At 25.9% G+C, this 53357-nt stretch overlaps 2 protein-coding genes across 2 annotated transcripts; both read right to left on the bottom strand.

Annotated features, from left to right (window-relative positions):
- Window positions 1-5427: 5427 nt before the first annotated feature.
- LOC145835893 (putative phosphatase PhoE) lies at window positions 5428-9984 on the bottom strand. Its single transcript, XM_082943645.1, has 3 exons — window positions 9857-9984; window positions 7707-7847; window positions 5428-6498 (listed from the first exon to the last, which is right to left on the bottom strand). The coding sequence occupies exons 1-3, from the start codon at window positions 9914-9916 to the stop codon at window positions 6022-6024; spliced, it is 678 nt and encodes a 225-aa protein (XP_082799771.1). The 5' UTR covers window positions 9917-9984; the 3' UTR covers window positions 5428-6021.
- A 19778-nt stretch (window positions 9985-29762) lies between these two features.
- Window positions 29763-32412, bottom strand: LOC145836604 (putative phosphatase PhoE). Its single transcript, XM_082944395.1, has 3 exons — window positions 32353-32412; window positions 31844-31984; window positions 29763-30239 (listed from the first exon to the last, which is right to left on the bottom strand). The coding sequence occupies exons 1-3, from the start codon at window positions 32410-32412 to the stop codon at window positions 29763-29765; spliced, it is 678 nt and encodes a 225-aa protein (XP_082800521.1).
- Between the last annotated feature and the right edge of the window lie 20945 nt (window positions 32413-53357).

Raw genomic sequence — 53357 nt, 5'->3', positions numbered from 1 at the left:
AAAAAATTGAAGCTTTAAAAAGTATGTTTAAGAATTTGGATTTTACTATCAACTTATTTCAACTTGTTGATAAAGTAACAATAAAACATTGAAAAAAAAAAACTGCAATAATCAAAAAAAAAATCAAAACAAAGCTGTATCCAATAAGAACAAAAGATTTGTTTTGTTAAACTAAATAAAAAGTATAAGACAGACATATCCTTTTAATTAAAACTTTTAATTAAAATTTTAAATGTAAAGTAGAATTTGCTATTTTGATTATATTTCGATAAGGAAAAGTTTAACATTAAATTTAAAAAAATAGTATTTTTTGATAACGGTATTATTAAAAAGATATAGTAAAACTTTATGTACAGCGCTCACGTGTTTTAATTTAACAGCATATCAATAGCAAGACTTAAAACTCTTATGAAGCTTAAAGGCTATAGAAAAGTTTAATTTCCAGATTAGCTTTGTTTTAAGAAACTGTATTATTTACGATTTCAACTACTTTTCAGTATTACGATACTAGTTTTTATTCTAAATGAAACTAGCTTCAGAGCTCAGACTCTTAAAAACTAAGTTCTTTCATACTAAAATGATGTACTGAATAAATTTTATAAAAAGTTCTTTAATGTAACCGTAACTTTATTACCATTACTTTTTAAATTATTATTTTGTTAACTGTCATTACTGAATATTATTTCCAAAAATTAAATTTTGTTCATCTCTTATAGGTAGCCAATTAAACTAAGTAAGCTTAAAGAATAAGTAACATTTTTAGCTTTTATGTTTATCTACTTAAAAACAACAATCTACATTGGTATCAAAAAAAAATTTTGTTTTAAATCGAAAAATTAGATCTTCTCCGCCGAACAAAGTAAACTTTTTTTTGCTTCATATATTTAAAAACAAAGTTTATTTTGTTTATAAAAAAATTATGAGAGACAAAGGTTGGTTTTAATAAAATCCGTTTCATTAACATAAAATTAAATCTTAAAACGAAATACTTAGAAAAATATTTCTGTTTTTGTATTAACAATTAGGTTACTATTATAGTTTTGCAACACTTTTAGTTTGTCATAAATATAATCTTCCTAGTACAAAATATTTATTTTTATATGTAGTTATTTTGTAAACTAGATAAATATCAAACGTTCATTATTGTAATTAAAATACATTTTTCATTTGAAAGTTGCAGAGTAAAATGTTAAATCAGTACCAGAACTAGACCAAATCTGGAAATGATTTGCGGCCTGCGATGTACTTTTCATAAAATAATAAAAAAAAAATTTTTATGGTACTTCGTACAATAAGTTCTCAATTTTACAATAAATAGTTATTGTGTGAAATAATAAGTCTTTATTATATTATATACATCTACTTTATTCTTTGCTTCTATTCTTTCATTACAGTAATAATTTTTTTAACAGAATTGAACCCAGTTGAAGTGTGTTGATTCGTTAACACACAGAAACATATGTTGGTACAATAAAAGAGATTAATGTGTAGTTTGTTTTTATTTACATTCCAGTGAACTTGTTTTACTAGGATTTTTTGTTAGCAAACGATTAAATATCTATTTTGAACAGTTATTTTTTAGTTTCAACCTTTTAGTTTAAAAAAATTGTTTATGTAGTTCTATATACTCATAACAGGAGTATTGTAGCTTCTAGAGACTAAAAACTAGTTTACCATAAAAAAATTAAGCATCTGGACTATTTGGTTCATTTATATACATATACTGATGTTCTACCGGACATACAAATTAGGATCCAGCCGGGTTTAAAAATCTATAGCATATTTAGTTATTAACTTTGTATAACTCTATGAATATACATTTAAAACGTTTTATTATTTAAAAAAGGAATTGGCAATTTTTACAGTCAGTCAAGGTTACCGAAAAAGTCTAGTATTCCCAACTAGGGGTGCTCGCACCCCTTGGGGGTGCGATGCAGCATTCCAGGGGGTGCGAGATGGCTTTTCATTTTTGTATAATAAATAAGGAGATTTTCACTCTCTGATAAAGTTTATAAAGTTAAAAAGTATATTTTGTTATAAAAATAAGTAGGCGCTAATTTTCTGAATAAATTAAATTTATCAATATGTCATAGAGCAAGAGCGCTTTTCTAGAAGTAAATTCATTTTACTTATTTCATTTAATAGCTGTTAGTTTAGAATTAGAATTTCAGTAAAGCTTTCATAGAGTTTTACACCTGTGAATTTGAATCATTTTCTTTAAATATTTTATTTTCCTCACTGGCTATTAATTGTTTAAAACAGTTTATGAGCTAGCATCTATTTTAATTTAAATACTTGGATAAAAATCAGTATCTTCAGCAGGTTTCTATTAGCTGTTAAGAACAGGTTCTGTTAAGTCTATTACATTTATAATGTAATCTTTTATTAAGCTTAGTTGTGCATAAAGTGGTGCTTAAAGATTTAACATCAGTAAATTGTAAAGTTCACAGTAATTACTGTATGTTATACCATTTAAGAAAACTTGTTTTTAGCTTTAGTGAAACCAATTTTTATAGATTAGCAAAAGTATTCAATGCATCAACTTTATTTCTATTCATTACTTTTTTGAACTTAAACCGTTTACCTTTTTCAACCTACTTTTTTCTATTTATGTTGTAGGCATACAAACTTTTTTGTATTTGCTTTTATACATATCTTTTTACAATTTAAGACTAATTAAAATCTTAACTCAAACCTTTATTATTTTGAAACCTTCTAGCTGCTATTAGTTTTGTAAATAAAACATTACATAAGCTTAACTTAGAACAGCTGATTTTTACTTTTTAAGTACATATATTCATAACAAAATGTATAAAAAGTTTAGTTTTAAGTTTATACCTAATTTTTATTAAGCACTTTCACTTCTAATATTTTTTCAAATCTTTAAAAACTAAATGACGAAGTCATAGGCTTAAGCATTGTTTTTGTATAAATTTTATGAAAAAAAAAGTCTTAGTAATTGACTTTTTTATTTTTCTTATAATACAGTTTATTTAATTAGTACTCAATCATGTCAAAGATAAGGAAGTGAAATGATAGTTATGTTCAATTTGGTCTTACTTGCACTGAAACAGTTGAAGGCCTGCAAAAACCGCAATGCATGTTATGTAACATTGTATTTTCGAACTCAAACTTGAAGCCATCTAAGTTGCAAGAACATTTTAATAAACGACATGGTGGAGCAGGTATTTCAGGTCATGATTTTGAGTCATTGAAATCTAAAAGGATCCGCTATGAATTACGAGGAACACTTCCAAAGTTTGGTTTTGTAACTGCTGGCAAACCTCTTTTATTGGCTTCTTACCATGTGGCGTATAACGTAGCTAAATCCAAAAAGCCTTATACAATTGCTAAAGAGTTGATAAAGTCATGTGTGTTACAAATAACAGAAGATGTTATGGGAAAAGAAGCTTCGAAAAAGCTTGAGTTAGTGCCGCTATCTAATAATATTATTCAAAGTGGAATTAAAGATTTAAGTTCGGATGATTTGAATCAAGTCATTGCTGAAATCAAAGCTAGTTTTTTCAAAACCTCTCTCCAGTCGGACGAATCAACCGATTTTGAAAATTTCAGTCAATTGATTGTACTAGTGAGATATGTGCATGATGGCTCGATAAAAAAAATTAAAATACAGATTATTAATTAATGAAATCAATAATTTTATAATCAAATTATTAACAAATAATTATAGCATATAGTGTTAGGGGTGCGAGATCAAATTAAGAGACTTTAGGGGTGCGGGGCATCAACAAGGTTGGGAACTACTGGTCTAGTAGAAAAGCAGGTAAGTAAATAAAAGAATGTTTTGGAAAATTGTGCTATAATTTTCCAAGTATGTACTTAAAATCAAAATTATATTGTTGTTTAATAAGCAACACTTTACTATGTTCTAAAAATGAAACTAGAAGCACATTTTAAAATACTTCATTTTGATTGGTTTGCAGAGATTTTTAATCTAAAAAAATAACTTGCATGCAAGAGGTTCCTGCTTAGCAAGCCGGATCCTGCTCGCAGGCAGTACGTTGCCCATCCTTAACATTTTTTTGTTTTAGATAAAACTAAATTAAATAGGTAACTTTTTGTTTAACATTTTCATTTAATCAACTCGGTCATAAATAAGGATGGACATGCTGGTAGGACGCTGCCTGCGATTAACTTTTTTAATTCATTTAACAAATTGTGCTGAACAAAGGTCTCAAAAACCAATGAAATAAAAATTTTGCGTATATTATAACTTTTGTAAAAATAATGTAATTTTTTTTATACAAACATAGACGGTCTGTTTCTATAAAAAACTACTTCCTCTTTTTAAATAACTTGATCCAGATGCTAGTTAGGATTAAAATCTGGGTATTTATAAACTAGGATCTTAGCGAACAAGGCTGTAACTCTATTACATCATCAATTAATATGAAAGGAACGAAGTATTTTAACACATTCAAGTTTTTTTCATTTTCCACCAGCGCGTGTGTGTACTGTTGAAGTAATACATAAATAGCTTCAAACTTAAATTTAACTCTTTAAAAACATTAAAAGTAGCAATTATTACTAAACTATTATACTTCTTAAAATTTTAAATAATGTTGAAATTTCTTCTTAATTATTATTTTTTAATTTGTCTGTCTTTATAACTATTGATATAAATTTTAAGTTTTGACAGTGGTTTTTTATAAAAAATAAACACGCACTAAAAGTTCACATCATAGTAAGAAAATAAAGATATAAATTTAAATTCTTTACTTATATATAACTTGGGCAAACTTATTAATATGTGTCCACGAACTTTTAAACATATTCAAGTTTTATATGCTTATTTGGGAGGTTTATTTAAATAAACCTTATCTTATTACCTTGAACTTTTTTGTTTGTAGAAAAAAATTAGATTTCCATTAAACTAAAGTTGTTATTTTAATTTTTTTTTAATAATGAATCGGTGAAATAATTTGATAGTTATAGATTTCAAATATATTAATTTCCGATTCTCTTTCTCACTGATAATTGCTCCTCTGACTAACATGCTGATAAATACTAACAAGAAGATTTCTTAGTTTGAAGTACCCATAAATTAAAAATAAGACCTCGTAAATATATCTTTTTCTACGTAGATTATACTAATTACATAAATTAATTTTACACTAATTGAGCAAAGTCATATTTTGAAAACCTACTAACTCCAGTAATCGAATAAAAAAAATAGCCAAGTGATATTGTGTTTTAATTCAGTGTTGAAATAAATCTACTACACAAGTTTTTTTAAACTTAAATACTAATATATTAGAGACTCTTAAAAACCGATCATAGTAAAATATTAATTAAACTACAGTGCGAAAATTACTAACAATTTTAACTCAATAAAAATTAATATAAAACTATATTTTTATTATTTACTTATAATAATTTAAGGAAAAGCTACTCTGTTAAGGACAATTTGAATGTTTTACTTATTTTTAAACGTTATTTTATTGACATTTCTATAGAAACTAAAATCAAACTAGTTATCTACAAATCAAATTATAACAAGAAAATATTATTAGCATACTTAAAAAACAGCAGACTTTTAGCTAAATTTAAGTCTAACTACCAGAATATTGAAGAATAAAATCAGTAGAGAAGTTAGGATCTAAATTAAGAACATCAAATCTTCAATAAATATGATGTACGACTTAATTATCAAAAATATTGAAGAAAATCTACACTTAATTTTGTTGTACTAAACTTAGTGTAAAAACATTGGATTGAAAAGCTACATTATTAAGTATCAGACAATTTATACAAATGGCAGCAATAAAAGTGTAGAGCAATATGTAATGTATATTTTTAATCTAATTATAAATGCTCTTTTACAATATTTGTAGTAACACGTAAAAATACTTAATTGTAGACCGAACTATAACATAGTATACAACATACTTAGGATAACTACAGGTTATAGAGCACATTAACTAAAATAATTTATACATCAATCCACTTTATAATTAAAAAAAAACTGTGCCCTAAAATTTCAAAAGTTATAACTAGCAATTAAGAATCGCTGACATTATAATAACAACATTTTACAACAACACCGTCTTTCCAATCATCTTCTTTACATTCAGGAAATAAAATGTCAAAATTGGACCTTGAAGCATTCAAAAGACGTTTGTTCAATGCATATCCAGAATGCATGCAACCAAATTCGCTAGAAAAATATTTGAAAAGTATATTCAAGTAGAAGCCATGAGCCACTACTAAAACATGTTTTTCTTCACAATTTTGTTCTCCGTTCAATAAGTTGTCCAAAAACTTTATAGCTCTCTGCTCAACTTGTTGCAAAGTCTCAGATCCCTCAGGGGCAAAGTCTTTATTCTTTTTGGTTTCTCTTAGCCAGTCACTTATCATTTCTCCTTCAAAAACGCCATATCTTCTCTCACGGAGTAGTTCATCTAGAATAACTTTATTTTGATTTATAGTACCATTTTGACAAATATCATCTTCAACTTCTTTTCTGCAGTTATTATTCTGTGCAACATGATTACTCATATAACTAAGTTAATTTATATTTATAATCAAAACATAATACAAAGTATTGATAATACATATATATTTGAACTTCATAATAGTATAAAAAACAAGGGATTAATAAAAAAAACTTCTAATATCTTAAATTTAATTTTAAAGAAATGAACTTAAATAGTTTTTAATTTTGATTGCCTGACTCAACAGCTAAAAAAAATAGATTACAAAAATTTTATTTTATAGTGATTTAGTTTTATACTAAAATAGTTTGAAAACTTAATTGATAAGTTAAGTATGATAAATTTAAAATATTTTTAGTTCTTGTAGTAAAGCCAAAAAATTAACCTAAAACTCAACTTAAAACAACTAGTGTAAAAAATTACACATAATTTCAATAGAAAGTTTTTATTTGTTAAGAGTTTTCAAAACAAAGTATTAAATATAAAATACTAAAATGCTGGTTTTCGGTCAATATATTGTAAAAATAAAATATATTCTATATAAAAATTTAAGGAAAAAAAATTACAAAATGAAGTCAAAACAACATTGCAAAAAAATAAATATAGTATATAATTCTAATAATTAAAATTTAGCTAAAAAAAAATAGTTCAGGACAGACCTTTCGTTTTTATGAAATATAATAAGTCATAATATTATTTCAAGATAGTATAAAAACTTTAAAATGTTTGTTGTTTAAAAGACATTTTAATTTTTTTCAGAAAAAAAATTTTAAAAGTAAGACTGAAAAATAAAACAAAAACAAGAGCTATGAGTACACTTTAAAAAAACATAGCACGATATGTTAATGATTTTTAAGGTGTTGTAAATACACATCCAACAAATAAAAATAATTTTAACAATCAAAAACGAATTTTTAATTAAAATATATCATTTATAATCTGACAAATTATAGAATAAAATAAAAAACTCATAAACAAGAAAAAATGCTTTAAAGTAAGTGAGTGTTCTATTTTATAGTTTTGATGATAAATTAATAGTAACTTTAAACTACACACAATATTTTTTGTAATAACAGTAAAAAGCTTCTACATTATTTATGAATTATTTAAACTTTTTAAATGAATTATTTGTTTTTTAAAGTTTATCCTGAGTTATCTGTGTTTAAAGGATCGCTGTTAGTAATATTGAAAATGTAAAATAACTGTAACCTAGCTAACACAATAAAAATAATAACAATGTTAAATTCTAACCTTAAGAATAATATCACAGGTTTGTCTGGCTCTTTTAAGATCACTAGAGTAAATAGCATCAAATTTAACATCTTTTAGTGCTTTTCCACAATTTTCAGCTTCCATTTTTCCAGTATCATTCAATGGTACATCAACATGACCCTGAGTATGTTATAAAACATAATACTAAAAACTTAAATACTGTTTTTGATTTTAATTCCCATCACTAAAGTACAAGGCTAAAAAACTTGAATGGACAAAACCTAGCCTGAGTGACGATAAGCTAGCATGAGTCAGACTAAGTATAATAAAATTTCTCAAGATTTTTTTTTAAATTTTCTAAAACCAGTGTGCAAGTATATATTTTTTAAAGACGTTAAATTCATTAGTTATACCTCAAACACACACATCTATTTTTTTAAAACTTATATTTTTCATACTTTATAAACACCAAGTGTACTATAAAATGTTTAAAAAAATACTTTATATAAAATCAATGAATTTTTTAAATCAAACAAAAAAGCCTGAATAATCTTAAAACTAGCCTGAGATTTTTCAATACCAAAAATTAAATGAGTTAGCCCGGGTGTGTGGCAAGCCAGTAAGATTTTTCAAACACTAAGTGTTAGTTATTGCATAGACAATGAATGAACATGCTCTTAAAAATACATTGTTAGATTCAAATATAACAAATTAAGGTAAATAATTTTTAGAATTTCCAAAATTATCAACTGGCTTCAATTAGTTTCAAAAATATATGCTATTTTTGTATATTAATAAACATATTAATACAGTGCTTGTTCACTTATCCAGACATGTTGGCAAGATTTTTCTGTAAACATGTCCGGATAAGCATTTTTCCCAATAAGTACAAAAAATAATTTATTTCATAAAATAATAAACTGCTGTACATTATGCAATGTATAATTAATAATAAAAGATCAGCTTATCTTTTTTTTTGCTTTTAACTTTTTTAAATTTTCTTCACTTATCAAAATATTGTACAAAGTGACCTTCCTATGCTAAACTGCCCCATTATAAATGCTTTTACACATTATTTGTACCATTTTACAAACTTCCTTTTTTTTTTCAATGGTTAGTGCAACTCTTTTAGTTTTTGAAGTCATGTCCATTTCTAAAATCTGGTATGTTGAGTGTGTAAAACTTATATAACTTACAAAAAAAGATAAAAAGAATTGTCATACACCTCATCTTAAACAAAAAGTGTTTGATTTAACAACTTTTATATAACAGTTTGAACTAAAATTGAAACATAAAAAAAACATTTTACTTTTTTTTTTGACTGAGAAGTTATTAAAATATCAAAAAACTTTAAGTCATACTTTACATTGTCTAATTTTTTTTTTCAAAAAATAGTTTTGAACAAAGTTTGAGTGTAAGTCTTAGTAGTATTATTATAATAGTATGTCATAATAATGAACTAAATTACAGAATTTATAGAAAAAATTAAAAAAAATTTGTAGCATGAAAGCTTAAATATTTGTATCACACAAAAATGTTTGTGTATAATAGTTTTTTCTTGACTGAAACTGTCCAGATAAGTGAACAAGCACTGTATTAATTTAATAATTTTACATATTTCAGGGTTGCCACTCATTGAGTCAAAAAAAAACTGTCCTGAGTGACCAAAAACTCTTCTGAGTCATTCAGAATTTTTTAAATCGTTAAAATATTTTTTCTAACCATTCAAAATTAATAAAAGTCAAATTCTTCAAGAGAATTGGTTATTTAAAAACAAAATGTTGAAATTAAATCAAATAAATCTCATTCAAAACCTAGAAAAAATCTGTTCTGAGATAATTAAAGAGATCTAGAATTATCTTGAGCTTTCCATAAAAAATAAAACTATCCTGTGTCAGTCAGAGTTTATTAATAAAACTTCAAAATATCCTGTGTTAGCCGCAGTGTCCTGGTATTTTTAATTTTTACACTTATAGTATTATAAAGAGTGTAAACAATATTAAAGGTTATACAATTTATAAAAAGCAAAACAAGAATGTTAAATTAGTGAATATATATATAGACCTGCATTATAGGCAATAGTAAAATAATCAATTGCTAATATATAAGCTTATGGAAATTTATGCTTCTGAAAAAATAATTGTAAATTAAGCCAAATGTTTACTTTTTAATTCAAAAGTTATTGAAACCTGTAGCTTTCTGTCTTTGTTCCAGTCTGTTTGTCCGTGACGTACAAAAGTGATTTTCATCTTTATAAACAAGCAAAAAAATAACTAATATCTAAAATGAATTTGAAATCTGGCATTTCAAGTTTTCTAAAAAATTGTCACTTTAAATAAATTTTGTTTTACTTAAACTTTTAAAGAAAATATATTACTGCCATAACTATAAAAAAAAATTAATGACATTAATTTTTAATTAAATGGTAGTTTTTCATAAATTTTAAACTGTCTGAGTGAGCTGAGTAAATGGAAGTCTAGTAATAATTGATGTAAAAGCTGATATATATATAATTATCAGAATAACTAAGGTAATGAAAAGTATGAAAAACTAAGATATCAAAACAAATAAAATATAGTAAAATTGTTTTTTAACTGTTGTACTTATATCTAAAATAATAATACAATTAACAATTACTATGAATATTACAACAACCTGTTAAATCATACTGAAAGAAAGTGAGACTAGTATAACTTAGTACATTACATTGTGAAACTTTTTATACATAATATCACTGTTGTTATAACAAACAATTATCATTTTTTATTTAGGTTAGTATTATACAAATCTCTATGGCTGTAACATTTGACAGAATTGCCACTTGTTTTTTCAATTTTTTTTTCTAGGTTTTATAAATTTCTTCCATGTTTTTAAAAGTACACATTTTTGGGTCTATTTTTAGTTTAAAATTAAGTCTAAGGTAGGAAACTGTGTTAAATAGTATAAAAACATTGAAAAGATAATGTAAAACTACTTCAAGTATATTTTTTTAATAGAAAAATTTTGATGATGACAAATTTTTTTATTTATATGATAGATTTTTTGAGTCAAATCAAAATTTTACTACTGAACATCTGAAAATTGTTAAAATTCCAGGTTTTTCAAAATTTCTCAAATTTCAGGTTTTTCCAGGTTATTTTTACCTAAATTGTCAAATTCCAGGTTTTTCAAGGTTTCCAGGCAAAGTTGCAACCCTGATTTGATTCAAATATACTTTTATTTTAAATTTCTATAACTCTTAGTAATAATTTGATCAACATAAGTAGTTGTTTTCCTGTAAATGGTGCACACTCTTGTTTATTCATAATACAAGAGCATTTTTTAAATATTTAATAGTTATTAAAACATTATTTAAAGTCAGTTTTTTTCAACCAAAAAAAATATTTTCTGGTTTATAATTTGAGCCCATTTTTTCAGAACTATTTAATATTACAACTAATTTGCAAATGGTAAATCATAAATGTTTACTGTATATTTTTGAAAATACATTGAAATATTGGTTCACAAAACTTTGAAGTTTTAGACTAACATACCCCAATTAGGACTGAAGGTTTCCTAACCCTTGTTAGTCAGCACCAAATTAGGATTATAATCAGATGAACTACATGATCTATCAGTTATATTAGCCTACTAGTTTATTTCAATTAACAATAAAACTTCTTAGTACTTTCTTTCAAATTACTGGATTACATATTGCCCCTTGAATAAACATCTTAGAAATTAAAGTTGTCTTTATTAAGTTACCATGTAACCTCTACAGACTTGTAGAGGTGCTAGCTCACAAAGTGCTTGTCTACAGAGTTCTGAGCAACAAAAACACCAAATATTTAATTTCCAAAGATTCAAAATTTTAATTATATTTTCAAAATAAAACGTAGTGATACTCAAACTTTTTGAAGAAATTTTCTAGCCTTTTCACTGAAGAATCCTTACATTTTACCAACAATGCCAAGATTTTAGTAATATTTAGGTTACGAAGACCAAATGCTTATATAGAAGGAAATTTAAAGTTTTTTTTTATAAAACAAACAGATTGTTAAATCTATTTTAGAATCTCAAAAACTTTCAAGAATTTGTACATTTTTTCAATATTGCCCTTAATTTAGTGAAAATAAGGTTTCAATTCTTATTTTTATTAAGAATAAATTTAGAAATTAATAATTTAAACAAAAAAGACTTTTAAAATGATTTCTATCATTCTTAAATTTTGAAGAATTTCAAAATGTGTATCATTTTACTGATTAATATTTTGCCAATATTTTCAAAAAACTGACAAAGTTTAATTTTTCATGTGTATTAACTCTGTCTTTACCAGTTATAGTATTTTATTTGTAGTGTTCTGCAACATCTTAAAAATTAAAAACAAAAGACCTTCTTTTATTCAAGTAATTTTAAAAAATAAAAACCATTCTCAGTAGTACTAAAATCAATTTCCATAAAAACAGTTTTTCTTTCAAAAGTAAGCTGCAGTTTTTTTTTATGCTTAAAGCATACAAACTAATCAAGCTGACATAAGTATTTTGAAATTTTACAAAATAGTATGCAAATGATAGTACTTAAATAATGAATAAAAACACACAAAGTGTGACTAAACTAACAATATATAGACACTTGATAATATTACTATGCAAATTTATTTGATAAATGAGAGAGCAAAAAAAGAGATAACAAAGATACAAAATGAATTAAAACAACAATTAAGATTATTTTAATACCATAATTTCCTTTTCATTTCAACTTTTTAGTAAACTTGAATCTTTTTGATTCCAAATTTTCAAAACAAAAAGCTGCATAACATGTATCAAATTTTTACCAAGCTCACATACCATTTAGTACAGTGGTTCTTAAACTTATTCTTATACTTTTCCGTTTTATGGATTGTATTTACCAATTTTACGCCAAATATACGAAGTACTACTTCGGAAGTAGTGTTTATTTAATAACATAACTTTAAAAAAAAATTAATTTTAAGCTTCTTTAGTATAAAAAACAAAACTGTTTATTTAACTAAATAAACACAGCAAAATTTTAGTTTATATATAAAAAAATTATTTGATAAACATTAGTTTAAAACGAGGCTGAAGTTTCATTCAACTTCATATCAAAGAAATTTGACTATTTTCTATTTTTTTCACTTATAGACATTGAATAATTTTGCAGCTTCTTAAAATTGCTCTAGTCACATTATGGCAATGAAACTTTGAAAAGTCGTTCGTTATGCGTAGAACTACAAGACCCGGAAAATTTAATTGTCAACTTAAAAATAAAATAAAACAGTTGCAGCGTTTGTAACAAGTATATAATAAAAGTAAGTGTTATAGTACATTTAGGTGGTACAAATTAACGTTGCAGCATTTAGTGTAGTATTCGCCAAGTATTCGATGTAATCCTGTTTCGGAGAATTTTCTATAAAAATTCAAAATTATCTTTTAAAATGGTATGGGCGTCTTCCTCAAGGTTTGTACTTCTTCAATTCATTTTTTGAATTTTAGGTTTTGACGGGCTGAATATTCTACACATGTGTCGCTGATTGGCTGATCTATTTTCATAGAAATAAAACTATCCAACCGTAAATTTTGATGCTAATTATCATATTTTGGCACCACAAGTTGTTACAAGTTAGCAAAACACTTAGTTTAAAATTTAAAAGTCTGTTCTCAAATATTAAACCTTACTAGTTTCAGAAATTTGTATACAATTTAACTGTAATACATATGTAGGATAAGAAAAAAATTTTGAATAATAATTTAACTTAGGATTATTTATTTTTACTGCTAATAAAAGGTTATGAGTGGTGGGGTCCATTATTTTTGTATAAAAATTCACAGTAATTACCTAGGATGAAGTTGCACCAAAGTTTTCTCATTTTGAAATATTTTCTCTCCACATTTACAACACAGACACATATCTTTCTTAAAGCATACTTATTTTTAGTTTAGTAACCTTTTAGAGGAAATCATATTAATTATTTTCTTCTTTTCACATTTACCATGCACACACACTTTAGAACAACTTTGTTTACTTTATGTTTTTTCTTTCTTCATGTAAATATGGATATAATATTAAAAATAAAATAAATAAAAATATAAAAGTTCGTAAAAAAAAAATATTTTCTTACTTGTAAGCCTGTTAAAAAAAATATTTTGTTTTTTTTATTTGTTAATACTTTTGAAATATGTACATGAATTTTTAAATTAAAAAGGTTTAGTTAATTTTTGGTTAGTTAAAGGTCAGTTATTCATTCAGGTAATTTTTTTCATATTAGAGTTAGTTTATTAAATTTTTTAAATACTTTTTGTGAAACACACTTAGTTTTTGATTTGAAAAATTTGAGTTAATTTTTGGTTAGTTAAAGGTCAGCTATTCATTAAGATAAAGTATTATTTCTTGAAGTATTACCTTATAATAATTACAGTTATAGTTAATTTTAATTAAGTTCAGGTTAAATCTATAAAATAAAGTTCACAGGGTAACTTAGGTCTCTGAATGTTTTTATAACTTTGTTTTGGATCTAAAACATTGTTTGAACAACAGATATCTAATTTGCCACAAGAACTTTTTTTAAGGGTATAGGGGGTTAAAGCCAATCACTTCCATGTTTTTGTATATTTATATAACTATGATTCTTCCATTAAATAAGCAAAAGGAAATTACAGTTGAGGGCAGGGGATTACATCCATGTTAGGTACTCACTAAATTTTTAAAACAAATATGTTTTATATTTAAAGGGTATCTTTAAGAAGTACGCATCCGTGTAAGGTAAGAATAAACTTAGGGGCATAGGGGAGTTAAAACATTTTTTTAGAAATAATTATTAGTTAAAGGTCAGTTATTCATTAAAATAAAGTGTAAACCCCCCTGTAAGAATAAATTTAGGGTGTAGGGGAGTTTAAACATTTTTTATGTTTTAATGTGATTTTGTTTTGTATAGTTTTTAATAAGCTACAAGTTGTTTTTTACAGATTTTAAAAATTCAAAATAACTTTTGAGATATAGCCGGTCAAAGTCAAAGGCAACAATAGGTTCCATATGGGATGTAAAACTAAAACAGCTAATAACTAGAAATCACTAAAAATATATCTTCTAGTATTCCCAGTAGTTTTTGGGATTACTACCACAAATTTTTAGGAAATGTTTCTTGCAATATTTAAAAATACTGGTGCAAGGAATTATTAAAATTATAAAAAAGTATATATATAAAAAATTAAAAAAAATTTTTTGTTTGTTTGTTATATTTTTTTTTTGCAAAAGACTTTTCTAAACATTGCAAGGAACATTTCCTAAAAATTTGAGGTAGTTATCTCTAAAAACCTAGGAGGAGATAAATTCTTATTGATTTCTTGTTATTTACTGTTTTAGTTGTGCCTCTCATAAGGAACCTATTGTTTCCTCCGACTTTGACCGGCTACATCTCAAAAGTTGTTTTGAATTATTAAAATCTGTAAATAGCATCTTGTAGCTCGGTAAAAACTATATAAATTAAGATCACGTTGTGAAAAAAGTGTTTTAACTCCCCTATGTCCTTAAACTTATCCTTATCTTACACGGATGCGTACTTCTTGAAGATACTCTATGAATGTAATAGATAAATAATAATAGGCTTTTTATTTATTTTTTTATAATTATATGTGCTTACTTACATAATTTTTAAAATATGGCAGTGGTGGGCTTTGAACCCTAAAACAGGTGTTTCTGAGCAAAAATACGCCACCTTGACCGCTCGTCCATGTTGCCTGTGAATCAGACGCACATTTTGCGAATATAAATGTAACATTTTTAATAATTTGTCAAAAGTTTTTGCATTGAAATTTATTTATAAATACTAATTCAATAAAAGTATGATAACATAACTAATTATGTACCTATTTTGTTAACATAACAAACAAACTAAATCAATATTTGAATTAATTTAATCATTGTATTTAATCAAGTATAATACTCGCTATTTAAAAAAATACAAAACAACTAAACAAAAACTATACGTAATACACATAACAAGGTAATACATATAACAAACAAGATAATTGACTTACTTAAACTAAATAATAGTAATAGTTATTTTAATTTATACTGTTATGCCTAAGTATAAACTTAATATTTTAACCTACAATTAATAAACTTTTTTAAATTCTTTGCCTACCCCTTACACTCATTTTATGTCTAATTTATATGGATCTCATAAAACTTACTACTTTATTAAACTAATTCTTAATTATTTTTAGAGTTTTGTTTTTCAATAATTTTAAAACTTTTTTAACTACACTTTTATGTTTATTTTCGCCAAAAAAATTATTAATGTAAGTTTATACTAAAAACCTGCTTGAATTTTTTTTACTATTTTTTGTTTATATGTGATAAAAATCTCGAATCAAGATGTTTTTTAAGCGTTTTGTGTTACTTTTTATTTAAAATTTTGTTTTCTCTTAGTGTTTTCAATGAAAACAGCTTTAATACAAATGAAAAAAAAAAATTTTAAGTACAAACAATTAATAAAATTTATTACTAAACGGGTTATCAACCAATAAGAATTTAAAATAAAGTTTTTGAATGTACGAACCTTGATTTAATTTCTTTGGTAAACCTGTTTTGACCATATATTTAATATTCTGTCATTTATGTATTAAAGAGTTATAAGTAGAATTCAAAATGTTTTTAAAGTGTATTTTTGTCTCTTTTACGTAAAATTTTATTTATACCTAGTTTTTCTATTAACTTCTCATCAAAACATCTATTAATAATATTTTGATATTTACATACAAAAAATTAATTTATATATGACGTTTAAACGATGTTTTATTGTTTATTTAATAGACAAAATGTACTAAATACCATTGTTTTTGTTGAAACTGATTAAGTTATAACGTTTATAGGTTTTCTTCTTATTTTTTTGAGTTTTAACAGAAAAATTTAATCACTTTTGATTATTCTTTATCATTTTACCGAAAAATACGTTTCTTTTAACTGTTTATTTATAAATTTACGTATATTTGGTTTTTTATAAGTTTTTATTAAAAAATTTAAATATTACTTAGTGGTTTATAAAAACACTAACTTAATTATTTAAAACTAACTGTTTAATGTTATATTACTTAGATTAGTTATTTTTCAAGCTAACTTAATACATCTAAGTTAAGTTTAAAGTATTAGAGTTTTTTTAGATTTTTTATAAATAATATGTTTGCTTTTTTAGTGTTATCGTATCATTTTGTCCCTGGTTTCGTAATCATTTTAAAAATTTAATAAACTTTTATGCTTTTTAGCGCCATAAATATTAAACAAATCAGCGACGCATTGGTGGAATATTCAGCAGCTTATAAAGAGTCAAAAATGGTTTTTAAAAAACAATTCTATAGTTAGCTGAATAGTTAAGCTTAAGTACTTTTATTAATATTATTGCTTTATCTTGTGCTAAACCTTCAGTTTACGTTCTATCGTTTCGACCCTTTGCAATTATGTTCTGATAAGTCGTCTTAAGAGAACTTCTGTTTGTCAAATCAAATAAATAAACCATTATTGAGGTCATTATCGACATTTAAAGACAAAAACCGGTATAAATCGTAAGTCTACGTCTATCTTGTGTGCTAAACCTTCAGTTTACGTTCTACTGTTTTGATACTTGCCACCTAGATACGCATTTTGAGCAAAAAGGAGCTGATTACTTAAAATTTTAAAATAAGTTACACCACAATTCATTTAGTTTGTTCTACAAACTTTAGAAATATTTTCAAAGAGCGATCAGTAATTACCTTACTTTTTACTTTACTTACAAAAATAAAGTAACTTGTTTTAATTAACTTAGAACTAATTTGATTAATTCTGTCAATTATTCAATAAACTATACTATAAATTGTTAAAATTAATTTTGAATTTTACTATTTATTATACTAGTGTTTTAGACACTGTTTTAACTTTTGTAGATATTTATTTTATTCATTTGTTTTTATGTGCTTTACATCTACTTTTTTTACATTATTTGTAATTAAATTTTATTTTATAGTCAATTAATACTGTTAAAAATTAAATAAAAAGTTAAAATCTTGATTAGTGTAACAATCAGAATTTAAATCTTATTTGAAATTGTTATTTTAGTAAAAAACTGTTCAATTTAAAATACTTTACAAGTTGATTTTATATCAGATTGATTTAAAAATTAAAACAAATTAAACAGTATTCTTTCTTATTACACTAACACATGTTTCTGTGTCTTAACGGATTAACACACTTCAATGGAGCTCTGTAAAAAATGATTACTGTAGGGAAAGAATAGAAACTAAAGTACGTATTATATATACATATATAAAAGGTTTATTTAAAGATGCAAAACTCAAAGGACTCAAGTTTCGTGACTATTCACTCATCAGCTTCAAAACAAGTTTAAAATAAAGCACAAAACAAAATCACTAATGAAAGTTAAATTTTTTTTGTTTAAATAGATTATGACGTAATTTTGAAACTATCAAAAATCATGCAAAACGGCTTGTGCAAAAATTAATTTACCAATCGACAATAAACTAGCAAAAATTCATATAACTTCAGTGAGTAACTATATATTAGGACAGATAATTGAAAGAGATAAAGATAAAATTAAGATGCAAATTAAAATTTAGGTTATTTTAAGATGAAATTGAAACTTGTTAAACTTTAAAAGCGACTTTTTTATATGTCTACAAGACGATACAAACTCGCTTCTTTTGTTTAGGCATCTCTTGTCTTTCAGTGCATATACAACGGCTGATGCTTCTTTGAGACACAGCCTACATATTGGGCTATTGCCGTCGGCTATAGGCTGTGATCTTTTTATAACTTCCCAGGATAGTTCGAAGTTAATGCCGCTGCGCTTTAAGCCACAAACATGCTTCGAAAGTTCAGTGTCATTTTCATATATGCCGCCTTTAAAATATTTTTTATGATTGGCATACCTGAATCTAAACTGAGTCGAGCACAAGCCGACATAGAACCTCGTCTCAACGCCAAAGTTAACTGTGGCCTTGTAGACGATGTTCTCTGAACGGCAATTACCCCCTTTCAAATTATATTTACAGCTACTAGCGCAGCCACATTGACTTTGAATTCCTGAGTTTTGATTTAAAATTTTTTGGTTGTGTGCCTTAATGATATTCTCTAAATTTGCCGTACACGAATAATTAATTAATAACAACGAAAATTATTAATTAATAACATTACTAAAGACTATGTAAAATGTAATATAACAACTTTAAATGAAATAAACTTAGAAGCTAAAAATTTAACAAAAACACTTAAAATACACGACAGAATAAAAAAACTACCATTAAAAAGTGCATATATAACGTTTAAAGACCACAAAGAGAATTTTTTAACACACCTTAAATGTAGATTGATTAACCCCACTAAATCTGATGTAGGACGTATATGTAAGGTCGAAATCAACCGCATTAACAAAGCTGTGCGTCTGAAATCCAAACTTATGCAGTGGACCAACACAGACCAAGTATTAAGATGGTTTATTGGATTGGAGGAACAGAAGTACAGCTCTTTCAAGTTCGATGTGGTCGATTATTATCCTTCTATTAGTGAAGAGTTGGTGATTAAATCACTGAACTTTGCTAATAATTACATTAGCGTACCTGCCGAGGACTTAAGTCTTATAAGAAATGCCTGCAAATCGGTACTCTGCGAACAAGGAGCTCTGTGGCGTAAAAAGGGAGTAAATACCACCAACTCACTTTTTGACGTAGCCCAGGGATCTTACATGGGCGCAGAACTATACGAACTTGTTGGACTTTTCTTGTTAGACGGGTTAAAAGATATCTTTGGTTTAAATAGAGTTGGGTTATACAGAGACGATGGTCTAGCTGTATTGCCTAACTCTTCTGGTTTTAAAGTTGAGAAGCTAAAAAAACAAACTCATGCCTTCTTCAAATCTATGGGGTTGAGAGTCACTGTGGAATCTCCACTAGTGATAACTGACTTCCTAGATGTAAAGCTCAACTTGAATGATATCTCTTTTATGCCTTACAGAAAACAAAACGCTAAAATTATGTATGTCAACAAACAATCAAGCCACCCTAAAAACATTATAAAACAAATTCCTAAAATAATAAATCAACGCCTAAATAAACGATCAAGCAAAGAAGAAAATTTTCTAAAGACTAAAGATGAATATGAAAAAATAATGAAAAAATGCAAATACGACAACAAACTTAAATTTTAAAAACCTGAGCAACAACCTAATAATCAAAAACACAAAAGAAAAAGAAATGTAATCTGGTACAACCCTTCCTTTTAGCAATTCTGTAAAAACTAATATTGGAAAAAAAATTATAAATCTAGTCAAAAAACACTTCAATAAACAAAATCCGCTAACAAAAATTTTTAACAAACATAATATGCAAATAAGTTATTCGTGTACGGCAAATTTAGAGAATATCATTAAGGCAAACAACCAAAAAATTTTAAATCAAAACTCAGGAATTCAAAGTCAATGTGGCTGCGCTGGTAGTTGTAAATATAATTTGAAAGGGGGTAATTGCCGTTCAGAGAACATCGTCTACAAGGCCACAGTTAACTTTGGCGTTGAGACGAGGTTCTATGTCGGCTTGTGCTCGACTCAGTTTAGATTCAGGTATGCCAATCATAAAAAATATTTTAAAGGCGGCATATATGAAAATGACACTGAACTTTCGAAGCATGTTTGTGGCTTAAAGCGCAGCGGCATTAACTTCGAAATATCCTGGGAAGTTATAAAAAGATCACAGCCTATAGCCGACGGCAATAGCCCAATATGTAGGCTGTGTCTCAAAGAAGCATCAGCCGTTGTATATGCACTGAAAGACAAGAGATGCCTAAACAAAAGAAGCGAGTTTGTATCGTCTTGTAGACATATAAAAAAGTCGCTTTTAAAGTTTAACAAGTTTCAATTTCATCTTAAAATAACCTAAATTTTAATTTGCATCTTAATTTTATCTTTATCTCTTTCAATTATCTGTCCTAATATATAGTTACTCACTGAAGTTATATGAATTTTTGCTAGTTTATTGTCGATTGGTAAATTAATTTTTGCACAAGCCGTTTTGCATGATTTTTGATAGTTTTAAAATTTCGTCATAATCTATTTAAACAAAAAATTTTAACTTTCATTAGTGATTTTGTTTTGTGCTTTATTTTAAACTTGCTTTGAAGCTGATGAGTGAATAGTCACGAAACTTGAGTCCTTTGAGTTTTGCATCTTTAGATAAACCTTTTTAATAATAAAGCCCTCAAGGTGGGCTCAGTGTGAAAAATTTAATTTATAAAGTTAAATAAATTAATTCTATATATATATATATATATATATATATATACATATATTTATTTAATTATATAAAAACTATAATTTAAACAGCTGTTTCACACATTGAAATGTAAAATTTCATGTGATCGTCAGTAAGTTACAGTTTATTATAATAGTGAACAGAAATTTCGATTTTAGAATTTTTTATAATAATTTTGACGTAGTAATGGTACAGTTTATTGTACGATTAGTTGAATTTGAAATACGCTGTGAATATTATTCTATGCTTTTTAGGAAAGTTTAGAAAGGTTATTTTGGAAGAATATTTTAAGCTATTAGAAAAAATTTTTAGGCTGTTGGGGAAAAATGTTATATAATGCTATAAAATACTCGTGTTTGCCGCTTCGATTTTATTTTGTTTTAATATTTAGTTGGTTTTAATTTTGTTAAAAAAGTATTTTTGATAATGGATGCATATTTTTTGTCTTTCGCTTTTCTTGTTTAGTGTTACGTTCTTATCTGATTTTTCGATTTCTATTTTTTCTAAGTTACAAAGTTTGCAGCCGAATTTAGTATTGAATTTTAATTTTGTCCTGTTTAATATTTCCCATTTAACTTTGTAGTCTGTATTGTTATCTTTTAAGTTCCATATGTAATTCGCTAGTTCTGTTGTGTGTCTTTTGTTAATATTGTTGAATGATGATTTGTGGTTTCTGTATCTTTGTTTAAAGGTATTTCCTGTCGACCCTATATACTGCTTTGTTGTTTTATTTGATGTTACTGTTGCTTTATAAATTATATTTGACACTAGACATTCGTTATTTAAAGGGCAAGGTTCTTTACGGCAATTACAAACATAAACACAACATAAACACAAACATAAACACAAACATAAACACAACGGCAATTACAATAGCTCACAACAACAAAATATTAAACAAAAGCAATATAGACGATAAAAGCACCATAAAAGATAAACTTTGTAATTGCCGTAAAGAACCTTGCCCTTTAAATAACGAATGTCTAGTGTCAAATATAATTTATAAAGCAACAGTAACATCAAATAAAACAACAAAGCAGTATATAGGGTCGACAGGAAATACCTTTAAACAAAGATACAGAAACCACAAATCATCATTCAACAATATTATAAAAGACACACAACAGAACTAGCGAATTACATATGGAACTTAAAAGATAACAATACAGACTACAAAGTTAAATGGGAAATATTAAATAGGACAAAATTAAAATTCAATACTAAATTCGGCTGCAAACTTTGTAACTTAGAAAAAATAGAAATCGAAAAATCAGATAAGAACGTAACACTAAACAAGAAAAGCGAAAGACAAAACATATGCATCCATTATCAAAAATACTTTTTTAACAAAATTAAAACCAACTAAATATTAAAACAAAATAAAATCGAAGCGGCAAACACGAGTATTTTATAGCATTATATAACATTTTTCCCCAACAGCCTAAAAATTTTTTCTAATAGCTTAAAATATTCTTCCAAAATAACCTTTCTAAACTTTCCTAAAAAGCATAGAATAATATTCACAGCGTATTTCAAATTCAACTAATCGTACAATAAACTGTACCATTACTACGTCATGATTATTATAAAAAATTCTAAAATCGAAATTTCTGTTCACTATTATAATAAACTGTAACTTACTGACGATCACATGAAATTTTACATTTCAATGTGTGAAACAGCTGTTTAAATTATAGTTTTTATATAATTAAATAAATATTAAGCTCCAATTTGATTTGTCGAGCACTATCGATCAGAACTTTGTATAAAACCTTTAATATATATACATATATGTATATTAAAAATAAAAATGTATATTAAAAATAAAAAATATAGATTATTATAGACCAGGGGTCGGCAAACTGCGGCCCGCGGGCCAATTGCGGCCCGCGGGCCAATTGCGGCCCTCGAAGGGTAAATCTGCGGCCCGCGAGCACGTTTTTTTTTGAATAGAATGCGGCCCGCGAGCATGTTAATGTGGCCCGCTGAGCAACAATATGTTTAAGTTAAATTTTTACTTGTAATTTTGTTTCGTTTTATTTCGTAAAAAGTTCATGTATAAAATTTATAAATAATAAAAAGACTTTACTGTATTAGCTTAAAAATTTAAAAAAAACAGATAAGCTTTCTAACAGGGTATTTTTTCATTTTCATATTAGCTTTCTTCTTACAACAGCAAGTAATTATTCGAAAAAAGAGTGTAAAGAGTGCTTAGATTTAGTAAGTCAGTTATAAAATAGCTACTTAGTAAATAAACCAAATGCAAATGTTTTTTATTTTGCACAAAAGTAATGTACAGTAATTAAATAAAATAACATTTCTTTACAGTTTAGGTATTCATTTTAAATGTATTTTATACCTAAGTTTCTTTTATAGATGTATTATTACTAAATATTATATTTAAGTGTACACAAGTACATTTAATATACCATAGTAATAAGAAATAACGTTTATTTGATATTGGTTTTAACACGTTTCGATTTTTTAGTAGTTTTTTTTAACTTAAAATTAATTCCAATGCACACAAGTGTACAAAGATGCTCATATTTTAAACCACTTTTTATTTACTGTTTAAGTTAGATTAAGTTTAGTTTATGCATAAATGTCTAACATTATTGTATCTAAATGTAATTTCTAAGTGTGTTCAGAAACATTTAAAACAATATATATGACATAAATTAAAGTAGTTTTATGCAATGCACATTTTTATTTTTCAAGCAATGTTTTTAGGCAAGTGAAGTTAATTGTTATGCATTGCATACTAATATAAACAATTGCTGTTTGTTAAAACTACCAATTCAATACAAGCTAGTTTCAAGGATGGTAAATTTATTAAGTTTGTAGTACATTGTGAATCAAATAAGTTCAAATTCAATTTTATAAATAACTAAACATTGCTACAAACTCAGACTATGACCATTTGAAGACTTTAAATCTCAGACCTATTTCACATTTACTCTTTTCAAATGCAAGATTTTTATTGCAGATAAAGAATTGCTATAATTCTTAATAGAAAGTTAGTTATTCTTCTTCATTAAAGGCTTAATAAGCTTTTATACTTTTGTTAAAAGTGTTTAATAAACCGTAATTGTCCATTGAAACTGACTTATAATACTTTTTTTTGATTTATATTTAATTCACTGTTAATAAACTTCGTTATTTCTTTATTTTGTGAACTTTTTTAAACAGGGTTGCCAAACAAGCAGGCTTGTTTAAAAGTTTGAAGAATACAGACTAGGTTAAACCTGTTTAAGACATTTTTTTAAGACTCAGGTGTGTGTGAAACTTTTATTTTAAACACTTTGAATTCTCAGAATAGTTTTTACAACCGTAATGTAGTTTAATAATTGTATTTTTCTTTCTTGTCTCTTTACATATTGTGTACTTTTTTATAATGATGATATTTCAATTAGGTATTTAAGCTTGATTAAGACTAAGTTTTATGTTTTTTCAACTTTTAATTAACTTGGCTGATTTGATATAACTTAGACATTTTGCTGTTAAAATGGCAACCATGTAAAGTACTAATTAATTACTTATAACGTATTTTATTAAAGTATTTGAGAGTTAATCATGTCAAAAATTTATTTTAGATTTTTCCATAACAAATAGGTATTAGATTTATTTAGTTAATTAATTACTGAATTTTTAAAAGAGTGTAAACTATTTTAGACGCAACTTTTTTTTTAAATAAATATTTTTAGAAACATGAAAAAAGGGTTAATAGTAAAAAAAAGGCATAAAAGTGACCTCTAAAATATTTTTAAGCTTGAATTTTTATACAGAGTTAGGTTATAAGTAAAATTACAAAATATTAAGTTTAACCTTTTAGTCTTTAAGAAAGTACATAGTTTATTAAAAAACAGGTGGGGATACTGGAGTTTTTAAATACCAATTCAGTAAGAAACACATTCTACGTTTAAAATTTATTCGCATGACGACGTTTCGACTTTCAATAAGTCATTATCAACAAATAATTAGTCATAATTTAGCACAGTAATTTGTTGATAATGACTTATTGAAAGTCGAAACGTCATCATGCGAATAAATTTTAAACGTAGAATGTGTTTCTTACTGAATTGATAGTTTATTAAGACTTAAGTACATTAGTCAATGTAAATTTTATTCTATGAAGTATTTATAATTTAAATAGACATTCTCTGTATATCTAAAAGTAATTTGAAATATCAAAGTGAATAAAAGTAAAACTTTCTCTAGTAAGACTAAAAGCAAAATATTATTCAAATGTCACTAAAACTAAAACTGCGGCCCGCGAAGACTTTGAAAACTTGAAATTTTGCCCGCGAGCACCAACTGCCTGCCGACCCCTGTTATAGACTAATAGTTAAACGTTACTAATCATTGAAAAAAATGTCCAACAATTACGTCACAATACTCGCTTTTATATACTAACATTTAAAAAAAGTCAATTAGCTATAAACTAGCATTTATTTTTTATATAAGGAACTTTAATTTAAAACAGTTTTTTTTTGTAATTATTTTGAAACAATAAGTAAGCTATTGTAAATGAACAGAAGTAAGACAACAAACATTAATTACTGAATTAATAGATTAACTAATAGTTAAGGTAATTAAAGCGGGAACGGGTTAAAAATTGCACGACGACAAAATTGCACGGAGGGAACAAAATTGGACAAAGACAATTTTGCACGAGTTGTAATTTTTCACGGAGGGTCATTTTTGCACAAGAGTAAAATAAAAAATATGTATAAAAAAGCATTAAAAAAAACTTAAGATAAATCAATAAAGAAGCGAAAAAAAAAATTACTGACCGAGGGTAAGGGTTAGGGGTAACAGTGATAGTAAAAATAAAAAAATAACTAATAAAAACTATTATCAAAAACAACGATAAAAAATTAACAAATATAAGTTAATTGAAAATAAAACGAAGATTAACGACCGAGGGTAAGGGTTAAGGGTAACAGTGATAGTAAAACAAAAAAATAATTTCATAAAAAAAAAATAAATAAAAACTTTCTGCTCGTGAAAAAGTGTCTTCGTGAAATTTAGTCCCCTTGTGCAATTTTGTCCGCTCGTACAAATTTGACTCCTACCCAATTAAAGCTATAGAAACTTGGGATAATATGTATTTGTGAAATGTTTATAACGTTTAAATCTAAATTATAACGAAAGTAAATTTAGGTACAACTTGAAATAACAAATTGAACTTAAATTTTAAAATCAAAGCACATAAAAAATAAAATAGTTATTAAGCTTTTAAAGCCCTGATCAATAATTAAATTACAGCGCCATACATAAACACCACAACATCAACATAATTATTATTATATATTATTTTATATATCTGGTAAGATAATTAATTAATGCTTTAGTAAAGAGCAATCGGGTATTATAATTAAAAATATCTTATACAGATCCTTTAAATATAAATTAAAATATGTAATAAATTACAAGTTTGTATTTATTATGAAAGTTATAATGTAAAACATAAAACAACAAGATGGTTATGTGCTAAGTATAAACCTGAAGTAAAAAATCCTCCAGCCGAACTGTTGGGCGTAGTAGGTAAAAAAGCACGGGTTATCTGTGGCTTGAATACAGATTTCCAATTAAACTTGGAACACATAAGAGAATATGAAAAATTTATAGTCGAGTAAAAGGCAAAAAAATTGTTTGGAGAATAAAATGTGACATGTATAAAAATAAATATGTAAAATAGATATATAAAAATTATGTATTAACTTAGGGTATACAATTATATTAATATATATGTAGTGAGTGTGTGTGTGTTCATGTGAAAGAGAAATGAAAGGTGAGAAAGCGCCAAGAAGTTATTTGAAGTAGAACCGTCGGTTGTGTACACAGTTGTTTGAAATATCACGTTTTTTATTTAGTACTTGTTTACTATCTTCAACTGCCATTCGTTCAAGGTTGCATATTTGGTAGATCTTACTCGCGCTACTGATGTTGTTATTGGCGTGGTGAAGGATGCTACATTGCATCTGTGATTTGGTACCATACACGTCAAAATACTGCCAAACGAAAGGTATGATACCAAACCAGAGATGGAATGGACCATTTTTATAGAGCTCCTTTGAAGTGTGTTAATCCTTTAACAAACAGAAACATATGTTAGTGTAATAACGAAATTATTATTGTTATTATAATTCAAGTGAACTTGTTTCACTCGTATCTTTGTTAACAAATGCTTTAATTTATGTATTGGAATAGGTTTTAAAATTACATTTATATAATCTAATTAGATTTATCAAGTTAACTCAAAATTTTAAAAGTATTTTGAAAAACTAAGGAACCAAAAAAAGACGCTAATAGTTTTTGAAAATAATATTTTGTTTTTTGAAATTTAAATTTTGGATAAAAACTTCTCCAATGAAAATTAACTTTGTTTTGAAACGTTTTTAAAACAATCAGAAACTGATTTGCAAAATTACAAAGTTTAATAAAGATTCTTAATTTTTTTTCAACCAGATAATTCTCATTATGAGGAAATACACTAAAGAAATATTCTAAAAACGATTTTTTTTCTATGACTTAATTAAAAAGCAAATTCGATAATCAAAAATTAAATTTAAAAAATATAGACCTTAAAGAAGACGCCCATACTATTTCAAATAACCAATTGTGCCTCTTTATGGGATATTTTGCCGAAACAAGTTTTTTAAGGCGAATAAAGACTTTTTTTGTAACGTAATTTTGAACAAAAAACGTCAAAAATTAAAAATCAGTGACAGATTTGAAAAACTGCAGACCTTAGGGAAGACGCTCATACTATTTTTAAAGACCATTCTTGACTCTTTATAGGTGAATTCTACACAAAAAGTTTTTTAAGACGAAAAATGACTTTTTTTATGACGTCACTTTTGAAAAAAATACGTCAAACATTAAAAATCAAAGATTGAATTGCAAAACTTCAAGTTTTGGGCAAGACGCCCATACAGTTTTTAAAGACCATTTTTAACTGTTTATAGGATAATTCTCCGAAACAATGTTTTTAAGGCGAAAATTTATTTTTGTTTGTGACGTCCTTTTATTTCAAAATTTTAAAAACCGAAGACTGAATTGCAAAACTACAGACCTTGCCAAAAAGACGCCCATATAATTTTTTAAGACTAACTTTGACTCTTTTTAGAAGAATTCTTCGAAACAAGTTTTGTTTTAGGATATCATATTTAGAAAAAAAATGTACTATGTACTACCATGACGTAATTTAAGGTAACTTTAAAACTATATACTCAGAAATAAAAACTTTAGACCATCTAGAACAAGAAGGTACTTTTTTTTGGTATATACTTTAGGTTTGTCACTCTTTGAGTCAAAAAATCTTCCCTGAGTGACCAGAAACTTCCCTGAGTTTCCCTGAGTTTTTTTCAAATCCTTAAAACTGTTATTATTTTCTAAAAAATTACAATGTTAATTCTAGGTTTATTGAAGAACTAGCCGCAAGGGTAAAAAAAATTTCTAAATAAGTATATAAAATTAACTTTTTTGAACAAAATGTTAAAACTGGATTAACTAAATCTCATTCTAGGTCTAGAAAAATTTTTCTCTGAGATTTAAAAAGAATCTCAAAATTTCCCTGAAATTTTTAGAAAAACCAAAACTGCCCTGAGTTCCCCTGAGTTAAAAAAAATCAAAATTCCCTGACTTTCCCTAAGATTTTCTATAACTTGAGAATTCCCTGAGTTTCCCTGAGCTCCCTGAGTGTGTGGCAACCCTAATACTTAACTTTTACATGATAAATCATCTTTTGAAAATAACTTCGAATAATTGGCGAATACTACACTAAATGCTTCAACGTATTAAACTACGTTATTTAGTTAAGATAGAAAAAGTATTGTCATTGTAAAAGTTGGAGCGTTCCAGACTGTTTAATAAGTGATATCAATTTGCTGACACACTCTTGCTAGGTTTACTACTTCCATTAGCCATCCAGTTTCTTAGAGATTTTCTTACATACTGATTCCTTTTCGAATAATATCTCTGAGAAGAATCTTAGCTTCTTTGCCTAAGTAGTGAAGACTCAAATACACTGGACGATTACTTATTTGGGTATCGTTTCGTCGAGCACTTTTAAAGTGTGCTATCAAATTATTTCTAGTAAACAGCATATTTTATTATATGATCATTCAATCACATTTAATTTTAATTTTTTTTATGTTTTTGTTTTGTTATAGTTTTTTTACATTATGTAGCTAACATTTTTTTTTAAGTTTGACCTGTAAAAAATATTTCTAGTAATTCTAGCTCACCGACTTTAAAATTTGCCAAGCGCCTGATCCAAATTATCAATAAAAGTATAGACAACATACGTTTAATTAACTAAAATCTATAAGTAATTTTTTTTGTATTGAATTGGCCTTAAAAGAAACAACAGGGCTGAATAAGCACATTATTGAGTAGTAGACAAGTTGTAATGAATGACAGCGATTAAAATTTATTCCAATATACATTGAATTCTTAAAAATTTACTATATATAGTTTATTGAACGACAAAAAATTATGCTCAAAATATTTGGTCGTAGGACCTGGTGAACGAAAAAACCTTTTCGGTTATCGAGTCGCACACCGCGGATACCTTTTAATGTCTTGTCCAGGACATAATTATAAGTGGTTTAATACAATACTAACATTAATCACTAGACGTACTTGAATGCAGCTTAAGCTCAAAACTCAATTTAAAATACATAAGGTAACCAGATATTTTAGAGACTATTTAATTAAATTACTTCACCAAACCATCAAAAAATGAATACAAAAATTAATGATCTAGTAGAAGTTATTGGCATTTATAAACTACCAATTAAGAATCACTGACATTATAAGATAAGCTTTTGACAACAACATCGTCTTTCCAGTTATCATGTTCACATTCAGGAAATAAAATGTGAAAACTAGACCTTGAAGCATTCAAAGGAAACTTGTTTAATGCACACCCAGAATGCATGCAACCAAACTCGTCGGAGAGGTATTGAAAAAGTACTTTCAAGTAGAAGCCATGAGCCACTACTAAAACATGTTTTTCTTCACAATTTTGATCTCCGTTCAATAAGTTGTCCAAAAATTTTATAGCTCTCTGTTCAACTTGTTGCAAAGTCTCAGATCCCTCAGGGGCAAATTCTTCACTTTTTCTGGTTTCTCTTAGCCATTCGTTTACCATTCCTCCTTCGAAAATACCATAATTTCGCTCACGAAGTAATTCATCTAGAATAACTTTATTTTGGTTTATAGTACCATTTTGACGATTATTGTCATCAACATCTTTTCTGCAGTTATTATTCTGTGCAACATGATTATTCTTATAAAAATTCAATATAAATTAAAAGTCATATTTTAATATAAAACAATGACAAAAAGTGTGTAATTAAACTTTATTATAAACATTTCATTAACTAAAACGTAAACGTATTCAGGCAATGCAACTAATTTGTAAACATGTTAGTCTTGAAGTAAAGGATATTACATAACAACTTGATTTAAAATTTTGATTGAAAGCAAACCAGAAGCATACAGCTTATAAATTATCAATTTAAATATTTTCAAGTTTTATCGTTTATAAAATTGCAAAACAAAACTTTTAAGTATTTGTTAAAGATATTTTTATAATTAAAATGCCTTACTTTTTGATGACCGTGTATTAAATAAAAAACAAAGTAATTTAAACTCTATAATTTTTTGGTTTGCATTTTAAACTACAGAAAGTTTAGTATGTATTTTACACTAAGTTAAAGTTTATAGTTAATTCGAAACAACACTTTTAAATATTTCAAGTTCTTTAAACTCTATAATTTAACAAAAATGTATTTCTACAATTGTAAATTTGATTACCGAAAAATAAAGACAACCTGTATTTTTATAATATAAATATAACAGCTTCAACTGTGAATTTCAGTTATTTTATAAGGTTGTTTAATTTCTTTCTAAAAAACCATAAACAAATTATTTATACTTATTTACTGTACTAAACAAAAATAAAAAACTTAAAAACTGTGGCAAAAGTTTTGCAAAGAACAGCAACTTAAACAAAAAACTCATCTTCAACAATGATTATCAAAAACTTCTGAAAAGCTTTCATCAAAGCTTTCGTTTGCGAAAAGTTTTTAATACAATTATGAATCCGGTTTAGACATAACTGTTGTTTTTTTTGAACTGCTAATTCGAAAATAATTGAGATGATTTCATATATTTTTTGTCAGTAATTTTTAAATGGTCATACAGTAGCTAGCTCTTCTTAATCATTAAACTTAAGTTATGATTTTTAATTTAATTTAAAATAAAATTAAAAATAATAGGAACTAAAAAAGTTAAGCTTTTAAATAAGCCAAGCTAACATACAAAACTTAAAAATTAATTAATTCTCTCAGTTATTTCAAAAAAAAAGGCTAAAAAAAATTTGAACTTAGAACTATAAATGCACTAATGAAAATTGTTGTCAATATTTTATTGCTAAAAAAGTTTAAGCTTCTTATTAAAATAAAACTAAACTGTTATAATATCATTTTTAAATATTATTTGAAACTGAGACAAGAATTGCTATAAAGTACAATTAATTTTTTGTTAGTTATTACATTAAAAAAGTTAACGTATTTTATAAAAATTTCAATACTTAAAATAAGATTAAAACAAGTATAAAATGAAGTGGGTGTTTGTTTTTAATATTTTCATCGCCTACTTAAAAAATTAAAATACACAACACTTTTGTTTAAAGAACTGTGTAAGTAAAAACAGTAATTTTTTGTACTATTTATGGTTGTTCATATTTGTCTTGTTTTGTTTAATTATCTTTCAAAGTCTACTTGAGTTATCTGTGGTAACCAAGTAAAAAAGTAATTGTATACAGGGTAAACTAATATCATATTTGAAAATAGGATCAATGATTCTAACTTTAAGAATAATGTCACAGGTTTGTTTGGCTCTTTTAAGATCACTAGAGTAAATAGCATCAAATTTCACATCTTTTAGTGCTTTTCCACACTTTTCAGCTTCCATTTTTCCAGTTTCATTCAATGGTACATCACTATGACCCTGAGTATATAGTTTTAGATAAAAACTCTTAAAATTAAACTTACTTTTTAAGCATTTAAGTTGTTTAGATGTGTTTTAAACACTTGGTATCGACTACTTTTTTACAATAGTCTTCCTATTAAATAGGCTCTTCTTAGGTACGTACTTTTGGGCTGTGTTCAAAGTTTGTTTATATTGATAGGGGAAATTTTTTAAACATAATTTTTTATTTACTCTTGTATAAAAACCTAAGAAAAAAGAAGTTATTAAACTTTTATTTTTATATTTAACTACAGTAAATATACTTAACTTTATAAGTAAGTTTCAAAGAGTTTGATAATAAATGTAATATTTTTAAATAAAATAGTTTATCACCAAGTTATTTAAACCTGTATCTTTTTTTCTTTGTTCCAGTTTGTTTGTCCATGACGTACAAAAGTAATTTTCATTTTACCATTCAACGATTTTTTATATATTATTTTCAACTTGAAAAACATATATATTACTTTCCAAACATACAAACAGTTTTCCTTATTAAATCTTTAAAGTACAGGCTACTTAAACTAACATAAATATTTTTAAGCTCTTCAAAATAATATGCAAATAGATAATGCCTAAATAATGAACCAAAATCTAATAAACCAGCAAAAAAACAATAGCTTATATTACTAAAACTATGTAAATGATAATTTTGAGCGAGAGAGAATAAAAAAAGAAAATATACTAGAATAACAGTTCTTTTTTTATAAGTTCTTGTTTTTTAGAAAATATAATAATTTATGTTAATTGATTTTACGTTTTGAGGCAGATTTATAAAAAAATCCTTTTTTACCTACATTCAGTTGTTTATTTTTTAAGCACTGATTTTTTTTTATTAATTCTGATAAAGAACTTTACCTGACTACATATTTTTACTTTTTCATTTAAAAACAAATATCTAACAATATTAGTAACGAAGAGAACTTCAAAACGACAACAAAAAATATAATTAGATTTCATACTGTAACGTTAGGCCATGTGTGTTTTAGAAAATAGTAACTAATTCTGCTATTTTAAAAATGTTAAGTTAATAGTTACGACAGTATCAACAAGCTATAATATTTTTAAAACAAAAACATTTATCGAATAGTTATAGAATTTTCAAGTTGTTGGCCTAAGCTTTTTCACCATTAGTTGACAATTTTTTTGAACGATTATTTTGTGAGATCTTATTCATTTTTGTTCCTGATTGTTTTCTTTTTTGTTGCAATTAAATATGATTTTTGATAAGCTATCTCATAGTTCTTAAATATTTTTAGTAATAAATAAAATAGCTATAGTAAATAGTATAATTAGTAAGTATATAATTTTTATATTTTTTACTAATAAATAAATGGATAAACCAGTTACTAAAGTAAATAGTAAAATTGATAAGTACTTGAAGTTAGTATTAAAAGATATTTCATTCACATATAAGTTATTATTAAAACAAGTTGATTTAGATATTATGATATTAAAATTTATTCGTGATGACTTTATACTTAAGATATTAAGAAATATTCAAAAATACTTGTAAACTTAATTATTCATAACTAACATTGTGTCACTAAAATAGGCCTACCTAATCATATAAGTAAGCACGTTGACGTGTTAGTTACATTACTACATGAAATTTTTTTAAACTTATGTTTACTTTAAGCTTTATAAAAAAGAGTTTAAAACATAATCAATCCTTTTTTTAGAGGTTTGTAACGCCCTTGACTTAATTTTTATTACTTAAATGATACTACTTTAGGTCATTTAAAGTTTATGAAAAAATCTCATACAACGAATATATTTACGAACAAAACAAGCTTTGTTGAATTTTAATTACATTATAAAACTAACTTGTTATGTTTTTTAAATAATATAAATTAGTATTGGACTTATAGGAATCGACCCTTGTTCAAAAACTATTGAAATTATTATTTAAAACTTTTACAAAAAAGTTCTGTTTAAACATTATATTTACTCATAAATCAAACTTTAATATTTATTCAAAATAAGTATTTAAAACAAATCAAACTTTAAATTATAAAAATAAAAACTGATTTTTAATAACTTATTGTTATATTAAAACATTTGCGCCCTACAAGTTTTATTTGAAAGTTTCAAAAAAACTATAACTGATCAAGTTTGTCTTTTTTTTATCATTAAATTTACCTGCATTAAGTAATAACCAAATAAGCACCTAGTACAATTTTGCTTAGCCTAGATTAGAGTACGATGGTAATAATTTATCCTACAATTGATTTTTTTTTATATAAAATTTTATATATGTCCTTGACAATACCTTAAAAGGCATCCGTGGTGTGCAACTTGATAACCGAAAGGTTCTTCGTGCACCAGGTCTTAGGACCAAATATTTTGAGCTTTTTTTTGTTCAATAAATTATAATTATAATATATAGAAAAATGTACTATGAACATAAGGGTGCATCTGGTGCCCCAAGTTTAAAGTAAATGTTTGTAAAAAAGCTTCAGCGTAGAAATCATATAAAAACGCAGCATAAAAAAATTAGCTTCAAAGCTGTAAAAAAATTTGAGATACTAACAATTGAAGTTTTTACTCTATCGCTTATTTTAATAAGGCAAAGGAGGGTCAAAAACTTATGTTTCGCAAATTAGTTTTATTATGCAGACTTTTGTCAAAGCGTTAAGTTGCTGTTTAAAGTTACCTTAAAACAAGCTTGTTTTTAAAGATATAAACAATAAAAAGTGGAAAAGTTAATAAAAGCAAACTAAAAGTCGTCAAGTACAGCCTCTTACGAAGGTGAGCAACAATATTCAATTGATCAAGAGATTGAAGAAGAAATTACTTTTTTTTCTGCTGAATGAAATTTACTTCAACAGAATAAAGAAGCCAAAGTCTTATCTTGGTGGAAGTCAAATAAGAAAAGAGATACCCACATCTCGCCAGGTTTGCAAAGATGTGTCTTTCAGCATCCCCATCTTCAGTTTATTCTTAAAGGTTATTTTCCAAAGCTTGTAAGTTGTAAGAGCAAAAGCAAAATCGATGGCTTTCAAAGACCGGCGAAAATTTTTATTTATTCATCACATCTTTAAAAAGCTAGAGTAGGTTTATTTGTAGCTTTATATTATAGTGTTGATATGAGTAAATGTTACTTACTAAACGACTTAATTTTATATATCTTTACAGTTGCTAAAGAAGTTAATCTTTATCTTTTAATTCAAACTTTTATAAATAAAAGTTTAATCTTAAGCTTAAAACAAAAAAAAAGTTCGTTTTCTTTTATGCATTTTAGTATTTAATTAATTTTTTTTTTTACATCATACAATGTACAAATTTCAAGTTCAATCGTATAAGTAGCTTGAAAAATGGTTCAACTTTTAAACTGAGATTTCGTATAATTAGAATTTTTTTGTCTTGTTTGTCCGACGTTTATTTTTATTTTTTCGTTAGCGTTCAAAATAGAATAGTTTAGGGAAGCATTAAGTTTTTCTATATTAACAAGATACATAGTTAAGCATTATTACTAAAAAGTGGTATCTTATAAATTAATTTTCTAAGTTTGTTCCCTATTAACATTCCATAAAGCTTAAAATATTTAGGATTTGGCTCGGGCAGGACACTAATTAGATTAGTTAATACGGTAGATCACTAGTTTGCAGCCTTTTAAATATTTGAAAAGAATTGTAATAAAATTGGCAATAGTGCAATGTAATTTTTAATAAAACTAATTTGCGAAACATAAGTTTTTGACCCTCATTTACCTTATCAAAATTAGCGATAGAGTAAAAACTTCAATTGTTAGTATCTCAAATTTTTTTACAGCTTTGAAGCTAATTATTTTATGCTGCGTTTTTAATAGTTTTTACGCTAAAAATTTTTGGACTTGGCTCGGGCAGGACACTAATTAGATTAGTTAATACGGTAGATCACTAGTTTGCAGCCTTTTAAATATTTGAAAAGAATTGTAATAAAATTGGCAATAGTGCAATGTAATTTTTAATAAAACTAATTTGCGAAACATAAGTTTTTGACCCTCATTTACCTTATCAAAATTAGCGATAGAGTAAAAACTTCAATTGTTAGTATCTCAAATTTTTTTACAGCTTTGAAGCTAATTATTTTATGCTGCGTTTTTAATAGTTTTTACGCTAAAAATTTTTTACAAACATTTACTTTAAACTCGGGGCACTGAATGCACCTTTATGTTCATAGTAAATTTTTCTGTATATTATAATTACAATTTGTAATTATAATTTAGTCATTACTTCAGAAATCTACCAAAATATTAAAAGTTTGTCTCTTCTGTGTGATGATTATAGTTTATAAATGCTTTCTCTATAAACTGTATATACTTTTACAAAAATTTTTTTTAATTGTTTTTTTGACAACAAACTGTTAACTTTTAAACAAAGACTAAACTGTTAACGTTTAAAAACGATTGCTTGAAAACTGTAGATAAAGATAAGTTTTGAATAAAAAAATGTTTTTGCTCATTTAGTTTACTTCTTCTATAAGGACCCAATTCAACTTTCTAATTTTTATGGTTCTATCTTTAAAGACTATTATATTAAAGTAACTATAAAAAGCCACATAAAGTTTTTAATAAACTAACTTGTAAATAAAACTAAATTGAAAAAAGGAAATTTTCGAACCCCATTTTACCTTATTGAAATTACCTCTATGATAAAAGATTTAATTGCCATTATTTCAAAAGTGTTAATAGCTTGAATGCTAGTTTTTTTGTACATTTTTTTTAACGCTTAAGAAATTTTTCAACGCTTTATTACAAAGTTTCATTTTAGAGTGAACAATATGCGCCCTAATGCACATTGATATCTGCTTTAAAAAAAAACTCTTTTAAAAAAGTCTTACAGTGAGCTTATACAATTTAAACAACTTTATTTATCAAATTGCTATAATAAGGTTTGAACTCATACTCAATAAGTTTTACAGAATAAAACTTTAACTTATCCACTAAAAGAAGTAAGGTTATAATTTATGATAACTACCCACTAATATTTATAAATATGGTAATTAAAGATAAGCCTAAAGTTTTAATTTAAGTTATACAAAGTTAGTTATTATTTAGTAATGCATTTTGTGTAAATATTTAATTGTTCTGAATAAATTTTTTTTTGGTACTTTATTTGGTAAGCTTAAATTTTGTTTTCGTTTAAGTATATTTAGCTTAAACCTACCTGGTATAAGTTAGTAATTTTTAGCAAACTTTAAAAAACAATGGTTAGCTCGAACTTATCTATACTAATTAAACAACAACAAAAAAGTTTTTTGTCATTACTTTTAGCTTGTTTGATTTAAAAATATTAAGTGTATAGACCAATTTGTTAATAATGGTTACAATTCAAAACTAAATTTTTAGATATAAGTTAAAATTAAACTTTTTATTAAATACTTTCAATACTTATTTAAGATTACTTTTATACATTAGTTTTAATAATGAAGTCTATACTGAGTACGAGCAACAAAGTTTTTTTATTTAATAAATTTGATAATTTCGGTTTTACTCAAATTTGGTATTTGTCAAGATGACAAAAAAAGAAACACGTCAAAAGCTTTAACATTACGCTTTAAATAAAAATACGTATTAGTAATTATTTGTAAGTAATTGAAATTTTTTCATAACTTTACCACTTAACAAACAATAAGAGTATTGATTTTAGTTAGTTTTGATTAGGTATTCACGATTTATTATAAACTCTTAAAATGAGTTATTATAGACGTATTTTAAACATCAAGATTATCAAGCAACAGTACTTAATTATAAAAAGTCTAAAATATACTTTTAACAATTCTGGTAGTATTTTTATTAACCCCACATATTTTTATGTTCTAAGATTGTTTAATTCACACAAACTCTACAAATAATTGGTAAAAGTTTTATTGAAACGATCTTTTTTCATAAAGAAATTTACAAAAAGCTCAATAATGTGAGCAATAATGGGTGTAAACTTTAAAGTTATTATTTCAACTACAAAACATACTAAAACAGTCGGAAAACTTCGCTCGCAAAGCATGTTTCTATTACAATTGGATACATCCCTTAAAAGTAAAACTACAGCCTGTGAAATTCAGCTCTTAAATAAAAGTTAAACTAGATACTTTTGGAATCCGGAAAAAAAGCATTGAAATTTTTTTTATTTTATTAATAGAATAATATTTAGCATTTTAAAAAATGCATAAATTAAGTTTAAAACATACTTTTAACTAAAGTCATGCGATTGAAATAATTTTATTTCAATAGCAACAATTAAAGTTCTCAACTTGACTCCAAGGATATAAATGATAATTTATTAGTTTACGATTTTTTTTCCTAATTCAATGTTTTACGTAGTTGATTAATGAGTTTATTGTAATTTAGGGTTTTATTAATCTCATTGGTTAATTTATAGAAACATTATTTTATGAAAGATAGTGTACTAGTGAGTTTTTCAAATGAAAAAATGCTAATTTAACTTTCTACACTTCTTTTCAATGGTATAACGTTTTAAGAACGTCGATTAAATAGTTTTCGGTTTTAAATAAAACGTTATTTTTGACTGAAGTATTCTGTATTCTCATGAAGTTCATCAATATGTAACTCTAGATCTTCATTTGATACAAATGCAGACTTGCAAACTTTACAAATAAAACCTAAAGAAGCAATTTTATGATACTTGTTTATATGAGCTTCCATATTGCTTTTCTGTACATAACCTCTTTTGCAGTAAGGACAGCTCAACGGTTTATCTTTGCTATGAATTAAGCTGTGTCGTTTCAATTGGTATAAGCTACTGTATCCCTTACCACAATCACCACACTTATGATTCATATCACCAGTGTGGGTCTTCATGTGTCTTTTCAATGTGCTTGCTAGAACACACGTGTAACTGCAAACTGTGCATCTATGAGGCTTTTCATGAGTGTGTTTAAACTTAATGTGTCTCGTCAGATCTCTCTTGACGACAAATTTCATTTTACATCCGTCAAAATAACATTTGTAGACTTTTTCGCCTGAGTGATATTTCAAATGTTGTTTATACTCTTGCTTTCTTCTAAAAGACTTACTGCACCTTTGACATTTGAATTTTAAGTTAGTAACATGAATGACTTTATGTTTATTAACATTGTATTTATTAAAGCTGTAGTAGTCACATTCTGTACATTTATATATTTTTTGACTATGATTTTCATTAGTTAAAGAAAACTCAGTAATAATGGTACTACTTTCAAGTGTGATTTTTTCACTGTCCTTTTCTTTTAGCGATATAGAACTTTGAAACTGGTTTTCATTTTTTGTTTTACTTTTACTATTTACAGCTTCACTATCTGATTTAAGTTTCTTTTGTTTTTCTACAAAAATTTTTTGATTCAATAAAGGCATTGAAAACATAATTCTAATGTCTTCTTTGTTTTTTTCTTCAAACAATTTCAAAACTTCTTCGTTTTTGATTTGTTTTGTATAGTCGTTATCATTAAGTACAAGGAAATTAATTTTTGAATTTTTTACTACAGTATTAAATGTTTTTTTATCAACCACTGGATTTTCATTGGAATCAACAACAATGAGTTTGAATAGTTCTTCATTCTCATTAATAGCGTCTAAATACGTTTTCTTATCATTAATTATCTTAAAACTTTCTCTTAAACACAGTATTTTCTCAAATTCAGTATGTGGCAATGCTAGAATATGCATATCAGTCTTTGTTGGAGACATAGACTTATCATCTTGTTTTCTAAAACTACCAAAATGTGATCCATTCATAGTGAATTATCTACAGCGTATTGAGTGGACTGTTCTAAAAGTTACCGAACTAATTATCACACAACAAAGCTTACTTGAAGTAAAATTAGTAAGTTAATAGTTATTTTTTATTGCTTTATCAAATTTTTTTCCAAAAAAAAGTATTACTGATATTCCACTAACAAAAAAGTTCGATTTGAAAATAAATAAAGAGCTGCTAGGTAATTTACTAGTTTTAAGTTTTAAGAAGTTAAACTCTTAAAAAATTAAACGAGCATAGCTTGTATTAAAATGTAGATAACTTTTTAATATGTTTAACTTTTTAAAATGCTTTTTAATTTTTGATAAACAATGACTTTTATTACTTCACAAAATTTTAGGAAATCTTAAAAATTAGACTACTTATATATTTTTTCTTTGTTTTTAAAATGCTTATCACTAGATAACATATTATACTCTTAAATATATAAGCACACGTAGTAAAACATAAAACTTTTGATAATGCTTTTAATACTCTAGTACAAGCTATAAACTTTATCTACAGGTACATACTGATATATTTTATATGAAGTAAACTTTGTTAGACAAATTATAATAGTTAAGTTGCAGCTAAGTGTAAATGCTATAAAAATTCTATAACTATATATACAGACAAAATAATCGTTTTAAAGTAAGTTGTAAAGTGCTAATAAGTAAATACTAAGTTTTAATTAGTAGTTATAACAAAACTAAAAAAATAAGATATTAGAAAAGATAAAAATATAAAAAGTGGTTATGAAAAATTTAGATGATTAAAGTATTAATGAGTATAAGAGTATTGTAATTTTTTAATTATTTACAATAATTCAAATCATTTAATAAGTTAATTTTAAAACTGAAGAGTATTTTAGGTACTTAGTAGTAGTTCATTATTGAACAATGTAATATAAACCATGTTATTTAAGAGTTTAGCAGTAAGATCACGTAGTTCTTAACAAAGTTAAAAGTGTTATAAAATTGTATTAATATAAGTAATGTTATTGTTATCAAAACTATTACTATCATTATAACTGTTTTATAAATATCATGACAATAATAAGAAAATAGAAACTCGTTATACCAATTTATAGTTAACTTATAAAAAGGTAACTTCAACAAAATTAATAGTTTTAGTATAGGTAAAAACAAATAAAAACAAAGTACGTTTTCTTAAAAGTACGAATGAGTCATTTTGTAGATATTACGGCAATCCCCTACTATAACTAGTTAGTAAAAATTTAATATTAGGGACAAAACAAGTTAAACTTCAAATGTTTAAATAATGAATTATAACTGCACAATCAGAGGCAAAAAAAATTATTATCTATTGTAATATTTATCTTCATATCGCAAAATCTAATCTGAAAAAGCTTATCGAGGGTTAAAAAGAAATAAAAAAAACAATAATAACTAACAAAAATTAGTTGATCGCGTTTGGTGTTATTTTTTGGGGATGTGGTGAATTCGATATGTGTAATATACAAACCGATGCTAACTCTCAGTTTGTATATTTCACCTATATCAAATTCATACTATGATACAAAAATATTTACAATTTTTTTAGGGTTAAATTTTTTAAATAAGTTTAATTTTGAATAAATAAAAATAAAAATATAACTAAACAAAATTGAATATTAATTGTTTAATCACTTACTAAGGATGAGTAAAAAATATTTTTTAGTTTAAAATAAAAATTGCAATTGTCAAACAAATTTTAAATCAACAATAATTTTTTTAAGCAAATGTTATGACATAAACTTTACTTTTTATTAAAAAAATAAACTGACGTTTAAAAATTAAAATTTCGGTTATAGTGCAAAATTTTAAAGACGATTATTGGCATTTACGTTATAAAATCAGTTTTCATCAATAAATTCTAAGCAATAAAATTAAGATTAACATTATTTTTAATTATAAAGCTAATTAAATCAAGTTTGTAGTAAATTAAACAAAATTCTTAAAATTTAATATACAATGAATCTACAAAACTGTAAGTATCATTAGTATCCAGCTAACTTTTAAGATTAAACGTTTTGCAAATGTGTTATAATATATGTTTTATTTAACACTAATCTTATTTTTTCCGCTAACTTCTGTTTTCGCGAGAGAAAAGTGTTGTAACTATCGAAAACTTTATTAATCAAGGTGCTAGTAAAAGTGTTGTATGTTAAGCTAAGTTGAAGTAATGTCTGGTCTTTATAATATATAAACTTGTTAGGCGGCTAATTTAAGAATAGAGATCTTTATTATTAAAAAAAACCCTTAATATCAAAATAGATATAACATTCGGAGGTTAGATTTCATATAAATTTTTTTTTGTCGAATAACCAATCAAATTAAACTTAACACAAGCGTTCCAAACATATTTCATAATGAGTATTACTAATAAATCTGAAAGCAAATTTTTTTAAGAAAGGATCTGTAAATAGTTTCTCAAAATGAAAAAACAATGACTTTTCAAATAGTGTGCACCAGGGGCGTCGCGTGGGGTGTTGCACTGCCGCAATTGCACCACCTTAAAATTTTGTAAGAAAAAATTAAGTATCTATAACGTTTTAGTTATTTTTTAGAAAAAAATCTTTTATAAAACTCCAATTTAAACAACGACTATTTTGCTCACAACACTGCCGCAAACTCTTAGCTGACTGAATGCCGCAAATGAATTCAAAAAAGTAAAATTTCTTCAAGATTTAACGCAAAATCAAAATCTTGCGGTAGGTAAGCTAAGTTTGAAATTCCCTAAAACAGTACAGGTTTAAGTATCGTTCCACAAGCGATTGTAAACAAAAAATGGAAACAAAGCAGAGTAAAGACAACTCGAGCAGAAGCAAATCGAGTATAGACAATTCGAGCAGGGACAACTCGAGCAGGGACAACTCGAGCAGAGTCAACTCGATCAGAGTCAACTCGAGCAGAGGCAACTCGAGCAGGGACAACTTGAGTAGGGGCTGATGTACTCCGGTCCACTGGGGTCTCTAGCTTTATGTGAAACCGCCTCTGTAATAGATTCGGCAGTTTCGACAGGAGCCAGATTAAAAGTAGCTTCGGGGCCATCTTTATCTTTAGTTGCTACTTCGGTCTGCGACCGAGGGCAAGAGTGTGTAAGAGCTAATACCCTAATTCATTTTACTTATAATTTAAGTTTAAATATAGACTAACATGTATCTATATGCTTTATTGTACAATACAATACAATCAAAGACACGATAAGAAAGGTTATTACTTAACAAGGCTTCTAGTAGTTCACAATTCTACTTGTGCTGTAACAGATGGTTGCTCGTACAGTTTACTGGTTCAGAAAGAAGGGGCTTATACTTCCTCGTTGACACTAGATGTAGAGCGCGCAAGATAAAAAGATAGAATATTAAAATAAAGAAAATTAGAAAAAAAGTTTATGCCACCGAATGGGTGGGATTATGCGTGGAGTTCAATGCTCAAATTGATCCAAACTAGAAGTTTTTGTTGCTTGTCTGCTGCAGTATGCGTAGGCTTATTAATATGGCACGTTAACAACTCAAATCAAGTTGTACGCCCCGTCGACGTTGCTAAAGTAGGTATACAAAATGTATATAGAACAAGATATAAAAACTACGAAGTTTTGAAGCTAAGTACAAAGTAAATATTTCAGACAAACAAACAAGTACTTGAATAAGAATGTTTTGCCGGAAATAATCTAGCTTTTCCAAGATGGCGACTTACACTCAGAGCACCAAGAGAAGGTTTTTCGGGAGTTTAGCTAGCTTTTCCAAGATGGCGGCTTACGCTTCGGACTTGAAACTGGCGTAGTGATGCTTCTTTTAACGTCGAAGTCCAAATGATTCGCTTTCTCGTTCGCTCGTCTGTTTATATACGTCTTTCTTACATAACATCACCTGGTCAAGACATGATTGCATGATGTAACATGCTGATTAAAGCATGAAACCCGGCGTGATCGGTAATAAGTTCTACATGGCAAAAAATGCGTCAACTAGCGATTGTTATTATTTGTTCGAAACAATGTTTTTAAAAACCAAAGTAAAATTTTTATCATTTTAAGAATTATTAATAAAAGAAAAGAATTTAAAAATAAAATTATTTATCAACTCGATTTTTCGACTATCGAAGCGAAAATAGTAAAATTTTCACGTCGATGTCCAACAGGGCAATTAAAACACCGGCAACTCAGTTTTTTTTTTCTGCACCACCTAAGAAAAATACCAGGCGACGCCACTGGTGTGTACTAGTAATTTGTTAAAGTACTTATTTATAAATAAGTACGAGATGTTCACAAAAATAAGCATAATAACATAGAAAATTAAAAGTATTACATACTTTTATCAGCTTTTATTTTTGACTCATCTCTAAAGAACTTTAAAGTTTGTAATCTAAACACAACTTCATTGTTTTTTGCATAGAAAACTACTTAAATCAAGTTTGAATTATGGTTTTATATACTAAAAACATTAATTAAATACCATTACTGTTCTATCTTCTTTAATAGTTTGAAATATGTGCCCGAGTGTTTTAAAAGCTTAAAACACTCGTGCACATTTTAAAAATATTTAAATTAAGCTTTGAACAAACATTTTGTTTTTGATGAGAAAAAAATCCAATTTAAGATAAATACCGGTTTTTCACTTTGTTCAGTTTACTTGTTAATACATTAAACTATTTGGTTTGTATAAAATCCTTTTTTATTTCAACCAAACCTCTCTTAAGATATTTTTTAATAACAAAAATATATGTGATTAAATTCATAACAGATTATCTTTTTAACCTTAATTGCAAAAGATTCTCAAAGCACTTGTGATACAACACTTCTTTAAAAAGAAAAAAAAACTTCGTTTGTTATTTATATAGAATTGATTTTTAATATCGTTTATTTTAAACTTTAATTTTTAGTTTACTAAAACTTATAAACTTTTGTAAAACTTTCGTTTCAATACTATATAGTTAATAACAGCCTTTACTGCAAATAATTCTGAATACATTGCGTACTTTTTTTAATTAATACCGTAGTACTAAGAAGAATTTACTGTTTCAGGTTTTTATTTATTTAAAGGTAGTTACTATTATAAAATATTTTATACTTATAAAATTTCAAAAAACTACTACTTTGTCTATCTGAAATTATGGCAAGAATTAGTAAACTGTTAATGTTTTTAAAATTTTTTAAGGTGTGATTACACATATTTTGTATAGCTTTATAGATTATAACATGTTTTGTTATTTGTTTTATCTATATATGTATGAAAAAAATAAGTGTGTTGTTCTAAAAAGATACTTAAAACATAAACTTTGTTCATATAACTGTTTTTATACATTCTTAAACTTTCTTTTTAGCTTGACACAACAAAATTTTCAAACAAAAACTAGAATTTAGATGCTCCAATACAAATAAAATATTTTGTTATTTAATATGTAGTTTAATTTAAACAAATAATAAACAATCTGTATCTATATCTAAATACAGTTACTTTGGAAATTATCTATATTAATATTTTTTGCAGGCTTAAGGTTTATATTTTTGCTTTTAGCTAAAACTTATTTGATGTACTTTTTTATATACCTTAACTATATAGTTAAGTGTTACTATAAGTACATTATTTAAAACTATCATTGTTCTTAAACAATAATTGTAACAAAAATAAAATTTACAACTGAACGCTTCTATTATATATAAAATAAAACTAAGTCAGCTATAATTTAGTATAAAACATTTAATATAAACTGCTATATACATCGATGTTGACAACAGGCGTCGGCAAACTACGATCCGTATGGGCAGATTCGGTCCGTCAATCATAAATTTTCATCATTCTATTTATGTTTCACTTAGAAAACTTGTGAAAGCATTTTAACTTATCTTACTATTTAAAATTACAAACACGCGCTTAAGTTAAAGTTAAGTTTATAATAGCGCTAATTTAATTACTGTCTATTTTTTAAACACATGCGTTTATATCTTTTAACATAAATATACGAAAACAAGACAGTTCGTAAAACCAGTAAAATACCATAAATTTCTGCTAACTCCTACTAAACTAAAAAAATAATTTATTAGTAATTTTTAAAATTATAAATTAGAACTAATCAGGTAAAACAAATACTAACAGAAATCTTCACAACTAATTGCTTATAGTTATAATAAATATACTTTTACTTATTTTTTTTGCGATTTTATGACAGCAACAAAACTATTTTTACAAATATGTATAACTAACACAAAAATATCTAGCTAATCTAAAAAAACCTTACAAATTTCTTTTGTTAAGATGTACTGTTGGCTGAAAAAGATAAACCTCAGTCCAGTTAAACGATATGTTCTTAATATTTACAAATTACGTTTACCTTTAGTAACTTTAAAATAAAGACTACAAGTTTACCGTTAACTAAAGTGTATGAAAAGTTTTAAACTTTTTACTGCCAAAAATCTACATGAAAACATCATACAATTTTTTATTACAAAGTTACCTTCATAAATTTCTAAGTACTAAAAAAAAACTAGTGATATAACGACTTTTGAAAGTTGTACTCTGTATAGAAACGTTCTTAGTTGAAATACAACACACTAATGTGGTCTTAATACTAAATAAAGTAACCATTTAGAAAAAGTTTAGTGAGAATTAACCCAAGCAATATCGAACTGTTGATATATTTCTTATACGTCTTATCTCGACAAACTAATTAAACTTTAAATCAAATGTATAGAATACAAAACACTTGAGCTTAATTTTCAAACTAGTCAACAATGAAACTAGAATAAATTTTGAAATAATATTAAACCACAAAAAAAACTCTACTTTACGAGATAATAAGACAAAAATTATATAAAGTTACCATTTTAATAATGATGTTTAGCATAGTTTCTCTTTTTATCGATTAATTAAGCTGAGTAATCAGCTCCTAAATGAATTATTTTCATGTCAAAAAGTTAAGCGAATTCAATAAATCTTTGAATACTCGATTAAAATAAAATATTTGTTTGTACAGTTTTAAATAGGTTGTTTTATTTTTATCTCTTATTATTTGTTTAATTTGTAAGCAACACCTTTTCCCTATGAATAATAAGGCTTTTTCAGTATTATTAGTATATACGTTTTTATTTGTTTGTCAATGGTTAATTTGCTTATAGCTTCGGGTTATGAAGTTTAGAACAAAATAATGAAAAAAAAAATTTTTGATGTAACTTTTTTGTTGGTACTGTATTACACGATAAAATTTATTTATAATAATGTATTTTTTTAATATCTTATTTATGCTCAGAAGTGTTTGAAATATAAGTAATTTGGAAGTGTTTTAAATTAAAAGTAAGAACCCATAGCTGTATTTTTGTTGTGCTACAATGTCCTCTAGTATAATATTTTTCGTTGATTCTTTAGTATGGTGTTTTATTTTGTTTAGCTATAAGTTTTAACTTATGTTTTTAATTTGTTTATAAATTGTATAACAGTTGTTTCTTTATTTTTATTTTCGTCTCTTTTCATGTGTTTTTTAGTTAAAATTGTTATTTTTTTGATGGCAGGTCCAGCATAGTAAACAAGTATAACAATAATAATATAAACTATGCTGTTTTAAACTATAAGCCACAAGTTAATAAAAAAAATTATATGTAAGTACTTGAAAACTTTAAACAGTTATTACTGTACTTATCTATTAAAAATTTTTTAAGGTTCATATGCATGGCATGCACTAGTAATCATTTTGTAAATGAAGTTATTTTTCAACTTAAAAAAGATATATTTAACATAAACTTACACTTTTTATTACGTTTACGTACATTAAGTCACTCAAAAGACTATTTTTTTAATGAAAAATTCATGCTCTTTCTAGTCTTCTAGTGTACACTTAATTTATTTTAAAATCAATTAACTGTGCCTTTCTTTTTAAAAGGTTTAGAATCTTTTATCTAAATTACAAGGTACTATATAGTTATTAGATAAACTATGTATATATGTTTCTTGTAGAAAAAACAATTTACTTTTTCTTGTATCTTTAATTCACATATATATGTTTTTGCTTATCAAATTTTGTTTGCTAGTGTCCTGGTTAATTTTTGACTACTTAATAATACGGTTTTAGTCATTTATTGTTATATTTCTAATCGCTGTGTTTAAATAATAAGACATTTTCTAACTTGCAAAAACAAAATGATTAAACATTTAAAGAACTGTTACTTTATTTTTCTTTATAAAAACTAATTTAATGCACCGCAATTCTTAAATATTCATTCTCAAATTTTATAATATAACTTTAATTTCGTTAAATAGCTTCATTAATTACTAAATATAATGTACAAATATTATTTAGAAGTCATATCAAAAGCTTTTGCTTTATAAAGGCTTAAAAGTAAGCTAAGAAAACAACGGGTTTATCTTTATAATAAACTTATTTTTTAAGCTTAGCATTAGAAATATTTTCATTATTTATGATAAAACTAAACGTTTTATTAAAACACAGATTATGATTTACAAAACAGCAGGTACTTAAAACAAACTATCGTAGAGTTTATTTTTGTTTAAAGAAATATGTTTTCACTATAAAAATCAATTACAAAACATTTAGAAACTGAATTTTTTTTTTTCTTTTTGAAAGAACAAAGTTCAATGTACAATCAAACAAATATTTTAAGACGATACGTACAGAAAAAAAGGTTTTGAAGAAAAGTTTTTCAAACCTAACTAAATAACACAAAAAAAAAGAAAAATATCTTCCTAAAGTTATATTAAACGGTTTTTTTTCAATAATTTTAAGTAGTGTTACACAAATTTAACTAGCGTATGCTTAATAAAACATGAAATAAGCGTTTAGTTGAAACTTTTTGTAAGCTTCTTAGTCTGTCATTGCTGTGACTGAAGTTTTTTATGTTTACCCTGGTCCCTGAGCCTGACCCTCATTGTAAAAATTGCTTCTGTAATATGAAAAAGTCCCCTAAATTAATAAAAATCTATTGAATTGTTAAAACAAATTAATTAGAGGTTGCAGCATTTAGTGTAGTATTCGCCAAGTATTCGATGTAATTTTGTTTCGGAGAATTCTCATATAAAGAGTCAAAGTTGGTCTAAAAAAATGGTATGGGCGTCTTCCCTAAGGTCTGTAGTTTTGCAATTCAGTCTTTGATTTTTATTTTTTGACGTATTTTTTTTCAAAAATGACGTCACAAAAAAAAAAAAAATTCGTCATAAAAAATAGTTTCGGAGAATTCTCATATAAAGAGTCAAAGTTGGTCTTTAAAAATGGTATGGGCGTCTTTCTTAAGGTCTGCAGTTTTGCAATTCAGTCTTTGATTTTTAATTTTTGACGTATTTTTTTCAAAAATGACGTCACAAAAAAAAGTTATTTTTCGTCATAAAAAAATAGCAATTGTTTTTTTTTTCTTTGTGACGTCATTTTTGAAAAAAAATACGTCAAAAATTAAAAATCAAAGACTGAATTGCAAAACTACAAACCTTAAGGAAGACGCCAATACATCTTTTAAAGACTAACTTTGACTCTTTATAAGAGAATTCTCCGAAACAAAGTTTTTTTAGGATATCAAATAGAGAAAAAAAATACTACTATTGTGACGTAATTTAAGGTAATTTAAAACTTATATACTTAAAAATAAAAACTGTTTTCTAAAACTTCAGACCATCCAGAAAAAGAAGGTACTTTTTTTTTTGGTATATACTTAACTTTTATATGATAAATTATCTTTTTAAAAAAACTTCGAATACTTGGCGAATACTACACTAAATGCTGCAACGTATTAATTAGGCATTATCCTAAAACTTTTAAAGAGATTTCCTTGAAGCTTTTTCATTTTGAAAACTTTGACTAAGTTTAAATCTAAATATCAAAAACTACAACGTGTGACTAAGCTGAAGTTTGATCGATATATACGATATATTTGTCTTTACTATCTTAGACGTTTAACTTTTATTTTACGTCCTATCGTTTCGATACTTTGCAATTGTGTTCTGAGAAGTCGTCACAAAATGGGTGCCAAATTGCAAATCAAACAAGCTAATATTACGTCATAATCGACAGATAAAGACGAAAATCCCGTATAAATCGTAAATTTTACATCTTATCTTAGACGTTAAACTTTTATTTTACGTTTTATCGTTTTCATACTTTGCAATTGTGTTCTGAAAAGTCTTCTCAAAATGGGTGCCAAATTGAAAATCAAACAAATTAATATTACGCCATAATCGACAGATAAAGACGAAAATCCCGTATAAATCGTAAATTTTACATCTTATCTTAGACGTTAAACTTTTATTTTACGTCCTATCGTTTCGGTACTTTGCAATTGTGTTCTGATAAGTCGTCCTAAAATGGGTGCCAAATTGCAAATCAAACAAACTAATATTACGTCATAATCGACATATAAAGACGAAAATCCCGTATAAATCGTAAATTTTACATCTTATCTTAGAAGTTAAACTTTTATTTTACGTCTTATCGTTTCGATACTTTGCAATTGTGTTCTGATAAGTCGTCTTAAAATGGGTCTTAAATTGCAAATCAAACAAACTAATATTACGTCATAATCGACATATAAAGACGAAATCCGTATAGTTCGTAAATTTACGTTTTTTCTTAGACGCCAAACTTTTATTTTACATTTTAGGAGCATATAAAAACGCGTGTCTCTGTTTTGTACTTTTAGACCTTATCAAAAACACCTTAAGATATCATGGCGTTTTTTTAATATGTTTTTAACATAAACCTAATAAACTTTTTTGTGTTGTTATTCTTATAATCTTCATGGAATTATAGCAATAAGTTTTATAATAGCTTTTTACTTAAAATACTTAAATAAGTAGAGACTAGAGAGCTTCTAAAAAGGCGTTTTAGACTTACAGACTTTATCAAACCATTTAAGATTCTACTACGTTTTTCATACTCTTTTTAACATAAACTTAATGAATTTTTTAAATTTTATATATCTAACCTTTATAAAAGTATAGCAACAAAAAATAGTATAAAATAACAAGTTCTAAATAATTTTAATTGGTATGATACGACCTAAGATAAACAATACGATGAACTTTGTTGACAAATTTAATGAAATGAAAGATAATGCAATAAAATATCAACTTGTAATTAATTTAAATTAAACCGAGTTATATATAGTCAAAATTAAAAATAATATTCTTCACGAAAAGAATCTTCATCATCATTTTTTAAATAACCGCAACGTCCACAAAACCACTTAAAATTCCTAAAAGACTCGAATGGAGAATCATTGTAAGGAAGGCGATTAAAGTGGAACCACTTTCTACAGTTCTCACATCCCAACTAAAAATTAAAGTTTGAGTAGTTAATCAATAACAACGTTAATTATAAACAACTATTGATATTCTATATTTTAGTTCAGACTGACAGCTATACAAAATTAAGAAAAGATTACTAACCAATTTTACCTTTTCGTTCTTCTTTTTTTACGCCACGCAGGGTCATCTCTTCTACATTTGTAGCATTTAACTTTGTTTACAAATGAAATTAAAAATTATGTATAAATTGATCAATACATAATGTCTAAAAATGTGGTGCTTGCTTAAAATTTGTACTTCTTTTATTTATTAATTGTTTAAATTTTATTAGTTTACCTCCGTCCTTTATTAGACTTGTTGCAGTTTCTAAGCGTTTTGAATTCAGAAGTTCGCAGTTAGTTTCAACACGAATGTTTTTAAAGAATGAGGAAAGCAAGATATAAATTGTTCTGTTGCCTGAACAGTTATATTTGCACTATCAAAATAATACAAAATATATTACCTAACTAATTAAAAACTGCGCAAATATATTCTAGAGAGAATGCATTTAAATGAAAAATTTAAACTTGCTGCATTTAAATGAAAAATAAAATCGTGACTAGGCCTTTTATATATTTTGTAGTTAATTGTAAATTTATGGATTGTTTTTGTACTTAAATATTTATAAAAAAAGAATATAAATAGAAACTTGAACATACACTGTTTGATTTACAAATACATTTATGTAATTTATAATTAGTAAAGTTATTGAAGTACTGGCTTAGCCTATACAAATATTAGGATTTTTTTTGTATTTTAAGGTTTTAAAACAAAATAAAACTTTAAAACAAACCAGCTGTTTCATTTTCTAGTATATTTATGTGTTTTATACTTAGTAACGTTATAGAAGAGTATTTTTGATCAAAAAGAGCATGTTTTGAATAAATATTATTGATTGTGTTTGTATTTACAGATTTTATATACAAAACAAAAACTTGGATACACATAAATTGTTTGATTTATAAGTACATTTATGTAATTTATGTTTTTTAGAAAGAAAAGTTAGTTTAGCTACATATTAGAGCCGTAGACACTTTTTTTTTGTTTACAAATTAAAACGACAAAAATTTCATTCAATTGCAGTTTCTTAATTGCAGCAACACCTAAATGACGTCACATTAAGTTATGGGCAGATTTGATTGCAGCAATTCTACCCCTAAAATAGTATCCATAAAAAGACCTACCCAACAGAACATAATTGCAAAGTATCAAAACGATAGGACGTAAAATAAAAGTTTAGCGTCTAAGAAAAGACGTAAATTTACGATTTATACGGGATTTTTGTCTTTAAATGTCGATTATGACGTAATATTCTTTGTTTGATTTAAAATTTAAGACCCATTTTAAGACGACTTCTCAGAACACAATTGCTAAGTATCGAAACGATAGGACGTAAAATAAAAGTTTAACTTCTAAGATAAGATGTAAAATTTACGATTTATACCGGATTTTCGTCTTTATCTGTCGATCATGACGTAATATTAGTTTGTTTGATTTTCAATTTGGCACCCATTTTGTGACGACTTCTCAGAACACAATTCAAAGTATCGAAACGATAAGACGTAAAATAAAAGTTTAACGTCTAAGATAAGATGTAAAATTTACGATTTATACGGGATTTTCGTCTTTATACGTCGATTATGACGTAATATTAGTTTGTTTGATTTGCAATTTAAGACCCATTTTAAGACGACTTCTCAGAACACAATTGCAAAGTATCGAAACGATAAGACGTAAAATAAAAGTTTAACTTCTAAGATAAGATGTGAAATTTACGATTTATACGGGATTTTCGTCTTTATATGTCGACTATGACGTAATATTAGTTTGTTTGATTTGCAATTTAAGACCCATTTTAAGACGACTTATCAGAACACAATTGCAAAGTACTGAAACAATAGGACGTAAAAAAAAAGTTTAACGTGTAAGATAAGATGTAAAATTTACGATTTATATTTCGACTATGACGTAATATTAGTTTGTTTGATTTGCAATTTAGGACCCATTTTAAAACGACTTATCAGAACACAATTGCAAAGTACCGAAACCATAGGACGTAAAATAAAAGTTTAACGTCTAAGATAAGATGTAAAATTTACGATTTATACGGGATTTTCGTCTTTATCTGTAGATTATGACGTAATATTAATTTGTTTGATTTTCAATTTGGCACTCATTTTGTGACGACTTCTCAGAACACAATTCAAAGTACCGAAACGATAGGACGTAAAATAAAAGTTTAACGTCTAAGATAAGATGTAAAATTTACGATTTATACGGGATTTTCGTCTTTATATGTCGATTATGACATAATATTAGTTTGTTTGATTTGCAATTTTGCACCCATTTTAAGACGACTTTTCAG

This window comes from Thalia democratica, chromosome 5 (assembly GCF_965202585.1).
Source record: "Thalia democratica chromosome 5, ktThaDemo2.hap1.1, whole genome shotgun sequence".
Lineage (NCBI taxonomy): Eukaryota > Metazoa > Chordata > Thaliacea > Salpida > Salpidae > Thalia > Thalia democratica.
The sequence above is the reverse complement of the archived record's forward strand: the minus strand, read 5'-3'. Positions and strand labels throughout refer to the sequence as shown.

Bases quoted from the DNA above. Each gene is read 5' to 3' on its own strand.
- LOC145835893 (XM_082943645.1), bottom strand. From the start codon at position 9,916: ATGAAAATCACTTTTGTACGTCACGGACAAACAGACTGGAACAAAGAC. The intron at 7,848-9,856 runs GTTTCAATAACT...TAACATACTCAG, and splicing joins ACAAAGACAGAAAGCTACAG to GGTCATGTTGATGTACCATT. The intron at 6,499-7,706 runs GTTAGAATTTAA...CATGTTGCACAG, and splicing joins CCTGTGATATTATTCTTAAG to AATAATAACTGCAGAAAAGA.
- LOC145836604 (XM_082944395.1), bottom strand. From the start codon at position 32,412: ATGAAAATTACTTTTGTACGTCATGGACAAACAAACTGGAACAAAGAA. The intron at 31,985-32,352 runs GTTTAAATAACT...CTATATACTCAG, and splicing joins ACAAAGAAAAAAAGATACAG to GGTCATAGTGATGTACCATT. The intron at 30,240-31,843 runs GTTAGAATCATT...CATGTTGCACAG, and splicing joins CCTGTGACATTATTCTTAAA to AATAATAACTGCAGAAAAGA.